Below are 72,089 nucleotides of genomic sequence, written 5' to 3'. Positions count from 1 at the left end.
CTCGGATGGTAAGATAAGAATCAGTACTTTAGAACATGTTTTGAACCAATGAAATATTGTTTAGAGTGTTCTTACCATGATAATTGAATAACAACAATAGTGACACATTACATATGAGTAACGTTAGACGGCCTATAGGTTATAGCTTTACCATAAATGACCTCTTTGGTCAAAAAAACATCCCCTAAAAATTCAGGAAAAATACAAGAGAAAGCGAATTAAAGAGTAGTAGAGTAGAAAAAGCAAGAAAAAAAAAATCAGATGCATGTAGTGAAACAATTATCAGTGGATGTACGTTGCATTTATTTTACCTGAAACATTTAATGCCCTTTGTGTTTTAAAGGACAATTTAGGGGCGCTTGGGTGGTTCAGTCGGTTAAGCATCTGACTCCTGGTTTTGGCTCAGGTCATGATCTCACGGTTCATGAGATCGAGCCCCACATCGGGCTCCACTCTGACAGCGTAGAGCCTGCTTGGGATTCTCTCTTTCCCTCTCTCTCTGCCCCTCCCTTGTTCACACTCTCTCTCAAAATAAATAAATAAACTTTAAAAATAAATAGATAAATAAATAAAGGCAAATTATATTTTTAGACTCAAATAGTTCCTCATTTATTGTTTCTACTTTCCCTCTTCAACGCATTATCTTTACTACAGTTGGGATGGGGTTTTTTGTTGTTGTTGTTTTCTATAAATAAGATCACATCAATCCCCAACTTAAAACCTTTCACTTGGAATAAAATCCAAATCCCTCTTACCTGCAAGATCTGGATTCTGACTCCTTTCCAATTTCTTTTCATTTCACATTTTTCTCCACCCCTGCATTTCTTCAGCCACACTGGCCTTTTGTCAGTTGCTCAAATACACTGAATTCTTTCCCACCTTAGATCCTTTGCCCACGCCGATCCCTTGACCGTGAAGCCCTTCCCTGCACGCTTCCGATGGCTCCACACATCTCATGTTAATGTCCCTCCTGAGGTCAGGCCTCCTCTGAGCCCCTGTGTGTAAATTAGGTCTCCACTGCTAGATATTTGATTCTAGCAATGTATGTTTCAGAGCACAAGGCCACACTTGTTGCATTACTTGGTCAGTGCACTAGACAATCCCACTGGAGAAGAAGGGCCACGTGGTCAGTGAAGAGAACTCAATGCCATGGCCATGGCATTTAGTACCGTGCAGGCACGCCGTAACTCCATAATATATATTTTTTAATTGTGGTGAAATACACCGAAAATGACCATCTCAGTCACTTTTAAGTGCATGGTTCAGTGGCAGTAAGTACTTTCACATTGTCGTATTGTCATTCAGAGAACTCTTTCTATCTCACAGATGGGCTCAATACCTGGTCCCTTTAGTAAAGAGAAAAATCCTTTGTAATGTAAAAAAAAAAATCCCTCCCAATTTAACCATTAGAGAAGTTCAGATTTTAATATACCTGATTTAATTTTTGGGGTTTTTTTAGTCAAATTCTTTTTTTTTTAATGTTTATTTTTGAGAGAGAGCGAGAGGGGGAGGGGCAGAGAGAAGGGAGAGACAAAAAATTCCAAGCAGGCTCCATGCTGTCAGCACAGAGTGCAACGTGGGGTTTGATCTTACAACCCTGAGATCATGACCTGAGCCTAAATCAGGAGTTGGATGCTAAGCCGACCGAGCCACCCAGGTGCCCCCTATATATCTGATTTTCTTAACTAAGAAACACCTGTCAGGTAACCAATGCATACAAAAGAGCTCTAGGAATATTTATAGGGATAGACTGGGAAAATCAAATGTCACAGATAGCTCTGAGCAAAAAGGCTGAGAAAAATAATGTAAATAGGAAACTAGGTACATTAGTAGGTAAATAACGTAGAAGCAGCATATACATTTAAACTATCTTTTGCCTGTAGATGCAGGAAGATCTTTTACAAATGAATCCTTGTTTAGATGCTGAATTTCCTTCTAATGTGGGTTCTCCGAGGAGCATGTGGCCATTTGATTACATAAACAAGTAATTGGAAGTGTTTTTACTCTAAGACAAGAAACTACCCAAGAGATCACTTGTATCTGGGAAGAGTCAGTTTGGTTTGATTCCTATGAGAGGCTTGCAAAGCTGCGAGATCGTTAATTGCTTTGGAACTCTTACTGCCAGACGAAATCCTGTAGTATGTGTCCACAATGCTCAGAATATTCAACTAGGACTTTTGAGACTTGGAGAGGAGGGAGACATAAATGCATCTGAAAAAAATTTTTTTCAATGTAATAAAAAGGGATCAAAGCAAATTAGAGGCCATAGAGCAGATATGTACAAACAATTATATATTTATATAGTGTGCATAAATACTAATTAAAGTAAGTGGTGAAGGAGTGAGGGGAACTAACCTAATCTGGTTGGAAGAGAGTGTCCCCAAAAACAGTGATTTCATGGCCATGTAAATACTTTTCAGAACTAACACAATTATCAGGCATGTAGCTCAGATTGCATACTTGACAAGTGAATCCTTCAGACCCGCCAGTAAGCTTTGTAAATGCCCTTATAAATCATTATGTCTAAAATATGTCATCGCAATGAATTTTTATAAGAGATCTTCACGAAGGTCACCACATATTCAGCCAGGTCAGTTCTTTTAAGCTCCAGGGGATTTTATCGTGGCTTAAATCAAACCCTAACTAATCAATGGGAATTAAAGACAGGCTACAATCAACCCAAGAGAGGCAGTAAAAGTAAATGAACTGAGTGCACATCTCCAGGAGGTGTGTTCTCCAGGTGGAGAGTTTCTCATTACTAGATACCATCAGAAGGCAGCGCTGTCCTAAAGTGCTGAGCTCTGCAGTACTTTTCTGTTCCTATCAGTTAGCATAACATCATCTGGCTGCTGCTCTGGGTATTGATGTTATGTAAACATGCTTATGTAAGGAAAGGAGAAATAAACACGCAACCAACGCAGCCCGGGTTGCTGATGGATGCCAGAGCACGCATGTTTTGAATTGTGCTTTACACGCAACACAAAGCACTACTCTGATAAATTGGTAAAATAAGTTGCAGGCTGTTTAGAAAATGGCATCAAAATACACAGCGTGGTTATGCATCTATTCTGTCTTAACTGGCTTGTCACTTCCTACGTAGATCCATCTGTATTCCAACTAGGCCCTAATGGTTTATGCTTATGGGACACCTGGTTGATTTCTTTCTCTAATGCAAAATTGTGTCTGTAGTAAAGCCATGTCTCTTTGTTAACATTGTACTTGGAGATGATTGTCCTAGAGAGCCACTCCGTCTCTCTAGTTCCTTCTCCCCAGAAATGCCCAGACGCATCCTGGTTGCTATGAAGAACCGTGGCTCCGGGTTTGAATCTAGACTCCACCTCTTGTTAGCTGTGCGACACTGAAGAAATTACTTAACTGCGGTTTCCTCATGGGTAAAATGTGGGATAGTACCTATCTCAAAAGAGTGGTTAGCAGATTAAAGGAGATAAGGTAGCAGGGCCTGGCACACAGTAGCTAATAAGTGGTAGCTACTTTGATAATAGAACACCCCGGGCATTTGATGATGTGCACACCAGCCTTCATGGTCCCCTCCAGGGGGCGCTGTGAAGGAGCTCTCTCGCAAACATGAGCAGAGGAAGCCCCTCAGCCACAGCGCTGCCTTTGGTAGGTCCAAGGCCGCTTCCCCGTTCTTGCTGGCCTCACCTCCCACGCCATCCTTTTTTTTTTTTTTAAGTTTATTTATTTATTTTGAGAGAGACAGAGAGGGAGGGGGGGAAGGGCAGAGAGAGAGGGAGAGAGAGAATCCCAAGCAGGCTCCACACTGTCAGCACGGAGCCCGACATAGGACTTGAGCCTACAAACCATAAGATCATGACCCGAGCCAAGATCAAGAGTTGGACGCTTAACCAACGGAGCCACCCAGGCGCCCCAGGCCATTCTTCATATAACATAAGCCTGAGTGGACCTTCATTGCTTTGCCACCAGTCACTTACGGGTGGAAACCATCCCTGGGCAGAAATCAAGAAGAGCCCCTGTGCCCCTACTGGGCATGTGCAGCTGGGTCAGAACACTGACTCAATGACACACACCCCCTCTTCCCTTCTTTCCCACTCACACCTTCTTCTGGAGCCCTGATGTCTGCTGTGCTGCCCGCCCCTTGGGAGCTTAGCTCTTATGTGTGGTTAAGTAAGCAACAGCTGTGAATCATACTCCTAACCTACACATAAATTTGGGGAGGCTTGTTTCTTGTATTTGCTTAGCTTGCTTCCTGAGAAATGATGTCTCCCTCCTTTATCCCATATTGACTAATTTCTGGGCTGGCTGTGGCCATGATAACCTGTGGCCCTTGCAGACACTGTATAATTGGCCAGTTCTGTTCTTACTGCCAATCTATCACAAGGACAGTCTATGATGAAAAGAAAGTATCCGAGTTGGTCACTTTTTTTGACCTTGGTCTTGTTGTTGGTGAAAAAAGACTTGAGTTCCAATGCCTTCTAAAATTACTCCCAGGCATATTTTATTTAGACGTATAGAGGTTTGTTTTGTTTTAACAAAGACCCTAGTCAGTGAATGAGCCATGTTTTAATCTACCTCCTACGCCCTAGGGTTATAGGGATGGCCAAACACAGGACATGGGTACTGGGCAGATGAGACCCGCAGAAGAATCGTGAGTCACATATACTCATGGCCTAGAGGAGGACACTGATGTCATGCGGGACCACACCGGAACAGAATGAGTAGCTAAGGGCTGTGGCAGGCGGACTTTGTAGTATTGAGAGAGTGAGGTGGCACCTGGTTCCCTCGGTGGTTTGTTTGAATAATTCTGCCAGTTGACAGATGACTGAAACCCATTCCTTCCAGATAAGCAGGAACTGCCTCTGGTTTCCTTGATAAGGATGGTTATTTGGCTGGGGACCTTATCCATGAGGTCCACTAGGACAGTCAAGCCCCCTCCCCCAATTTTACCAGATGGCAAGGTGGTCCATGATATAGGGCCTTCATTTTAGGTCTTATACCAGACCTGTCAACATTGTGAACCTCTCATTCTGTCGGTGAAGAACACCAGAGCAAATGGATTTCCCAATGGTGACCATAATTTGCTACAGGACCTTATTTTTTCCTACATGTGACCCAAGACTATGACGAGGTAATATTGTGAGAAAGCAGCAATCGTTTGGTATCTTAAGGCAATAAGGCATATTATTTCATTTCCTTAAATATGTATGTTGTTCTATTCCTTCGATCTAGTTCCCAGTCATTAAGAGGGGAGGAAGAGAAGTTTAGGTTTCCCAATTTGGATGCCTTCTCAAAACAACAGAAAGGTATGTCATTTTCTTTTGTATTGTATATCCTCTGCTTCACAACCTCCCCCCAACCAACCCAGCGCCGATAAACAATTGTCTTTTCTTACATATTTCATGGCATATTTGTATTTCTATTTTTGGCAAAATTATAAAGCCATGGAGGCTCAGTGCATGCCCTATATTTTGCAAAGGTAATTATCAGAAGGATAAGAACAAGGGGCCATTGTCTCTCTTCTCTGTGCCTTAGGTTATACAGCACTCTCCGTGCAATATAGCCTCTAAAAGAATAAGGTAGACTGTATATAGCATTATAAAAAACATCTTTAAAAAATCAAAAGGTTCAGGGCACCTGAGTGGCTCAGTCAGTTAAATGTCCAACTCTTGATTTTGGCTCAGGTCGTGATCTCACCGTTTGTGAGTTTGAGCCCCACATTGGGCCCCCCGCCTGCTTGGGTTTCTCTCTCTCCCTCTCTCTCTGCCCCTCCCCGTTTGTGTGCTCTGTCTCTCAAAAATAAATAAACTTAAAATTAAAAAAAATAGTAAAATTTTTAAAATGAATAAGAAAAAGTTTCAACTGGTAGACACCTAAAACAGTTCCTGGCATACAGTAGCTCTTATTCCAACATTTGTTAATAAGTGAATGTCTACAGTAGGTATGATTGAAATGAACCAGCACAGAGTTCAAAAAGATGAGCGCATCTCCGTGAAAAACCTACAGGGCTTACTTGCTGACTCTCAAGGTCAATTCTTTTCGTGTTTGTTTGGTTGGTTTTTTTAATTTTTGAAAGAGAGACGGAGCACCAGCGGGGGAGGGGCAGAAGGGGGAGACATAGAATCCGAAGCAGGCTCCAGGCTCCGAGCTGTCAGCACACAGCTCCGTGTGGGGCTCAAACTCACAAGCCATGAGATCATGACACCAGCCGAAGTTGGAGGCTTAGTTAATGGAGTCATCTAAGCTCCTGTAGGTCATTTCTTAAATTGGACCACATGCCAGTGTTCTTCTGAGTGAAGATCGTGAATCATCTCCATCAGAATAACTTAAGATGGTTCTAGCTCAGTTTGTCTAAGGCCAAGAATCAGCATTTCAAAGAGCACCCCTGGGGATTCTTAAGTCCACTGCAGTTTGAGAATCTCTAGGCTACACTAGTAATTAAACATGTGCATCATGGAGAAAAGGAAGGACTGCACTATAGATTTTTTTCTGCTTGTGTCCCTTGCATATTCTTATGTTGAAATCCTACCCTACAAAGTGACGATATTCGGAGATGAGATCTTTGAGAGGTGATGAGGCCCTCATGAATGTATTTAGTGCCCTTATAAAAGACACCCCAGAGTGACCCCTTGTCCTTTCTGCCATGGGAGGTTCCAATGTGAAGACAGCCATAAATGAGGAAGGGGACTCTCAACAGACACTGAATCTGCTGGTGCCAGTGATCTTGGATTTCTGAGCCTCCAGAACTGTGAAAAATAATGTATATTTATAAGCCAGTCAGTTTATGATATTTTTGTTACAGCAGTCCAAACAGTAAGAAAGGAGGTAAGAGATTCCTCTTCTGACCAGCATAGGCCCACGGAATCACTGTTTCAGTCTCAGTGTGAATATAAGTATTTTCAGATTCTTTCATCACCTACCAGACTCTTCTCACCAACACACATATACATGAATTTCATGATGAAAACAGATGTGCCTTTGAAGTGTGCTTTATGGTGGTGGTGTTTTCTAATTCTTAGGATTAGAAATTCTCAGGGGGCGCCTGGGTGACTCAGTCGGTTAAGCGTCTGACTCTTAATTGTGGCTCAGCTCGTGATCTCGCGGTTGTGGGACCAAGCCCCGTGTCGGACTCTGCACGGAGTGTGGAGCCTGCTTGGGATTTTCTCTCTCTCCCTCTCTCTGCCCCTCCTCGGCTTGTGCATGCTCTCTCTCAAAAAATAAACATTTTTCTTAAAAACAGAAATTCTTAGAATGTGTCTTATTCACTGTTTTAAGTTATTTACTTAAATCTAAGGCAAGCTAAACTGGAGACACCTAGGTCTCCATGCTCTAACTCATTTGTCTTTTATCATTTGGATACAGATAATTTTTTAATAACACTATACATTTCCTGTTTTCTCAAGTAGTGTGTGCCACATCTAATTTGACTCCCGCTTTGAAAATTCAAATATTGTACAGGACACTAGGGTACTGTTGACCTCAAAGCCTTTTGAGGTATTCTTTGCCCCTAGACAAACGGCCCCATAATGATGAGTATCTGTAGGTCTTACGCCCGTGTCTTGTGCGGTTTAGGCCACTTCTGTTGTCAGACTTTCAGCTCTCACTTTTTCCTGTGGTCCAGTCTCTTATCTCCTCCAAATGTGTCGAAATGAGGAAATGTGTTAGACGCATTAATTCCAGTTTTGTGAAAAGCGAGGATAAAGAGAGGCAGAATTGGGGACGAAAAGGTCCTGCTTCTCACCTGGGCTTTGCAATCTGGCCTTAGGCACTCCTGCTTTTTGTGTTCTTGGTCTCAGATACGGTTGCAGGGGTCCCCAGCCCCTGCCACACTGAGATGGCAGCGGCCGCCGTGCTGTCTCCTCTGCCATGTTGGATTTGGTGTCCACCTCTCTACTCTCTCCAGTAAGGCAGGCTTTGAAGTTCACCAAGAACCATTTCTGCGTGAAGACCCCGAAGTAGTTGGTGGTTCAGCTCCCCCCAGTTTGGGGGATGACCTGGACACCTTTGTGGTAGGGCTGAGACTGGTGTTTTCATGGGGGAGGAGCCTCCCGAGCTGTTGGGGCTTTTTCCTTTTCTTCACTCCTACTGTTAGGGAGCTAAAGAGCAGAAGAGGCTGATACTAGGGTTGTCTTGTCCTCCCCTATGGTGCTGAGGCTGACTTCTGGTGGAATTCTGTCCTTTTCCTTTCTCTCCCTCCAGGCTTCAGCCCTGGGCTGGGGGACTCCCTGGCTTCTGTCCCATTCATTGCGAAGCCTTTAACTTCTGCCACAGGCTTGCTGGTCGTCTCTGCCCTGTAGTCACCACGCATGTGCTGCCCGCAGGTGAGGGACCTGCGGCTCTTGGTCACAGGCTGCAATTATGCACTGGGATCAAGCACTTGCTCTACGTGAAGACCTCTGAGGCCACATCAGAAGCACTTGCATTGGCCGTGCAGGTTCCACTTCCTGCTGGATCCATGAAAGCCATTCCTGCTGTATGAATGTGCCTAGCCTGTGCTCAGATGCCCCCCTGTCTACAGCACCGACCATGGTGCCTGTCATGACCACTGCTGCCCCTTTGTCAGGCACTGTAGACGCTCTGATTAGGAAAGACAGTGTGCTTTCATGAACATGGTATGTGCAGGAGGCATGTCGGATTCCTTCCCCCTCCGAATAATGAAAGGAGGTAGCCCCAAACACCTCAGGGATGATGGGGGAGGCTCCTGATGTGGACCTGATGGTGACCCTCTTGTCCACGTGGCTCCATAAGCACTGGGCTCTGCCTCAAACACAGGTATGTCCACTGTGACCTCCACCGGCATGGCCTGGGTACAGCTGTAAGCCTCCACTGGTGGTCTTGAGGGGATAAACAAAGTTTTCCTAAGGGGAAAAAAAGAAGAAAAGATCACTTTCACCTGAAGGGGACACAGCTAAAAGTTCAAAACGTAGCCACAATGGCAAGCTCCAGGGGGGCTGTTGTTTGTCATGACTGACTCCAAACGTGGAGGGAAGCTGCCTGGTTAGCTCAAAGGTCTGTGTAGGTCTGTGACCTCTTCCCTGGGTGTCTCCACATCTGGCCTGCTTCTCATAGCTCGCAGCTGCCGGGGCCAGCAGATAGTATCAGGTGTTGCTGGGCTGGTGGATATGAGGCTCAAGGTCACCACGAACACACCGTGTATACATCGATCCCTTCTCTTCTGCTGATCTGGATAAAGTCTCTCTCAAAGATCGGTGGCTACTTGAATGAAGCACATTCTCCCTTGTGTGGTTGTCACCGCAGGGTCCCCATGGTGGTGATAAAAATCCTCACTGAACACTCTGCTTTGTCATATCGGAGCACAGATTCGCGCCTCCTGGCTATCTTTTATCAAGACAGCGCTCCGTGGCTCCTCCACACCCCCCTCACCACCCTCGCAAGCAGCCCACCCGTTCTCCCCAGGCCTCCATGACAGGTGGCCGGGTCTGGTCTGCACAGATTCCGTTTTGCTCCAGAACACCTCGAGGGGAGCAGCCAGGAATCTGTGGGGGCGCTTTGCAGCCTGCTGGGGACAAGCCTGACATGCTCTCCCAGAGCAGGAGATGTAGGGCATGCTCAAGAGGGGCCTCCCCCAGCTGGCCCCCCAGGTCACCTCCACTTCTGCTTTGAAGCTGAAACCAAATGCCTGCTTCCTGAACCTCCCATTCAACCAACCCACCTTTAACCCGCTCCTGCCCATTGTGACCTACCACTGTCACGTCTGCCCATTGTGACCTAACACCGTCACACCGCCCTCGCCCTCGGTCCTCCACCTGCAACTGTGGGCCGCTCAGGGTAGGGACTCCACCCCCCAAACTCAGACCCGCCCAGGAGGAAGCACATTGCACATGCGTAGACACCGACGCCCCAGGAACTGGGAAACCTTAGTGGCGGGGGAGGTTCTAAGTAGAAAATTAAAGATTTCACATGTGGGCCCAAACGGCGTGGTTTTCCACTGGAAAATTATCAAAGGGCAGGAGATGTATTTGTTCAGCAATTACAGCCTCCCTGAGCTGGAAGGGACTTCAGAAACTAGGCATTACAACCGCTCATCGCACACAGAGTTGGAAGAACTTTCCCCGTAGGTACACAGAATCCGGGCGGCTTAGCCTCTGGATGAGATGGGTTTTGGCATCACTGTGTTTATCACCGTGTACAATACAGTGCCCTTCAATTCGCACCGTCCCCGCACTCGCAGACTTTTCTTGTACATATAAGTGACTCTTATATGTCACTTATATGACTCTTATATGTCAGGGAGAAGTGCTGACCCCTGCCTGGTGAAAAATCCGAGTATAACTTTTGACTCCCTCAACGCTTAACTACTGAGAGCCTACTGATAATGCAAACATTCTGTTAACACACATTTTGTATGTTATCTGTATTATATACTGTGTTCTTACAATAAAGTAGAGAAAAAATGTTATTTAAGTTTGTTTTTTGTTTTTTGTTTTTGCTTTTGTTTTTTGAGAGCGAGAGACAGAACATGAGCAGGGGAGGGGCAAAGAAAGAGGGAGACAGAATCCGAGGCAGGCTCCAGGCTCTGAGCTGACAGCCTGGAGCCGGATGCCAGGCTTGAACCCACAAACCTTGGGATCATGACTTGAGCTGAAGTGAATACTTAACTGACTGAGCCACCCAGGCGCCCCAGAAAAGAAAATGTTATGAAGAAAATTGTCAGGAAGAGAAAATACGTTTACAATACCGTACTGAATCTGTGGAAAAGAAGCTTCCTGTACGTGGAACTTCACAGTCCAAACCTGTGTTATTCAAGGGTCAACTGTAGATGGGAGCTTAGTAAAAGCAGCTCTTGCTAGCTGCATTGAGCTGTCTAGTTACATTTGGAGCCGAATAACTTGGCTACATCAAATTTAGGAGAAACAAAAATGGAGCTGTTCTATTACTCAAAATGCCTCTTCTGGTCAGAAAGGTTTGATCTAAATCTGGAGAAGCACTTTCTATGGGTTAGGCCTAATTCTTTTAGGCCTGAGTTGATGTAATAGGGAGAATGATAAAGTGATACCTGGACAAATAAATCCTCTAAAGCCAAAGGCACTTGTAGCAAAGTTACCCTGGTAATAAATGCCTTTTCGGGAAGCTTTGGTTCCCTCCACGCTGGATCAGAAGTGTTGTCACCTAACAAATGAGTCAGAGTCAGAGATCTCAGGTTCTGAATTTTTATAGAGATCGGGGTCAGAATCAGATTAAATTAGTGGCAAGAATTCTCAGAGTTCATTTGAGCTAGTCAGTTAGGAATGAGAAGAAATTAACATCAACCAATACATGTGCTGATAAATATGAACATATTCCTGTATTTTACAATCTGCTAACAGCTCAAGTCAAGACATTTTTGATTGCAAGGCATTTTATTTGAAGCTGTTATGTGTTTGTGATTTGGTTTCCTAAGGGAGTTGATGAGACTTATTAGAACAACACATAAGAATGCAGGAACCAGGGGCACCTGGGTGGCTCAGTCGGTGACGACTCTGATTTCGGCTCAGGTCAGGATCTCATGGTTCATGAGTTCGAACCCCACATAGGGGCTCTGTGCTGACAGCTCAGAGCCTGGAGCGTGTTTTGGATTCTGTGTCTTCCTCTCTCTCTCTGCCCCTCCCCTGTTCATGCTCTGTCTCTCTGTCTCTCAATAATAAATAAATGTTAAAAAAAAAAAAGAAAAGAAAAAGAATGTAGGAACCAACTTACCGGATTAGGTCCTTGGACCCTCCAGCCCAGTATTCTCTTATTGACAAAAGCACCAAAGTGTGCATCATGGGAAAGCATCACTGTCTTTCTTGCTAACCTAAAGCTCCACTTGAGTCTGACTTCCCTCAGTAGTATTTTAATGTATCCATCATTCTTAAATTTGTTCAAAACCCTTTATTTTTGCGACAGTTTTCCATGCTGGATGACAAGAGTCTATGTTGTCATAGACTCAATTTATTTCACTTAGGTTTGAAAGAATGTGACTTCATCTAGCTATTTCAGAATTGGAAAGGGGATAGAAAGAGATCCTTCCCCATTGTCCGAGGCCCCAAGCCAGCCTGGCCTAAAGCATGCACTTCACCCTGAATAAAGATGGTTTGTAATGCACATCCACCTGAGCATTCCATATCTTCCTCTTCCTCTGGTTTTCTCTTAACCCGAACCCTCCAACCTGTTGCTCATTCCACCATTACGTCCTTGCTCTCATTCTCTCATCTGTACATTTTCATCTCCTGGTTGTGAACTCTTCCGTCATCTGAGGTCCTTATCTCTCCTTCTTTGGAGAACGTGTGGACCAAATTGGGACACAGATCATCTGGCCTAATCTAGTCACATGTATTTTCCTACCTAATCTGGCGGATCTCCTTCACCAGCTTAAATGCCCACCCCGCCCAGATAACTTCCTCCAGCATTTCCCTTTATACACATCAGCCATTCTTTTACGAATTACAATCTTGAATTTTTGCAATTTAATAACTCAGATTCTGAAACAGTCACACAGGAGCTGAAAATGAGCCAGGGAAAAGTGCGTTGCACTTCTGGCTACATTCTGAAGGTAGAAGCAAAGGATTTGTGAGCCTAGTGTATGGGAAATATGAAAGAAAGAGCAGAGCTGAGGGTGGCTCCAGGATCTTTTGGCCCATACAGGCTTCCCACCGTGCCTTCTCAAATCTTCAAAGGCTTTCTGCTATTCCCACTTTAGCAAGCATTTCTAAATAACAGTAGTAATAATGCTAGATTCAATCCAGATTATTAGTGCTTTTCAAATTATTAAAGCTTCATTTGCTATGTTAGATGGGTACACAGTTGCCTCCTGAACAATGCAGGGGACAGAGGCACTGACACCCGCCCCCCATGCCGTCCAAAACCCACGTGTAACTTTTGACTCCCCCAAAACGTAATTACTGAGGGCCTACTGTTGACCAGAAGCCTTACCATTAACATAAACATTTGCTTAACATATATACTGTATGTTATATGTATTATATACTATATTATTACAATAAAGTAAGCGAGAGAAAATAGTATGAAGAAAACCATAAGAAAAAACACACTCAGAGTACTGTATTGTATTTATTGGGAAAAAAATCCACGTGGAAATGGATGTGCACAGTTCAAATTTGTGTTGTTCGACTATATATTTCTTTGATTTCTTGATTTGTGTATACGTATATATAGTTGCTGAACATAATTTTCTTTTTATCTGTTTCCATTTGCAAAACTATTTCTCTTATTCTAAAGAATACCACAACTCAGGGCACCTGGGTGACTCAGTTGGTTAAGTGGCCCATTCTTGATTTTGGCTCAGGTCATGATCTCACGGTTTGTGGGGTTGAGCCCTGCGTTGGGCTCTGTGCTGACAGCATAGAGTCTGCTTGGGATTCTCTCTTTTTCCTTTTTTTCATCTCCCCTGCTTGCTAGCTCTGCTCTCTCCCTCTTAAACAAACAAACAAACAAACAAACAAACACTTTTTAAAAAATACCCAAACTGGTTATTTTAGGAGGAGAAATGTTGATAGCCTGGGCCAGGGTGACTGCGGGGAGTGTGGAGGGGGGATGGGAGGGAGCAAAAGGTTAGGGGGCAGAGTGAGCAGTGAGGAGGGGTCAGATTGTCAATACAATCTGCAGGCAGAACCCAAAAACTTTTCTGGCAGACCAGGTGGGAGGTATGAGAGAAGGAGAGGAGAAATGAAGAAAATAAATTGTCCTACTGTCTTAATGGTAAATGTGTGTCCATCACTAACAAGAATGAAGAATATTAGGTGGTATCATAATTTGTCGGTGACTCATTCAACAGTGACTAGCTAGGGTCTTTTCAGTGCCCTAGGTGTTAGAGACACATCAGTGAACAGGATGGGCAGAAAATCCTAGCTCTTGAGGAGTTTACATTCTCCAGGATACAGACAAATAATATAGATCTCTATATAAATATAACATGTCAGATGATGGTAAGTGCTAAGTGCGTGGGGGCAGGGTGCGGACAAGGGAGGAGGAGAGAAAGTACCAGAGGAATTCATATGTGGTTAATTCTTAGAACTTGTTGAATAATACATGGCATTTATTCCTGCATCTATTTCTTTTTTAACAGCTTGATACTGGGAAATACATTCATTTTATCAATTTGACTACCATGAAATGGAATATGGGTTACATACTTAGTATTTCTAGATTCTTTTGAGTATTGGAAAGAAGAATTAAGAATGGTGCCCATGGTAAGGGTGGTGCCCCTTTGGCACACTGACAGTGTTCCCCATGAGGATAGCAGAATATTTTAATAATCAGTAGTAAACTGCACTTGGTTAGACAGTAGTCATTGCAGACGATTGGGTTTCGGCATCTACTTAGCATCACCTCTATTTAACCTACTCAGGTTGTCCTCATTAGGGCTTTTCACTTAGAACACCATTATAGCAATCATATACTGTATTTTTAGCATCTTATATAAACTTCCCCACAAATGCCCAAGTTATATAACCACCCCCCCCCAGACTTTCCTCCAGCCTCTCACGGAATTACAGTAGGGGCGAGGAAGTGCGTGTGGTGGGGGGATCCCTGTCCTGTGACAAAAAGTGTTCATGTCCCAGAGACTGGTTCCCCCTCCCCTGGACAGGGCTGGGCGTGTATCAACAAAGTGTGCTTCCTGATACCCTCCTCTTCTATTCTCAGCCTTCCCTCTGCTATTACATTTTCATCAGGTGTCACGTTGCTGTGTTCCTGAGCTTGGAAGCCTCTCTGCCTCCTCTCATTGTGTTCAAACAAACCCCTGGGGCTCAGCTCCAGAAGTAGAGGCACCCAAGAGGTGGTTCCATTCCCTCATTTTACAGATGGCAAATGAGGCTCTCTCGGGGCAGCCAGACAACTTCCTCCCAGACACAGAGGGACAAATACGGTCAGCACCAGGTCTCTGCATTGCCTCTCCATTATGACTTCCATTAAACCAGGAGCTTCTCAGATCTCCGTGTTCTCATCCACATAAAAATAAGGGGTAGGAGAGGTGATCTCTGAAGACCTTTTCTTCTGTGCATTATGTACAGATATGCTATTAGGTGTATACTGATTATATTGGACTTTAGAGTTTACGGTTTCCAATGCATTGACTAGGATGTAACCAGATGAAATAAATCAGGAAGAGGACATCATTTTGCTTGGCTCTTTAAAGCTCAAATTCAGTCTTTTTTAATGCTAAGAATGTGAAGAAACAAATGGTAAATTCACCCACGGCAAAAAAAAAAAAAAAAAAAAAAAAAAGGCTCAAATACACATCTTCAGCTGACTCGTGTCCAGGAAAAGCACTATGTTACGTTATTCTTAAATAGGAGTTTACCTAACTATATCAGGAAAAGTCTCCTTCTGGTGTGGCGGGGGGAGGGCAGGGATATGAACGGAATGATGGTGATAAGCATTTTCCAAATTAGGAAACAGATATGCTTTTCTTCTTACTCTCTTACATAACTGATCTATTTTAGAAGACAACACTAAAAAACTGAAATGAAATACACATCTCATGATTTTACTACTTGGTTAGCTGAGACAGAAGCAAGTAATGCTCGGAGGAAGAGGAGAGCTTCACCCTTAGTGTTCTCCTCCTGGCCCCCGGGGGGGTATTTCACCGGCTCCCTCTTCTCCAACTGCAGCCTGCCGGGTGAGCCAGAGACCAAAGTCCGAATTTTAGAACGTGAATGAAGAAAGGTACTAATTTTCCTCTCCTCTTAATCTAAAAAGCAGTCACATCAAAGTGCATATCCTCTTGTGGTGGCACGGAATGATGGAAGAAGGACCTGTCTCGAGCCGGTGATTGTCTTGCCCCAGACTTCCTGTTTCAGAGGGAAATTGTGCAGCACACAAAGGCCACAGAGGCAGTACAGCCTCTTACATAAATAAGTTACATAAATGAGAACCAGTTATGTAAATGTATAAACCAGCAAACATGAATTATAACCATTCACAAATGCCAAGGAGATCACGGCAAGATTCCTCCCACAGTCCCATTTTTTTTTCCCCTCTCACATTATTGTAATTGTACCACTTCATTTCACACCAGAATCAGATGTGGTTATCTGTCACATTTATTAGGGAGAGAAGCTCCAAAGGACAAATGATACTTCACACTATTTTCTGAACCATACATTTTACTTTTGGGGGAAATTCCCTAATAAAACCAGATTTGAACTGTATGTGATAAGAAATATAAGCATATTTATGAATTTGTTATACTTTGTGTATAATCATGAACTTATGTATGAAGTATTTACTATTGTACATTTTGCAAGCTGTTGTTAAGGACCGGAATGTATCACAAAAACTCAATATCCACCTACATATGGATATTTATTTAACCACTTAGGGTTTCAAGTCTTAAATGAGTATGTGAGCATCCGTGTGAAGTCATTCTTCTGCTTATCGAAGGGGGGTAGTACCATGGTAGGGAGGTTAGCATTAAATTCAAGGTTATGCTTATGAATTAATCCCAATATTCCCCACCTCAAATGATGAGGAGTTGCTCCTGTATCTTGGCCACAATTTGTTTCAGGTGCCATGTGGATGGTACATGAACCTGTTTGCTTCTGTGTCCTGTTGGAACAGAAGCCTCAATTTTTCCTCAGCTAGCTTTTTCCTTGTTCCTTTTAGGGCAATAGATCTACATCTTTTCTGAAGTTACAGGATTTGCTCATTGTGTAGTAAAAACATATGTAACTCAAAGCAGTTTTGAGCCCAACTGCCTGTTCCATATAAAGAAGGATGTTAATTAAACGTTAGCCAATTTCAGGCATAGCATGCTCAGGTTAACATTCCATTTACCAACTTCCTTTATTTTGAAAATCTCATGTAATATATTTCTAAGATCTAACATAGTAACCCAACAGTGAAATGAGAGAAGAGAGCAGGGCCTCTGTATATTATTAGCTGTGTGATTAGAGACAAGTAACTTTCCCTCTCTGGGCCATTGTTTCTAACCATTTGAAAAAGGACTAAAAGTTCTAAGTCACTTCCAGCATTAACACTCTAGTAGCCTATAATTAAATCTGTATTTTCAGCTGAGAGCTTTACACTCGATGACATCAAGTTTAAAGGAAATATAATCCATTATACAAAACCCAGATTGTCTTTTTTCTTCTGTTGGCAATACTTGGGTTGTAGTGGTATTGTGACCGCCGTATGAAAACTATTCATCCTGGTGTTTTCTCTTTAAAAATGCCAAACATAGGACTTAGCCAGCTGTGGAGCCCCGAATGCGATGTAAAGAGTACGTCTGATACCTTGGGAACCTGTGGGCTTTCTTCCTCGAGGTGGGGGTGGGTTTTAAAGCGGAAAAGCAGCAGTAACTTGCCACCATAGAAAACTGTCTTGCCCTCTGGAGGGAGTCGGCTCAGGAACATGGGTGGGGTTATTTTGTTTCTAAAGTTGACCTAGTCTAGACTTGAGGAGTCACAAAGTCATCAGACTGACTTTGCGCATTCCTAGGCCCTCTGCCTCTACATGTCCATCTGTAACTTGGGCATAAAAAAATGCAGACGTGCACCTGACTACTACTCGGGGAGGCTCCCGCCGGCCAGGAAAAGGGAGCGAGTCGCCACTCAGGAAGCCCGGTGTGTCAGGAGAATGTTGGTGATCTGGGCTTTAGTCCCGGGAGGCCAGACGCCTGGCAGAAAAACCGCCCACCAAGCAAGCATCAGAAGAAAAGCCTTGGCAGGTGAGGGTAGTTGTCCCGCGGATTGGCGACAGGGGCGGAGGCCTGGGTTCCAAGAGGCTTTGTTCAATTACAAGCCAGGCCCCAGTTTCGGGAGAAGCCAATTAGATCCCCGCTGGGGGATCATCTGACCTCGCGTTCCTCCCCAGGAGGGGCTTCGTAGGGGGCGGGGCCAGGCGCGAGGCTCCTCCGGGACCGGGGCGCCGGCCGTGCGGGGGAGTCCCGGGCGCTTTAGCGAAGCCCCGCCCCGCCCCGCGCCCGCCAGGCCCCGCCCCCGGGGCTTCCCGGGCGCGCGCCGCCCCGCTGTGTCCGCGCGCCACGCCCCCCAGCTCGCGGGCCGCGTGCGGAGCCGCGCGCCCCGGAGGCTCCGCGACCGTGGCGGCGGGCGGCGGCGGAGGAGCAGCCCTCCGCGGGCCATGTCTTCTCCGGTCGTGGCGAGGAGCTCCCCCGGAGGGAGCCGGGAGATGGCCCCCACGCCGCGGAGCCGGGGCCGGTTCTGGGAAGTGGGCGGCGGCAGCGGCGACCGGCTGGAGCGCGCGGCGGCGGAGTCGGAGCGCTGGGAGCTGCTGCTCCGCCGCGGCGAGCTGCTGGCGCTGGGCGGCCACCTGAAGGGAGCGCTGGAGGCGTACGCGGCGGCGCTGCGCCGCGGGGCCCCGGTCAGGCCCGAGTGCCTCGGCACCTTGGTGGACTGCCTGGTGCTCAACTACCGGCTTCGCCACGGGCTGGGCTGGAGCGCGACCCTCGGAGCGAGCGCGGACCCCGGCGCAGGCGGGCTGCTCAGCTGCCTGGGCTGCCGGGGCTTCCTGAGCGAGCCGGTGACCGTGCCCTGCGGCCACAGCTACTGCCGTCGCTGCCTGCGGAGAGAGCTCCGCGCCCGCTGCCGCCTCTGCCGGGACCGGCTGCCGCCCGCCGCCGCCACAGATGCTGAGGGCACCACCCCGCGGCCGCCGCCTCTGGCCGCCGCCATCGCCGCCTCGGGCTTCAGAACCAGCGTCGTCCTCAACCACCTGGCCGAGAAGTGGTTCCCGGGCCAGCGGGAGCGAGCCCGCGCGGCCGGCCGGCTCGGGGAGCTGCTGCACCAGGGGCGCTACCGGGAGGCCCTGGCCGCCGCCTGCGAGGCGCTTCGAGCAGGTGACCGAGCGGGGATGCGGCGTGGGCCCGGGCGACCCCACCCTCCTTTCCCCGACGGGCTGGCTGCCCGGCGTCTCTGCCTCCCCGAGGCTGCCTGACTCCCGTGCGTGGGGTTTCGGGGTCCTCGAGGGTGTGGGAGGGGGCGGCGCCCCGGGGTGCTTCGGTCACAATGGGGATCGCCTTCGGAACCGACTGTGACGCGGCGCGGGGAGGGGCGCGCAGGCTCGGGGTTCCCTTGGCCGCGGCCCTGCGGTCTGAAGCGAGCGTCCCGAGCGGAGCGGGTGGCACGGTGGAGGCCGCCGGAGCGCGGGATGGGGTGGAAGTTGGGCGAGCCCGAGCGGCCGCTCGCTTCCTGCCGCGCTCTTTCCGGTAATTGGCCGGCCGGCCGGGCCGGGCCCGCCGCCGGCAAACGACAGCCGGGGCGGGGAGAGGATCTCCCCACCGGAGGATAGGCATGCAACGTTTACCGTCGTCTCGCACGAAAGTCATTGGGGCAATTGAAGCCGCGGGAGGGCAGAATTGCATAAGCTGGGTGGGGGGGGGGGGTTGTGTAACGGGTGACGTCCGGTGGGCGTGGCGGGAGCTCGGCGCCCGCACCCAGCTCCCGGAGGCCCCGCCGGCCACTGGGCTTGGGGCGGGTGTCGGAGCTGCCCGGGGGTGTTAGGTCTTACCTGAAACGTCTGCAACCTTGGTTGCTCTTGATGGTTTACCTGCCTATTTCAAATAATACTTATTTCATAAACACACGCTTGCTTACTTTCCGAGCACTCCTAGTTCTCGGTAAAGAAAAAGAGGTAGTCTCATCGAGTTCTTTGACACGCTTTTGTTTGCTTTTCCACTCTTGATCAAGCTGTGGGGAAAAGCCTTTTAGGTCTTTTGTTTGTTTCTTTGCCTCCAAGAAGCAGCATTGGCTTCTTAACCTAGGTTAGCACTCTTAAGGTGGTTTCAGGCTGCCAAAGGGGACCCTGCCGGACTTACCTAGGTGAAATGAAGACTACTTTAAGTCAATCGGTGGTTCTCTACCGGAGGTATTTTAGCAGCCCCCCCGCCCCGGGGGACATTATCTAGAGCAATATCTGGTGATAACTGGAGACACCCCTTGTGGGTGTAGTGCTGGTACATGTGGTGGGTAGAGGCTAGGGATGCTAACATCCTACAGCGCACAGGACAGCCTCCCTCACAGTTGTCAGGCCCAAAATGTCAATAGTGTCACTGTTAAACCTTGTGTTAAGTAAGTATATTGCAAGAGTAGTGTCTTTATTGGCATGGAATAATGCTTGAGGGAATTATCCCCGAGAAAACAGACGTCTAAAATATAAACCGGTATTAGGTAAATTTATAAACTGTGTCACCAAAACGATCTTTTTGCAGGTCTTTTATCCTAAGTGCTTAGTCATTTTGAACTAGTGACAATACATTGAGTTACTTAATACCTTTGGAGTTCAAAGCATAAACTTGGCACATGTTCATAGTCTTTCAGTATCTTTATGGGAAGTGTAGGCAGTTATAAAATGGAATAGAATGATAGAAGGAAAGAGAACAACAGTATTTGGAATACAGAATTCTAATACAGACAGCTCTGCCTCTCTGGGTAAATGGAGCATGAGTAAGGAAGCACAAACCATCTAGGCCATGGGCCTCATTTCAACAATGAAGCAGAAGCTAGGGCAGTGAAATGACTTGTCCAAAGTCACACAGCTAGCTGGTTTTAGAGGCAACATCATATTCTCCATTTCTCCTAAATGTTGCACCAGGGCCCATTCTGCCCTTATAGCTCACCCAATGAAAGTGTTTGATATAAATTTCCAGGGAAGTTTCTCTTTCTTTCTTTCCTTTTTTCTTTCTTTCTTTCTTTCTCTCTTTCTTTCTCTTTTTCTTTCCTTCCTTCCTTCCTGTCACTCGTATAAAACAAAGGATGAAACTTATGGACAGCACTATGCAGTATTAATTACTAATTTGACCTGTTAAATTAGACACTTCATAAAAATTCGTATCCTAATCTATAGAACAGTGAGTACATTTACTAATTAAGGTCTGGCATAATATTCTCTAACCAGTAATCTTTTAATTAAGGAAGACTCTGGGCCTTGGGTTGAAGACCTTTTTTTTAACAGGAAAAAAAAAAAAAAAAAAAGACCTTTTCTCTCCTTTTTCCAATTTGCATGGACTGCCCACGGGGATTTTGCCTATTTAGCTACTTAAGTCTTACTGTGGCAGAACTAGAACTCAAGTCTTTTGACTTTCACCTCATTAGCTTCTTTTCCCTTATTCTCTGAGGTCTTTCAAAAGTCATGAATTCCATATGGAAAAGTGTGTCTGAATGTTACTAATGAAGAAAAATTTTTTTCATCCCTTAAATTTTTAGTGCAAAGTGGGAAGGAAAAAAAAAGAAACCTTAGAGCTAACAAATTGTAGTTGGTCAACTATAGATACCAAGTGTTTAACAATATATGGGGTAAATAAAAATGTTTAGTAGAGTTATATATCTGTATTATTAGGCTTTAGCTTTTCAGAGTCCGCTAGTTCGCTAGATAGGCATTTGAAATGTGTTTATATAATTGTACAGTTCTGTGGTTACTAATGATAGATACTTTTCATTATTGCTGATGAGAAGAAAGACCACTATAATTTCTTCATAGAATTCTTATGATGAAAGAACTAAATACTATTAACTAGAAAAAGATAATCTAGTCTACAGTTAGCCCACACCCGTCCAAATTTATCCCTGTTGACAAGAAAGGCAAGCTTGAAAACCTTTGCCAAAATCAGAAGTTTCCCATTGAGATTACATAAGTTTCTGTTGAATTGAAATATATTTAGATAACATTTAATCTATTGATCTTTTGGTATTAACTCTCAGATGTTTCATAACTTTCTGTCTCTTTAGTATTCAGGAATATTATGTAAAAGTCTTTTCTACATTGGATCTTTATACATAAGAGCCTATTGAAGTGATCTCACTTTGCTATGCTATTTTCCTTTTATTTTTAATAAATTTGTACACTGGCTTGCCTCTTCCCTGTGTACACCCCTCTCACCCAAAGAACCGTATAAGTAACAGTTTGAACTGATTAAAAGAAAAAATAAAGGTCATAAGGGGGAGAATAGTGTATTTAAAATACTTGTAAATTTTTGTCTTTAAAATTAATTATGTAGTTAATTAATTAAATGCTTACCTATTAAGCATTTAAAAAATTTTTTTATATCATTTGGTCTTCACAAAGAATCCTCAGAAGGAAACTGAGGCATCTAGAAGTGGAGGTGCAGTGTGGCCTAGTGGTTAAAGCTAGCTGACTGCCTCCGTTTGAACCCCAGGGCAACCTTCCACTTACTCTCTGACCTTGGGCCTGTTGTCTAACCCGTCTGTTTTGGTTTCCTTATCTGAAAAAGCGAGAATGGTATCTGAAAGATAGATACCAGTAGTAACAGCTACCTAGGGCTGTTGGGAGAATAAATGCCTAGTAAATAGTAACAAAAATGTTTTTAAAATATGAAAGTTGTGCTACAGCCAGAAGGCGATTTGGCTAAAATTAAAATCTAAACTTTGTAATGTCAAGTCCTGTTCTTTTCTGTCTACCACATTAATAATATTACCCGAGTGAGGGTTGAATCTTGATTCTAGCCTGTATATGTGAATTAGTAACATTTTTAGCATACATCGATAAAATACAGATACTGCAAGGCTTTAGTTATAAAAAGAATAGATTATAGGTATCTACTGAATACATTTAAAGAAGATATGAAGGTGTTTAATATCTTAACTAGGTTAATGTGAAGAAGTTTCAATTTATTTTATCAGTAAACTTCTGCGTGTCCTAAGTTACTCTGTAAGACACTTGAAACTGTAAACACTTGGACGTTTATGTGATGTTTCCTAGTTGACAAAATATTTTCATTTCCATTATCTTAACTGATCCTTAGGAAGGCTCATGTGATTTAGGAGGGCAGCTTTCGCATTGCTAATTCACAGACTGAAGATGGGAGCTCCAAGACTTTTCAGTGACTTCTTGAGGCAAGTAAATAACCAAGTTGGAACTGAAAGGTAGAAGCAGTGGATATTGCTTCTAAGACTAAAATTGATATAAAAAATTAGCATATAGGGGCCCCTGGGTGGGTCAGTTGGTTGAACATCTAACTCTTGATTTCAGCTCAGGACATGATCCCGGGGCCCTGGGATCCAGCCCTGGGTCGGACACCCTTGGGCTCCGCACTTAGTGTGGAGCCTGCTTAAGATTCTCTCTCCCTCTGTCCCTCTCCCTCTTTCAAAAAAAATTAGCATATAAATCAAATCTCAAGTATCCATACTGTCTTTTCAGTAGATACTTACTGAGTACTTAGTACATAAACGGCATTGTTTTAGGTGCTGGAAATATAGAAGTGAACAGAATAAAATATCTGTCCTTACAGAATGTGTATTTTTCTGTGTGTTTCCTTTAAAATTGCAGCAAATTGGTATTTATTGAAAGTCACTACAACAGGGGTTTATATTGCTCAATTGACCTCTAACAAACAGAGCCTATAACGTGGTAGATCTTTGATTCATCCTTTCTTTAAGGATGTTACTTTAACTTAAGTTTGAGGATTTTTGCATTGCCTCAGCATCACTACAAGGATCAGTTAAATGGCATACTCTTATTGATACAGAAGATGGGAAAAGGGGTTATGTAAATATGATATTTTCTGTTTTAAATAATGCCATTTTTTATCTTTTTTGATTCATCAGACAATGAAAAATTTATCAAAACTCCATTGTCTTAGATTTCTAGTTATTTGTACATTAACCTTTGGTATATTCAGAATTGTTTTTCTGTTTAGTGGAATATTTCTAAGAGGCTTAGATATATTCATGTGAAATTTTAAATGAATTTATATAGTATTCTACCACTCACATTGTAGAGATATTTTTCAAAATTGTACTGTGTTTTACTGTACAAGATGAATGACTTAGACTCTAAAATGCAATACAGAAACTTCTGTTCAGATTTCCCCCACTTTGGTAGAATAGGATCAGTCTTTTTTTTTCTTCTCCTCCCTCTCTTTTTTTTTTTCTTCACCTTCCTCTCTCTCTCTCATTTTTTAATGTTTATTTATTTTTGAGAGAGAGAGAGCACGAGTCGGGGAGGGGCAGAGAGAGAGGGTCTCACAGAATCTGAAACAGGCCCCAGGCTCTGAGCTGTCAGCACAGAGACTGACACGGGGCTCGAACTCACCAACCGTGAGATCATGACCTGAACTGAAGTCGGACTCTTAACCGAGTGAGCCACCCAGGCGTCCCTCTTTTTTTTTAACTTATTTATTTTGAGAGAGTGTGTGTGCGCATGCCACGTACATACATTAGGGTTTGGGGCAGAGAGAGAGACAGAATCCCAAGCAGGTTCCATGCTGCCAGTGCAGAGCCAGATGCGGGCTGAACTCCCAGACCAGAGATCATGACCTGAGCCAAGATCAAGGGTCTGGCGCTTAACTGACCGAGCCATCCAGGCGCCCCTCTTCTCCTTTTGTTCAGTCTGCACTACTGATCCCTAAAGATGTTGCTCACTGGCAAAGATCTATTTGGATAAAAGAAAGTACTTTTCCTAATGCCTTGTATCAAGAGCAAATCTCACTGCTATCCAACTTATTTAGAAATGTTTTGTAATACCAACGTTTATTGAGCATTTGTGTGGCAGGCATTGTGTTGTCAACATGCGTGGTCTTACGTAGTCTTCACGACAGTCAGAAGATGTGTCACCAGCATTCTCTAGGTCCTCGAGGAGACTGAGGTTTAAAGAGTAAGATAGACTGTCCAAAGTGGATCTCAACCAGATGTTCTGAATCCAGTGGTTATGATCTTAAGTATGCCAGTTACTATTCCTGGACTTTATTAATCACTCCCTAATAACTTGTCAATTGGCAGCTTTTAGTTTATGATAACAAAGTCCTACCATACTGAACTTGAAAAAGTAATCGAAGCAAAGAAATTTGGCATTTTGGTTAGCTGCTGAAATTGTTGAAATAGCTCAATACAGAAATCCAAGAAAAAAACACTCCGAACAACAAGTAAAAGATTATGAACATGGAATGTTTATTCTTATGCATACACAATCTAAGTAATCAATAAATATATATTGTAAAGGTCAAACTTATTAAAGTTTAAGCACATTAAAATAAATTTTTTTGTATTTTTCTAGGAAACAAAAATACATAGCTTGTGGGAATATAAAATAAGTTTTTATAAAAGGAGGGTTAGCAGAATGTATTGAAAACTTTGCCATTCATCTTTGTAGACCGTGACTAAGGAAATAAGCAGATAATGTAAAGGCATACAGATAGATGTTCATGATAGTACTTTTTATATTAGCAAACATTGGAAGTAAATGCTGAGTTGGACATTTTTAAATTGTGAGCATGGTAGAATACTTTGCGACCATTAAAAATCATGTGAATTTAATGACATTGGCAAAAAAGCAGGTTATAAACTGTATATATGGTAGATTTCATAAAACTATAAAATTACAAATATAATCTACACACAGAGGAGAAATGTATGTTTTATGCCAATACTAGTTATTTCTTTATGATGGGGAGAAAGGTTTTTATTTCTTAATATTGTATATTTTTCAAATTTTTATAAGTAAACATTTTATAACTTTTATAATCTGAAACAAAGTTTCTTGAAGATGAACTAAGGAAACGACCCATAGACCCGTTACTGACCATTTACCCCTAAGGATTAGAACAAAGATGAGGAATTGGAACTCCAGAGAAAGTTCCTCAGCCCATGAAATTCCTCAGATTGCTAAAGACCTGATTTCCTCAGATGTGTAGCAGAATTTTATTTCATTTTTTTAATTTGCCTGATGACTCACGATATTACTAGGTCTAAGAGAAAATGGGAGCATGAATTAAGGAGCATAAGGGGACAGATTTTAATGAATTTCCCCTTGTTCAGCAAACATTTAGCAAAGCCGGGATTTGAGAACACAAAGACAGGAAATAATGGAGGGAGCTCAAAAATGGATTTTAAAATGAATGCAGTGGACATAGAGTGAAGGAACATGATCATACAGTGAACACTTACAAGGTACCAAGCCTGTTGTGTTTTGCATACGTTAACTTGCACTGGAGTAGTCCTGGGAGGTAAATGCTGTTATCTGCATAGAAGTGCAAGCGAGTACCCTGGAGCCGGACTGCCTGAGAGAATCTTGAATCCTCCACTTCTCAGTTTTTGTATCATGGGCCAGGTACTTAAGTTCTGTGCTTGGTTTCCTTATCTATGAGAATGTGGATAATGCTAGACCCAAATAGGATTGTTCTGAAGGTGTAAGTCATCTAGAATAGTATACACCAAGTGGTGTTTCTTAAACACAAATGATTTTTTAAAAAAATCCTCAATTTTAGGGGCGCCTGGGTGGCCCAGTTGGTTGAGCGTCCGACTTCAGCTCAGGTCACGATCTCGCGGTCCATGAGTTCGAGCCCCGCGTCGTGCTCTGGGCTGATGGCTCGGAGCCTGGAGCCTGTTTCCGATTCTGTGTCTCCCTCTCTCTCTGCCCCTCCCCCGTTCATGCTCTGTCTCTCTCTGTCTCAAAAATAAATAAACGTTAAAAAAAAAATTAAAAAATCCTCAATTTTATAGCTGAGGAAACAGTACAGAGGTGTTTGGCAGTTTGTCCCAGTCATGCCGAGCAAGTGGAGGAGCCTGGAGTTGAACCCAGGCGGTGTGACCTCAGGGCTGCTGCTCCTGATCCTTGCGATGTGCCAAGTGAAGGCAGGCTCAGGATAAAGCATCTTGAGAAGAGACTGCTGAGCGGAGTCGTGCTGGATGAGAAACCGTTCCCCAGACCATGGGGCAGCAGGGCGGCACTGAAGCAGAGCTGTGACAAGGAGGGACTTCTGTGAGCAAAGGAAGGAGGCATGAAATAGAATGGCACGTGTGGGGCAGGGTGAGCTTAGGTATTACTGGAGCCCAAAGGGGGAGGTTGACCATGCAGGAAGAAAGGCTGAAGGGATGGGCAGATGCCGGGTGTGTAGGGATTGGTCTGTTGTACTAAATACCCATCTGATCTTGTGGATGGTGAGGATATAGTAGGGTAAAACCGGATGGAGGCAGTGAGAGCAGTTAGCAAGCTGTTGCAAAAATCATAGAGATGTGGGTCTGGACCCTTAACAAAAGCTGTTAGCAGTAAGACTGGAAAAGACCAGGGTCAGATTGAAGAATTGAAGGATGTAAAGTTGGCAAAGTCAAGGATTTGCAACAGTGAACTCCCTCTCTCTGAGGTGCTGGAGCAGAGGAGGGGGTCTTAAGGAGGCTACTGGAAGCACCCCAGCTCTGGGTGAGCAGTCCTTTACGGCTCGGGGTTTTAGATGCTTTTGCGTTGACTACTCATTCTTGGACTATTTTGGCACGCTGCTCTCCGTTTTCTGAACTCCAGTTGTGTTTGTCAAATGAGGATTACATGATCCCATTTCACAATAAAATAAACATTTCTAATTAGATTGTAAACTCTTCAAGGGATAAAATGGGGATAAAACAAAATCTTTTGAACACCTACAGGGTCAAGCTTTGTGCCAGGACTCTTCATTCTTGCCTGATGATGATGAATCATACTGAGCTTTCACTTTCCATGTGCTTTTGTTCAGAGATAATGGTTTCCAATTATATTACTTTAAGAAACAAAAGACAAAATATTCTAGACATGTCTTTTTTATTTGGGAAGCATGAAATATTTTCCTGAGATACTTAGTTCCAATTCTTAAGCATCAGCTGAAAAAGGCCAATTTCATTGTTGAGACTTACCTGTAGGAAAGCAGTCCTTTAAAAACTAGAGTAAACCAAGGAGCTCTTGGGGAGTTTTATTAGTGGGTTTTTTTTTTTCTTTTTAATGAGGCATTATGGGTCTTTATGCCCTTTTCATGATGAAAGCTTTAGTTGGTAAGCATACATTTTTGAAGGCTTCAAAGATGATAGCTTTAAAAGAAAAGTCAGATTAATTTTGTCTAGATGCACTGAAAATTAGTTTCTGGCTCAGACTTCAGTTTTACAATCTGTGTACCTACAGTAATTGATTATAGTATCATAGGTGAACCAGCTAACCAAAATTCTGAATACTACTTTGGTTTCTCAGGTAAAGATGTAGAGGGTAGTAGTGAAATTATCGACAAAGCTTTTTTCCTCAGAAATACTTGAAATTAAATCTGTTTTGGGATGATCCAATACCAGTTTTTGCAAATGGCAGGAATTCAAATTTTGACCTCTTAAATTCTCACCCCATTTCCTCCAGAATCAGGGCCATTGTATACCCTCATAAGTTTGAGCCTTGGTTAGTCTTTGTTACTAGTTTGAGCCTAAGACAGTCTTGGTCAGTCCTTGTACAGTGTGAACTAGTTACATATATGGTTGTTTATAAGTGAGGACTTAGAATTTAAGGTATAAAAAATTAAGATTTATCCTAGCATAAGGTTTATCATTGAAAGATAAATCTTTAAACATCTAAGACCTGTTTTTCAAATTTGTATAGAATGCCCTATTTTAAGAAAACATTCATTTTCTTTAAGGTGATTATTCATATTAGAAAATATTTCCAGTACTTAAAAACCATCATTCCCTGTGCTCACATTATCTACTTAATAGTCATGTGATGAAACTTCTAGATAAAACTCACCATGTAAGTGGGTTGCACCTGTATTGTACTTTTGTGGTTATTGGCTGGAATCACTAAGTCAGTTCTTAATCTGGTATGTATTTTGTAGATTATACAATAATATTTTTAAAATAAACCTTTATAAAATGTGTGTTTCAGAGCCCAGCGATGTGACTCTCAAAATTTACCGAGCGGAATCATATGCTGGTCTCCAAGAGTTTAAAGCAGCCATAGAAGATTTAAATGCAGTTCTCTTGGAACTGCCAAATTGGCCTGAGGTAAAGTTACTGTTTCACATTTGCATACGTTTCAAGTTTAACCTGTAGGCAGCATGCATTAAGTTATGGTTATAAGTTTTAACAGAATAGATTGATTGACTCTTAAAGTATACGGAGCTCTAGAAATCTAGGGTTAATATTTTGAGTGGATGGCTATCTAACAATTTTTTTAATTATAAGAGACCTCTATTTCCTAACTAAAGAACAGCCTGAATTCAGGCACAGAGGGAAAAATAAAATAAAATAAGAGATCTTATTATACAGAATTTCGTCACGTAAAACTGGTCACGTTGTAAAGGTGGAGCCAAACTGAAAACTGATGAAGGAAGTTTATTGATGGAAAGAGAAGAGGTTCTTCAGGCTGTAAATTGAGGCATAACGATGGGGATCCGATTAGGCAGTGATTTAATGCAGTAAATGGGAACAATGGAGGTTGCCTTGCCCATATAGTTTTAAAAAAGACTTGAGGCAAGTATATTATAAGTAATCAGTTTACTAATTCTCCTTTGTATTAAATTGCCAAGGCAAATCAGTTCATGTCTCATATATGTCCTTTAAGCCAGAAGTTACTATTTTATATGAATTTCTTCCCGTTCAAAACCATGCTTTTGAGGACACAATAGTAAGGATGTTGTAAAAATTATAAATTAATAAGGAAACTGATACAGAATCCCATGATGCCCAAGGCAAATATATATTAACAAGGGAAATAATCTGTATGCACAACTTTAAAACTGTTAAAAAAAAAAACAAAAACAGAATCTCTAGATTTATTACTGAAGTGATATAATTAGAAATTTGATTTTGAAGTCATTTTCCCAGAAGTGCTTCTCCAGGGAAGTGTGTAAATATACCTTTGAAATGCTTCGGACTCTCAGAGTCATTCAGAGTTTCAAAATGCACATTTCCAAGCAGACCATTTTTATCTTCCTTGATATTTCTAAGAAATAATTCTTAGATTTCTAAGAAATAATTCTGTTAGTAAAGGTTGTGTATGTGTGCTTTCATTGAAGGTCTACTTCAGGAAAGGAAAAGTACTCCATGATGCTGGTTTTTTAGGTGATGCCTTACAACTCTTTCTTCAATGCTTAGCCCTTGATGAAGATTTTGCACCTGCAAAGCTAGAAGTAGAAAAGGTAACTGGTTTACCAACTATAATAGTTCAAAGCACGTCTAAGACATAGGTCTTTTTAAAAATGCTTTTTTGGAATCTTGGGAAAGAGCATAAGGAGTCCATGAGTCAACTTTAGTAGCAGTTTGACAAGTGGTTTTAAGGTTCATATACTTAGTATATTGAGTTTTTACTGAAATCAAAATATTTCATTCACAGATATTTAAAAACATTATTTCTGCTTAAATTTGGTGTTTTTAATAGTTTGTTTGCAGCCAGACTAACCATCCTTAATTAAATATTGTTATCATGATATATCTGCTCAGAAATTTTTTTTAATTGAAACAAAATGGGTATATAACATATATAAGTTTCAGTGTACAGCATTATAATCCAACATTAGTATACACTACAAAGAGATCACCACTAAAAGTCTGTTTACCATTCATCACCATACAGTGCCTCCTTCCCTCATTTTATCCAGATCCCTTCCTCTGTGGTAACCACCAATCTGTTCTCCATATCTGGAAATTTGTTTTTGTTTTGTTTTGTGTGTTCATGTCTATCTGTTTTTTGTTTTTTGTTTTTTTTAAGATTCCACATTTGAGTGAAGTCATACAATGTTTGCATTTCTCCATCTGACTTATTTCACTTACCATAATACCTTCATGGTCCATTGATGTCACAAATGGCAAGATATCATTTTTTTTTGGCTAAGTGGTAGTCCATCGCATATGTGTACTGTATCTTCATTCATCTATTAATGGACATTTAAGTTGTTTCCGTTTCTCAGCTATTGTAAATAATGCTACATGTACATAGGAACGCATAACAATGTACATAGGAATGCAAATCTTTTCAAATCAGTGTTTTTGCATTCTAAAGATACATACCCAGAAGTAGAAGAGCTGCATGATGTGGTATTCTGTTCTTAATTTGTCAAGGAATCTCCATACTGTTTTCCATAGTGGCTTTACCACCAACAGTTCACTTTTCTTTACATCCTCTCTAACCCTTGTTATTTCGTGTCTTTTTGATAGTAGCCATTCTAACCATTGTGAGATGATACCTCATTGTGGTTTTGATTTATATCTCCCTGATTAGTGATACTGAGCACCTTTTTATGTTCCTGTTGGCCATCTGTATGTCTTTGGAAAAATGTCTATTCAGATCCTCTGCCCATTTTCTAATTAGGTTTTTTTGTTGTTGAGTTGTAGAAGTTCTTTATATATCTTGGATATTAATCCCTTGTCAGATACATGATTTGCAAAAATCTCCCATTCGGTAGGTTGCCTTTTTATTTTGATGATTCCTTATACTGTGCAGAAGCTCTTTAAAGTTTGATGCAATCCCATTTGTTTATTATTGCTCTTTTTCTTGCTTTTGGAGTCAGATCCACAAAAATACTGCTAAAACCCGTGTTGAGGAGTTAACCATCTATGTTTTCTTTTAGGAATTTGTGATTTCAGGTCTTAAATTCACATTTTTAATCCATTTTGAGTTAATTTCTATGTATGGTGAAAGATACTGGTCTAGTTTCGTTCTTTTGCCTGTGTCTATCCAGCTTTCCCAGCACCATTTATTAAAGAGACTCATTCATTCTCCATTGCATGTTCTTGGCTCCTTTGTTGTAAATTAATTGTCCGTATATGTATGGGTTTGATTCATTTCTGGTCCATCAGTGTGTGTGTGTCCGTTTTTATGCCGCCATTGTACTGTTTTGAATACAGTACTGTATTCAGTACTGTAGTTTTGTCTTATAGTTTGAAATCAGGGAGCATGCTCCAGCATTTTTCTCCTTTCTTAAGATTGCTTTGGCTATTTGGGATCTTTTGTGGTTTTCTACAATTTTAGGATTACTTGGTCTAATTGGATGGAAAAATGCCATTGGGATTTTGATAGGGATTACAATGAATCTGTAGATTGCTTTGGGGAGTATGGATATTTTAATAATATTATTCTTCCAATCCATGATCATGGTATATCTTCCCATTTATTTGTTTCTTTCTTTTATCAGGGTCTTAGAGTGTATAGATCTTTCACCTCCTTGGTTAAGTTTATTCCCCAGTATTTTATTTTTGATGCAATTGTAAATTGGATTATTTTCTTATTTTCTCTTTCTGATAAATCCTAATTAATTTATAGAAATGCCACAAATTTCTGTATGTTGGTTTTGTATCTTGCTAAGTTACTGAATTCTTTTATTAGTTCTAACAGGTCTTTTGTGGAATCTTTAGTTTTTTGTATGTAGTACCATATCATCTACAAATAGTGACATTTTCTTTCTTTCCAATTTGGATGCCTTTTATTTCTTTCTCTTGCCTAATTGCTGTGACTAGGATTTCCAGTACTATGATCAGTAAAGTGGTGAGAATGGGCATCCTTATCTTATTCCTGATCATAGAGGAAATGCTCTCAGGTTTTTGCCACTGAGTATGATGCTAGCTACAGGTCTGTCATATGTGGCCTCTTTATGTTTAAGTGCATTCCCTCCGTATCTACTTTAACAGTTTTTGTCATACATGGATGATGACTTTTGTCAAACCCATATCTAATGAGATTATCATATGATTTTTATCCTGTTTTGTTAATGTGGTGTATCATGTTGATTGGATTGATTGGTTGTTTCATCATCCCTGCATCCCTGGAATAAATCCCATTTGATCATCATGCATGAACCTTTTACTGTATTGTTGAATTCAGTTAAATAATATTTTGTTGAGGATTTTTGCATTAATTTTAATCACTGATAATGGCCTGTAATTTTCTTTTTCTGTGGTGTTCTTGTCAGCTTGGTGGCATCATAAAATTATTTTGGAAGTGTTCCTTCTTCAAGTTTTTGGAAGAGTTGAGAAGGATAAGTATTAAATCTTCTTTAAATGTTTAGTAGAATTCACCAGTAAGCCATCTGGTCCTAGACTTTTGTTTGTTGGGAGGTTCTGATTACTGATTCCATCTTCTTACTAGTGATTGATCTATTCAAATTTTCTGTTTCTTCATGACTCAGTCTTGGAGGAGTGTATATGTCTAAAAAGTTATTCATTTCTTCTAGGTTGTCCAATTTGTTGGCATATAATTGTTTGTAGTAGTGTCTTATAATTTGGTGTGTCATTTGTAACGTCTCATTTCTCATTTTGTTGATCTGAGCCCTCTTTTTTTGGATTTGACAGAGATTTTTTTTTTTTTTTTTTTTTTTACTATTTTTTATTCTAGTAAAATTGACATACAGTTATATTAGTTTCATGTGTACACTATAGAGATTTAACAATTCTGTACATTATTTAGAGCTCATCATGATAATGTATTCTTAACCCCTTTATCTGTTTCACCTCCACCCCACCAACCTCCCTTCTGGCAGTCCCCAGTTCTCTATGTTTAAGAATCTGTGTTTTGTTTCTTTTTTTCTTTGTTCATTTGTTTTGTTTCTTAAATTCCACGTATGAGTGAAATCATATGGTATTTGTCTTTCTGTGACTGATTTATTTCCCTTAGCATTATAACTTGTAGATCCATGTTGTTGCAAATGGCACGATATCATTCTTTTTTATGGCCAAGTGATATTCCATTATATATGTGTGTGTATACACACATCTTTATCCACTCATCTGTTGTTTCCATAGCTTGCCTATTACAAATACTGCAGTAAACATAGGGGTGCATCTGTCTTTTCAAATTACTGTTTTCATTTTGGGTAAATAACCAGTAGTGGAATTACTAGATCATATGGTATTTCTATTTTAATTTTTTGAGTGACCTACACAGTTTTCACAGTAGTTGCACCGGCTTGTATTCCTACCAACAATGCCTAAGGGTTCTTTTTTTCTCCACATCCTTGCCAACACCTGTTATTTCTTGTGTTTTTTATTTAGCCATTTGACAGGTGTGAGGCAATATCTGATTATGGTTTTGATTTTCATTTCCCTGATGATTAGTGATGTTGAGCATCTTTTCTTGTATCTGTTGGCCAGGTTTATGTCTTCTTTGGAAAAATGTCTATTCATGTACTTGCTCGTTTTTAATTGGATTACTTTTTAGGGGGTGGTGAACTGTAGAAATTCTTTATATGTTTTGGATATTAACCCCTTATTGGATATGTTATTTGCAAATATCTTCTCTCATTCAGGAGGTTGTCTTTTTGTTTTGTTGATGGCTTCCTTCGCTGTGCAGAAGCTTCTTATTTAGATGTAGTTTCAATAGTTTATTTTTGCTTGTGTTTCCCTTACCTCAGGAGACATATCTAGAAAAATGTTGCTATGACCAGTGTCAGAGATGCTATTGCCTGTGCTGTCTTCTAGGATTTTTATGGCTTCAGGTCTCACATTTAGGTCTTGAATCCATTTGGAATTTATTTTTGTGTATGGTGTAAGAAAGTGGTCCAGTTTTCCCAACACCATTTGTTGAAGAGACTGTCTTTTTTCCAACTGGATATTCTTTCCTGCTTTGTCGAAGATTAATTGACCAAGTAATCATGTATTTATTTTTGAGTATTCTATTGTGCTCCATTAATCTGTTGTCTGTTTTTGTGCCAGTACCATACTGCTTTGATTACTACAGCTTTGTAATAGATCTTGAAGTCTGGAATTGTGATTCCTCTAGCTTGCTTTTCTTTTTCAAAATTGCTTTGGCTGTTCGAGGTCTTTTGTGGTTGCTTACAAATTTTTGAATTGTTTGTCCCAGTTCTGTGAAAATAGCTGTTGGTATTTTGATAAGGATTGTATTAAATCTGTAGATTGCTTTGAGTAGTATAGACATTTTAACAATACTTGTTCGTCAGCCTATGAGCATGGAATGTCTTTCCATTTGTTTGTGTTGTCTTCAGTTTCTTTCCTCCATGTCTTATAGTTTATAGAGTACAGGTCTTTCACCTCTTTGGTTAGGTTTATCCCTGGTATCTTATTATTTTAATAAGATTATCAATTATCAATAAATAATTTATTTGTAAGTGGGATTGTTTTCCTGATTTCTTTCTGCTGCTTATTAGTATATAGAAGTGCAACAGATTTCTGCACATTGATTTTGTATCCTATGACTCTACTGAATTCATTTGTCTGTTCTAGTAGTTTTTTGGTGGAGTCTTTAGGGTTTTCTATATAGAGTATCATGTCATCTGCAAATAGTGAAAGTTTTACTTCTTCCTTACCAATTTGGATACTTTTTATTCCTTTTTCTTGTCGGTTACATGGCTAGGAATTCCAATACTATGTCAAAAGTGTTGAGAGTGGATATCCTTGCCTATCCCCTGACCTTAGGGGAAAAGCTCTCAATTTTTCATTACTGAGTATGTTGTTAGCTCTGGTTTCATATATGGTCTTTATTATGTTGAAGTATATTTCCTCTAAACCTACTTTTTTGAGGGTTTTTCATCATGAATGGATATTATACCTTGTCAATTGTTTTTACTGCTTCTATTGAAATGATTCTGTGGCTTTTATCCTTTCTCTTATTGATGTGATGTATCACGTTGATTGATTTGTGAATATTGAACCACCCTTGTATCCCAGGAATAAATCCCACATGATTGTGATGAATGATTTTTTTTAATGTGCTATTGGATTCTGTTTGCTAATATTTTATTGAGGATTTGTGCATCTGTATTCATCAGAGATATTTGCCTATAGTTTTCTTTTTTTGTATTGTCTTCATCTGGTTTTGGTATCAGAATAATGTTGGCCTCATAGAATGAATTTGGAATCTTTCCTTCCTTTTGATTTTTTGGAATAGTTTGAGAATAGACGTTAACTCTTATTTAAATATTTGGTTAGAATTCCTCTATGTAGCCATCTGCTCCTGGACTTTTGTTTGTTGGGACGTTTTTGTTTACTAATTCAATTTTTTAAACAACCTTATACAATGTTTTATTTATTTTTAAAAGTTTATTTATTTTCAGAGAACGTGCACAAGTAGGGGAGAGGCAGAGAGAGAGAGAGGGAGAGAGAATTCCAAGCAGGCTCTGCACTGATAGATGTGGGGCTCTAACTCAGGAACCATGAGATCATGACCTGAACCAAAATCAGGAGTTGGACACTTAACTAACTGAGCCCCCCAGGCACTCCTACTGATTTAATTTCATTGCCAGGAATTGGGCTGTCCAAATTTTCTATTTCTTTCTAAGTCAAGAGCCCTCTCTCTCTCTTTTTTTTTTTTTTGGTTAGTCTAGCTAAACATTTGTCCATCTTATTTATTTGTTCAAAGATCCAGCTCTTAATTTTTTGACCTTCCCTCTTTTTGTTTCTATTTCATTTATTCCTGCTATGATCTTTATTATTTCCTTTCTTCTATGACTTTGGGCTTTGTTCCTCTTTTTTAGCTTCTTTAGATATAAAATTAGATTGTTTATTTGAGATTTTTCTTGTTTCTTGAGGTATACTTCTTAGAACATCTTTTCCTGCATCCCAAAGATTTCAGTACGTTGTATTTCTATTTTCAATCGTCTCTAGCTGTTTTTTTTTTTTTATTTGATTTCTTTGATGAGTAATTTGTTGTTTAGTAGCATGATGTTTAATCTCCACATTTTGGGTTGTTTTTATTCAGTTTTATTTCCCCCTTGTAATGGCTACTTTAATACCATTGTGGTTCTAGAAGATGCTTGATAGGATTTCAGTATTCTTGAATTTGAGACTTATTTCAACATGATCTGTTCTGCAGAATGTTTCATGTGCTCTTGAGAAGAATGTGTATTCTGCTTTGGGATGCAACGTTCTGTATATACCTGTTAAGTCCATCTGGTCTAATGTGTCATTTTGAGACCAATCGTTCCTTATTAGTTTTCTATCAGGATGATCTATCCATTGATGTAAATGGGGTGTTAAAGTCCCTCATTATTATTGCTCTCAGTTTCTCCCTTTAGGTTCATTTTATTTGCTGCATATTTTGGTATTCCTGTGTTGCATGTACATATGCTTATAAATGTTTCCTTGTTGAATCTTGTTTATTATTATGTGCTGCCCTTCTTTTAAAGTCTTCGTTTTAAAGTCTCTTGTCTGCTATGAGTACAGCGTGTAACTTTCTTTTCATTTCCATGTGCCTGGAACGTCTATCCTTTCACTTTCACAATGTGTGTATCCTGAAGTAAGTGTCTCGTAGGCAGCATGTAGATGGATCTGGGTTTTTTATCTGTTTAGCCACCCTTTGTCTTTAGATTAGAAAGTATAGTCTGTTTTCACTTAAATATTGATAGTTATGTGCCTGTTGCCATTTTGTTAATTATTGTTTGCCTGTTTTCATCATTCCTCTCTCTTCTCCTTTTTCTCTCCTCGTAGTTTGATGATTTCCTTTAGTGTATGCTTCGATTCTTCTCTCATTTTCTTTTGCATATTTACTGTCAGTTTTTGTGTGGTCACTGTAAGGCTCACACATAACTTACATTGTAATGGTCTGTTTTGAGTTGATGGCAACTTAAGTTTGAACACATTCCAAAACTACATTTTTCTCCCCCTTCACCTTTTATATTTTTGATGTCACCTTATACATCTCTTTATTTTAGACATCTCTTAACCAATTATTGTAATTTCAGTTAATTTTACTATTTGTCTTTTAACCTTCATATTTGCTTTATTTATAAGTGATTGCTCTACTCACCTTTACTGTATATTTATGTTTCCCCCTGAGATTTTTCCTTTGATATGTTTTCTTGTTAATATTAGTGACACTTCTCTTCAGTTTAGAGAAGTCCCTTTAACATGTCTTGTAGGGCCAGTTTAGTGGTGATGAATTCCATTAGCTTTTGCTTGTCTGGAACACTCTTAATCTTTTTTTTTTTTTTTCCTAATTCTGAATGATAATCTTTCTGGGTAGAGAACTCTTGGTGGACGTTTTTTCCTTTCAGCATTTTGAATATGTCATGCCATTTTCCTTCTGGCCTGCAAAGGTTCTGGTAATAAATCTGCTAATGGCCATATGGGGTTTCCCTTTTGTGTAATAAGTTTTTTCTTTTGCTGCTCTTAGGATTCTCTCTTTAAACTGTCCCGTTTGAGCTATAATGTGTCTTGGTTTGGATCTCTTTAGGTTCATCTGATTTGCAACTCTGTGCTTCCTGAATCTGGAAATTCTGTTTTCTTCCCCAGGTTAGAGAAGTTTTCAGCCATTACTTCTTCAAATAAGTTTTCCTACTCTTTCTTTTCTCACTTTGGGACTCCTATTAGGAATTTTTGTTGACTTGCTTTTTTCATTTAATTTCCAGTCTAAGGTTTGCTTGTTTTCCATGGTTGCCCGTAGTATTGCCCCGGTTCGTTCTTCCTTAATTTTTTCAGTACTCCATCCATCACTTTCCAGAGTTTGTTTTGTGGTGTGTTAGTTGGTGTTAAGAAAAAAGGGAGGAGGTTCGCTGACTAAATGACTTTGGGAAACATTGGGTTAAACCAGGTTAAACAGGTTTGTTCAGAAATTCTCACAGTTTTTGCTGTACTAATATGATGGTAGCATTCAACTTTTGTCAAACTTATTTAGAGTATCTGGAAAGACTAGAGTCTTTGGAAAGTGTTTTTGGAAAATCTACCCTGATACAATTGCAGTGCCCAATCACGATGTTCTCCTCAATATCTTTAAAACATGCCGTGTTATTTATCACCTCTATAGTGTTTTTTACATTGTGGCTTTAGGGGCATGGTAAGTATAAAGATTCCTGGACTTCACCACAGACCTTTGGAATTAGAATCTCTGGAATTCCGGCATAGTTTTACAAACACCTAGGAAAATTCTTGTGCACTTTGAAGTATGAGAATGTTGAAAATTTTCTCAGGTCCCGGATCCCTCATACATACAGCTAACCTCTGCATATCTTCTCTGAGGCTTGCTTGCATATACCTTCCAGCCCATCGATTTAACAAAAAATCGTTTACTCTCATGTGTTTTCCAACTGTTTTATATTTGTTAGTGGTATCTCCCTGGGGACACTGCAGACCTTTTTAAGGGCTTATAATTTTGCATCTTCTATGCTACTAGATATCCTTATATTTCTGTAAACGTTTGTTGTTTAATAAGGTCAGGTAAATGCAAAACAAGTGATACTTTGAAATACTTGGTTTTCTCGCAGTACGCTTTTTGTAAATTGTGGTTTGATTTACATATAATAAACTGCATGGATTTTACAGTCTGGTGAGTTTTGAGAAATTAAACATCCATGTAGCAGCACGATATAGACTATTGTCACCATGCTGGAAAGTCCAGTCATCCCCTTTTCAGCAAATCGCCTCTATCCCTGCTCCCAGAGACAACTACTGTTTAGATCTTTATTACCACAGAGTAGTTTTGCCTATTTTAGAACTTCATACAAGTGAAACCACACAGTGTGTGCTCTTTTGTGGCTGGCTTTTTTTGCAGAACATCATAGTTTTGGGATCTATCCAGCAATTTTTTCTTGTTCACTAAGTATTCCATCGTAGGAACATACCACAATTTGTGGTATTCACAGTTACTAGTGATTTTCATTTGGATTGTTACCAGCTGCTGCTATGAATTAACATTCTTGAACAAGTCGTTTTGTGAACATAAGTTTTTATATCTCTTTGGTAAATACTTAGTGGAGTTGCTGGGTTCTAGAGTAGTTGAGTGTTTAATGCATTTTTTTAAGCCAGGAGAAAAGTAAAAACCTACAAATTTTAAAGGGAATATTGTTTGTTCATTAAAGGGGATATTGCCTGAGCTCCTACCAGATAAGCACTTTTATGTACATTGAATATATCTCCTATTTATTTACCTCATAGCAATGATTCAGGAGTAATCTGATTTTTGTGAGTTTGAGAGGTAATGCAACTGAAAAACTAAAACATCCACGTTTAGACTTTAAGAAATGCTCTGCTGTTCATTTAATATAGTTTATTCGACAATAACAATCATTTGGGTCCTACTCATTTCCTTCTAGCCAGGTTCTTCCCTCGCTTAACCTACCATGGTTTTGTTTAAGATGTATTCCCGATAGCAGCACCCAGAAATTCTGATGGGACAGCTGCCTCCCAGGTTAACTCACAGCTGTTAAGGGACAGCTGCCATATGGTGCTCCCAACCGAGAGAGCTGGGCAATGGTGGCTACCCGTGTAGGTTACTCAGTGAGAAGCTAAATTCAGGGTAAATAAGTGGAATTTTAAGAGTTTTGTAATTAGAATTACAAGTTCTTTAATTCACTTAAACACTCTAAGTCCAGTCTTAAAGTATACGTTGGGGTGAACTGTGAACTTGCTAGGCTGGGACTCACTAATGTTGAGAGGTAAATATTTTCTACTTCTCTTGAGATCTCTTCTTTTTACAGGGCACCTGGGTGGCTCAGTCGGTTAAGTGTCTGACTCTTGGTTTCAGCTCAGGTCACGATCTCATGGTTCATGAGTTCAAGCTTGTGCTGGGCTCTGCTCTGACAGCACGGAGGCTGCTTGGGATTCTCTCTCTCCCTCTGTCTGCCCCTCCCATAGTCCTTCTCTCTCTCTCATTCAAAAATCTCTTTATAATCCTCCATTAAAAAGTCAGTTTTAATATTGGGTAACTTCTAGGCTGGTAGTCTAGCCACTCCAATGCTTTTCTTTTGAATTATTTCTTTGACGTGATCTGACCCCATTCAGGCACACCTTGGCTTTACAAGCCTTTTGAATGGTTTGGCATTTCTGTTTATTGCTTAATCTCTTCCTCCTCTGCTCATTAAAAACAATGTCTGCTGTGAATTTTCTAAAATTTCTTAGATAGCTTTATATTAAATTATCCCTAATCATATATTTTCCATTACCTTTACATTTCTCTTACAGATTTTATGTGATTTATTGTCACCTGAAAACTTAAAAGAAGGCCTGAAGGACTCTTCCTGGAGTTCATTGCCATGTATTAAAAACAAACCTTTTGGTTTTCCTGTAGTAATGGAAGAGTCTCACTCTGCCACAGAGCTTAGCCCAGAGCAGGTAAGGGGTGAGAAAAGATTTTCATGGGTTGAGTGCATCTGTTTTTTTACAGGTTAAGATTTTCACTTTCTGGGTTTCAAGAAATAGAATCTATTAAGCATGATCTGAATTAGATTTTTTTGTCTGTAGCCTTTTATTTTACACTAAACTTTTATGTAAAATATGTGTTCATTAACCACAATTTTAGGTCACCTGAATATCAGAAAACTTTAGTCTCATGGGAAATGTAGAACATGGTATTTATTTTAGTTTCTTCAGGGTTGTAACAACTATATTAGCATAACTGCATCGACCTCATTATAACATGTCAGCTTGATGTCTAAGGCTATATTATAATTACTAGTAAAATGATTTATTTATCAGGGTTTTAGAATTAAAAGTTGGTGCTTTTAAATGAATGGTAAAAAGAACATTCTGAGACAGTGGAATTTCATTTCAGTTTGGTTCCTGGTGAGAGCCGCAATACAGTTACCCTTGTTTATTGTACTTTTGTAGAACGAAGAAATACCAGAGGTCACTTCAGAGCTTATCAAAGGAAGCTTAAACCGTACATGGTCAGCACAGGCTATAAATTCAACAGAAATGCCTGCCAGAGAGGACTGTTTAAAAAGAGTGTCCTCGGAACCTCTACTCTCTGTTCAAGAAAAAGGTGCTCTGCTGAAAAGAAAGTTGTCTCTTTTAGACCAGGATGTGATTGTAGATGAAGACGGAAGAAATAAGCTTAAAAAACAAGGAGGTAAAAATGTCACTACACTCATTTAGAACACATCTATTTATTTAGAATGGTCTTTAAACTTTTTCCTAAAGATGATAACCCTCTTTGTTTTAATAGAAACTCGCAATGAAGTCTGTACGTTTTCATTAACTTACGGTGACATCCCAGAAGAATTAATAGATGTTGCAGATTTTGAGTGTTCTCTCTGCATGAGGTAAGTGTATAAAATTTTATAAAGATGCATATTTTATATTACCAAATAAAATACAAAGTACATAAAGGTAATCTACTCTAAAGTGACAGAATACTGGACTAAAAATCAAAAGATATGAATTTTAGTTCTCGGCTTACCTTTCACAACTTGGGCAGGTAATCTCTGAACATTATTTGGATTTTCGTTACTTACACAGTGGGGTATTTCCATAGCCTATATTGCAGGCGTTGTAAGAATCTAATGACTTACATATTGTAAAGGACTATAAAAGTTATACATATTATTGAAACTTAGACACATACATGGTTTTAGATTTGGGTAAAAATGCTAACGTGTTGTATATATATGATTCTGTCTTGTTTTAACTATAAAGTCCTTTTCAAGTAAAGTTGGATAAAGGTTTCCGTTGTGTGGGAATGCAAGCTGGCACAGCCACTCTGATAAACAGTTATGGAGGTTCCTCAAAAAACTAAAAATAGAACCACCCTACCACCCAGCAATTGCACTACTAGGCATTTATCCAGGGGATACAGGTGTGCTGTTTCGAAGGGACACACGCACCCCTATGTTTATAGCAGCACTATCAGCAATAGGCAAAGTATGGAAAGAGCCCAAATGTCCATCGATGGATGAATGGATACGTATATATATATATACGTATATATATATATATATACATGTATATATATATATATATATATATATATATATATACATACAATGGAGTATCACTATATATACATACAATGGAGTATCACTCGACAATCAAAAAGAATGAAATCTTGCCATTTGCAACTACTTGGATGGAGCTGGAGGGTATTATGCTGAGTGAAATTAGAAAGACAAAAGTCATCTCACTTCACTCACATGAGGACTTTAAGAGACCAAAGAGATGAACATAAGGGAAGGGAACAAAAAGAATATAAAAACAGGGAAGGGGACAAAACAGAAGAGACTCCTAAATATGGAGAACAAACTGAGGGTTACTGGAGGGGTTGTGGGAGGGGGGATGGGCTAAATGGATAAGGGGCACTAAGGAATCTACTCCTGAAATCATTGCTGCACTAGATGCTAACTAATTTGGATGTAAATTTAAAACAAATTAAAAAAATAAAAATAAAAGATTTCCATTGTGTAGAATGCTTGTAATTCTAGAAGACTAATAGTTTTGAAAGATATGTTCCATTTACTTGAGTTGTGGTGGAGTCAGAGGAACAGTACCCGGAGACCTGGTGGATGGCCACATCAGGCTGGTAAGAACTAGCTGTGTTCTGAGCAGGTCCCTTATCTCTGAGCCTAGACTGCTTCATCCATCTGTGAGGTGAGGGCATTAGGCCAGATGATTTCTCAAGTGCCTTTTTATCTAGGAAATTCCGAAGTATCATGTTTCAGGAAATAATTATCATGTAAGTAAAATTAGTATTTCTATATTGTTCATTAATTCTGGTATTAAGCCTAATATTTCTTTACGAATTAACTGTAAAGTTTATTGGGTTATTCTTTTTCATGGATTTTATATTGTAAGGCTTTTATAGGCTTATTAAGAAATAATCTAGTCAACAACTAATTATATATTTCATATTGTTTATTTTACACACCAAGTCTCAGAGACTATGTGCATTTTACATTTATTGCACTTCTCAGTTTGGACCAGCTGGATTTCAGATGTTTAGTAGCTCCCATGTGGGCTGTTCCATTGGTCAGTATAGCTTTCACCCCTTGGCAGAGTAGTACCCCTGTTGATGGAGAACTTTTAAAAGGTTCAGGAGGGGATAATTGTATGTATCACTGCCCCTTCCTTCCTCTCCTGCCCACTAGACCCTCCTTCTTCCTCAAATAGAGATTAGTCTTATGGTTCCATTATTTCTTCACTTTTTCCCATGGATAGTTTAATGTGAAAACATGTATTTTGGTTGATTTCAGGTTGTTTTTTGAGCCAGTAACAACCCCTTGTGGACACTCCTTCTGTAAGAATTGCCTTGAGCGCTGTTTAGATCATACACCGTATTGTCCTCTCTGCAAAGAAAGCTTAAAAGAGGTAAACATTTGCATATTTATCTGTTTATTGATCTTAAGCTTGGCAATACTGATTTGTATTTAGCCCATAGAAATAGAGTGATTATCATGTTCAGAATAAATTACATTATATATGCTGACTGACCAAGAAGGAAAACATTACATTACCCAAAATGCTAGTGCTGGAGAAAGGTGAATTTGGAGAGCATAGGGGAAAGGAGGGCCATTCTGGAGGCCAAGCCCCATGTATTATTTTTTTTTAAACAAAGGGGGCTATGGTCAAGTACCTGGCCTAGACTTGGTTCAGTTTTAATGATGACAGACAGTATTGGGAAAACCCAACTGCCTTGCCTTCCACCCTCAATAATACCCTGGATTTCAGCCCTAGTCCTGCCTCCTTAACATATGGAACAACTAATAGAATTTTTTGCATTGATGGAAATTCTCCATAACTATGCTGTCCATCATGGTAGTCACACGTGGCAATTGAGCACTTGAAATGTGGCTAGTGTGGCTGAAGACCTGTATTTTAAATTTTCATTTTCATTTAAGTGGACACATGTGACTGGTGGCTACCACTTGGGCAGCACAGCTCTAGAAAGTGGTGTATTTACTGGAGGCACAACTTCCCACACCCCTTGTACAGTCAGTGAGCAATGCTATTAATAACCTGTGTTAGGGAAATAGCTGGATCTCAGGTACATATCTTTTGTAACCAATGGGAAGACAGCATTTTCCCAATCCTGCTTGGGTGTCCTTAGCCATAAGGTGAGGCCCCAGTGTTATAATTCTAGGTCCCAATTACAACTGTAGCATTGATCACGAGAATGATCCTATCTCTGGGGGGTGACAGCATTGCTTAAAAAATAGTCTTCCAAATATGAATAAAAAATTAATAAGCCATTTTGCATTTGAACGTAGTTAATTCCTATGCAGAAAAAACAACTCTGTACAGATATTATAATAGCATATGTGTATTAAATACATGGATAGGAGTCTTACATAACAAGCCAATATGTCAAACATAAAACCATATATAGAATTTTCACAAAGTCCAAAAACCTAAGACAAACTCGTTCTTAAAAAGTTTATTAATTACATTTCTGCCTATATACTTCATGTTTTCAGGTGAAGTACTCTAATCATGTTTTTTTTCTGTGTTTCCAGAGTTTTTAAATATTCTGTAGTATATAGTGTTTTTTTTTTTCAAATTAACAATTAGATATGTGGCTTTAAATTTAGAGCTACCTCACCTTAAGAAATGTCTGGAGTTTGAAGGAAAACAAGCATTATTTAAAAATACAGCCAGCATACTGTTTGAAAATAACTTTATCCTGTGTCCTAAAGGTATCCTGTATAATAGGTAAAATCTAAGTATATATTTAAAAAAACAAATTGATACGCTCTGTCATTTTATGCTTTTGTCATTTTCTTTTGTTCTTCTTTCATCGGAATGTATTTAAGATTTTTTTATAGCAGAATAATCCATTGATTTAACATTTCCCTGTTGTTGGGTATGTAAGTTGTTTTGTTCTTTGTTTTATATACCATGATTTGCGTCTTGACTATTTCCTTAGGATAAATTTCTGGAAGGTGAATGGCTGATCCAAAACCATGTATTTATAAGACTCTTAAAACCAAATGCTGGGTTACCTACATCCCCCCAGAAATATTGTACAATTTAGATTCCTAGTCCCCCCAAATTAATACACGAGTATCATATATACTATTTAGCCCATTGGTTTTCAAAATGTGTTCCCCTGATGAGCAGCATCTGTATTACCTGAGAACTTGTTACAAATTCTCAGACCCCACCTCAGAGCCACGACATCACAAACTCTGGGGTGGGGCTCAGCCCTCTGCTTTTCAACAAGCCTGATTTCATGCTAAAGTTTGAAAACCACTCCTGGTACCCTTTCCCAACCTCTCCCCCTTCCTACTCCTCCATTCTTCCTTGGATAATGACAAACCCTTATTTTTGCTGCAACGGCAGATTAAAAGTATGTGGCTTCTCTTTATCTTCTGATTGTCTCCCAAGAGTCGTTCCTCACCAACTTTATTAGATGGGTTATTGTTCCAAAATTCTGTACCCACGTCCTGACCTGGTCCCAGCCTTATGCAGTTTTTTAACTTCCCTACAGAAACATGTCTTTTTGTCCATGGAATACAGTGTGTGGTAACTGCCTTTTATGGGATAAAGGCAGTAAAATTGGGTTTCTCAGGCGACAGAAAAATTAAGGCAGACTTCATGAAAAAGGTAAAGTTGGAGCCAGACCTTGCAGGCTAGGCAGGCTTACAGGCTGGAAGGAGAGGGATGGCTTTTAGCAGTTGGAATAATGACGTGGAAATGCGAGTGGCGGTTTTCCGGAGTGTTAAGGGAGTGGTACAAATGTACCATTTTATATAGAGTTGGGGGGTGGATCGTGTAGGAAAAGCAACCTCTTGATAAGGGTCTGAGTGACAGTGGGTGACACGGGAAGGAAAATCATCAAGAAAAATGATCTGGAGACTCGGCCACCAAAACTAGGACAAAAAGAATAGTTTCACTTTTCCTAAATAAGGCAAGTGTATTATTTTCTTTATTCCTTAGCTTATTTTTTTGGTTCTCAGTTAAAATGCTAGTCTGAAGTACCCACGAGCTGTCAGATAGAAATTGGCCTTTGGTGTGGGAGAGGGCAGGGCCTCCTGCTGCCCAGAAAGGATTTGAGGTCGTAGCAGGACAAGGGTCTTCTGGACGGTGGTAGTCTCCACCGCAGCCACGTGTCTTCAGTGCTTTGGGGCAAAGCCTGCGCAGATTGACCTGTGTGGCATCATCACTTGTCACGTTCTTCCTCACAAATTAATTCAGAATCAACTGTATAAATATGTAATAAAGGCTTTACTATGAACTGTTTTTGCCTGTTTTCTGCTGTAGGAAAAGTACTGGAGTGTGAAATAACACTGTCTTTTAGTATCTAGCAGATAGGAGGTACTGTGTGACACAGCTGTTGGAAGAATTGATAGTGAAGTATCTGCCTGATGAGCTGTCTGAGAGAAAACAAATATATGATGAAGAAACTGCTGAGCTGTCACAGTAAGTTTCTTCTCATAAAGTTAATGTGATCAAGCCCCAGCCACCACTCTTTAAAACAGTAAGGAGAGACCTTCTCGCAGCCAGCTGGATCCTGTCTCGAGTTCAACCTAGTGTAGCCCCAGGCTATTTTCAACAAACACGGGTCAGGTTCCCCTCTCCTCAACAGACAGAAGTTTTTAAAAGTTCATTTGGTAACTTCCAGATGTTCCACTGGGGGTTGTTGACTCAAGCCCTTTGCACCGTAGTGGTAGTTTCGGTGGAGGAGGAATTTCCTACGGGACCTCAGGCAGTGGAGTTGGGAACAGAACCCTCAGGTACCAGGCAGGGTTAGCAGGAAGGTGGAGCGTAAACGGCCTGGACTGGCAGCTGCTTTAGCCAATGAGAGGTCGGGAAGTGGGTGGGACCTTGAGGCCTGAGGCTGAAATTGGTAGGAGTGGCGTAGGGGCCAAAGTGTTAATTAGTCAAGATTACCGGTAGCAGATTAAGTTAGTGTCGGGAGGTAATTGAGGGATAGAGTGGTACAGACCACTACTGAGAGCGAGCACGCACTGGCTAGTTGGGGCTGGGTAGGTTGGACCTGGTTTTGGTGCTCTGTATCCTTTCTTCCTTGTCCTTTTATGACGTTCTTTTCCCTTCCTGTCTTTCCCTCTTGCTCGAGTCACAGGAGTCTCTCTAAATTTCTTTCCTGCGTAATTTCTTAACTTGCTTTCTCTTTCACTGGACACACCAAAGAAACAGAACTGCACATTTTACATGCCGTGTTTATGTAATAGATTTTGGAAAATAATGGAAACAAAAAGTTATTTTTTTCTTACTTTCTAAGAAAAAATTGTGCTTGCAGACTTAGTATGTGTCCACCAAATGTCTTCACTGGGCCAGTGCCCTTTGATAGAAGAACGGTGTCCATTCTTCTAAGTTGGTACTGATTTGTCTTCCGTGATACTGATATTTCATTGTGATTTTGATAGAAAATGTCCTGATATGAGGATTATGAACTTTCTTGATCAACACTGCCAAAAGCTAGTTACAGGAAAGCCACAGATATGCTTTTGAAATCTTAAGTATAGTGACTGCAACCAGACTCCCGGCAGAAGAGTGGAATCGGCAAATGACAGATGAAGTCCTCACTTGAGGGGGGCTGAGTGTGATGCAGAGAAGCTTGAGGGAGTCTTTGTTACTACCAGGGCTGTTTTTTTTTGTGGGGTGCGCATCTTAAGTACTCATCCCCTGGTACTTCAGAGTTTTGCTGCTTAATATTTGTCAGCAGAAGAACTGAAAAAGACCAAATGGAATGCTTAGTCATGGTAGATTACACATTTTTTAAAAGAGGAGCTAATACTTGTATTCCTTGCACATAATTATGTCATTTTGAAGAAAAGCTAGAAGATCCTGTAAATAAGCAGGGGTGGCAAAGGTCATCTATAACCCAAAAGGAATCACATTGGCATTTCGGCACGTATCCTTCCAGATTTTAAGATGTATAAATACATTTTCAACAAAAGTCAACGTGTGTATGTGCGCACACACACACACACACACACACACACACACACACGTATATCTTCATTTTATGGTTATGTCAGTTTATTTTACTAGTCCCCTCTTCTAAGTTTTGATTACTATACACAATGTTACAGTGAGCTTTCAAGTACTTGTACAAGTTTTTCTAGGAGTTTAAAGGATATGAACTTTTTAAAGTGTCGGCCAGATTCTTCTTCAGTTTGGTTGTACTGTTTGAAACTGCCCTCAGCCCTGCCAGTTTTTCCCATGCCCATGCCAGAACTGGGCGGTACTGTTGTCCTCCTTCTTTCCTGCCAATCTGGCAGTGAAAAATATTCTATAATTTTAATTACCTAGAAAAAATGTTATGTTTTTGATCATGAAATTGAAAATATTTTAATGCACTAGGAATTTTAATGATTTGCCTTTTGTGGACTGTGGGAGCCCATTTTTTTCTTATTATCTATAAGGAAGAGTATTTGATGGATAAAAGACTAACTGTTCTAAATATTTTAAACAGATTAATACAAAATACAAACAAAAGTTTGTATTAATACTAACTGTACTCTTGATTCATAAAGATACTTAGCTCTGTATGACAACCTGGTATCTTAAATTCAGATTTAGTTTTATAAATAGATGCTGATGAGGGTTGCAAGCTTCAGTCATTTTTGTGGTACGTTCTGATGGATGATAATGAGACTTTTTTCCTCTTCAGCTTGACCAAGAATGTTCCAATATTTGTTTGCACTATGGCCTACCCTACTGTGCCTTGCCCTCTTCATGTATTTGAGCCAAGATACAGACTGATGATTCGAAGAAGTATACAAACTGGAACTAAACAGTTTGGGATGTGTGTTAGTGATACCCAGAATAGGTATGTTTTTGTACAGAAATATTTTTGTTTACATTGGAACTTGCTTTGAATATTGAGAATTTGCATGCTTGTTACTTGAACTTTGATATTAATCCGAAGTTTTCTTTTAGTTTTGCAGATTATGGGTGTATGCTACAAATTCGGAATGTACATTTCTTACCTGACGGGAGGTCTGTGGTTGACACAGTTGGAGGAAAGCGGTTTAGGGTCTTAAAGAGAGGAATGAAAGATGGATATTGCACTGCAGACATTGAATATCTGGAAGATGTTAAGGTATTAAATGCTTCTTGAGCACACCTCGGGGTACTCTGTCCTTGGCATTGCACAGGCTGATAGTCTAGGCGCGTACAACAGTTCTTTGTCCCAGGGACTCTGGTCGATACTTACACAAGTTAGCTCCCAGTTAGCTTTTGCTTATCTTGCTCTTACTCACGGTGTGTCAACTTGGAAGAGTCCAGAGCACGGATCCTCTTCATTTCTGCAGGCTCCCCAACCAACGTGGTGCCTAGAGTGTACGTGGGCATGGTGGGCACTTAGCACCAGCGATGGATTGAATTGAACTTAGAACCCATCTAGGTTATGAAAGCTGCTAATCCCTGCCCTTTTTAATCGAATTTATTAGTAGGCAGACACATTAAAGCCTTTAAAAACTGGTCTGTATGTATCTGACATAGCCTTAATGACAACATGGACACGGTGAGAGGACAGGTGTTCAAACTCTAGGGCATCACAGAGAAAGTACTGTCACCAGCCTTACTGGTGAGATCTTTCCTGCGGTGCGTTATTGTGATAACCTTCTTGCAAAGGGTTAATGTGGGCCTTTTGATGATTCCAGTAATTCACCATCTGCAGTTAGTTTAGGTACCAAAAAAATGATTTGTGATGCTATGATTATCAGATGAAAGGCAGTTTCTTTTGGAAGGGCATTATAAAACCATTGATCATATGCTCTCCCTGTTCATTGATTTGGGCCCTTCATTTTAATCGTTTATTGAACGCTGGCATTACAAACATTAGCTCTTTGAATTTTCGGAACTCTGAGATCCTTAGATGAGGAAAGTCAGATCCAAAAGTGGTAATAAATATGCCTAAGATCCTCTAGGTAGAGTCATAGAAATGATTTAAAGCTAGCTCTCTGGCCCCAAGTGCTGTGCTTCAGCATTATGCCATATTGCCTCTCTGATCAACTTGATTGGGCTGATATTTCCTGTCCTGTCTTATGATTAAGATGCTATGGGGAGACTTCTTTTTTTGTGCAGTAGGCCAAAAGTGTTGTGGAAGTTTGATAGTTTCTGTGCCTTAGGCATGCTTAGTTAATGGAGTCATTTGCTAAAGGCAATATTCTTTGTAAGTTTACATCTTCACATTTGGATTTGATGACACAATCCCTTGAGTATATATGGCCAACCATATGCCTAGATAGAAATATAGGACAATAGAATAGCATCTTGAAAGCATTATGAGTTTGGTGTTTAGAAACTGTTTGCTGTCTTTGCAGTCTTAGGAATGTCTAATAATTTTTCCTCATCTTAATGTCTCATCTTTGTAATGATTTCTTGTCCCTTCCTTCTGGAAAAGCTTCTCAAATTTACTTTATAAGCAGTCTTTTTTTCCCTTAAAGTTCTGCCTGCTTTTTAGCCAGCTCCTTTTTCCACGTCAGACACTTTTCATTTGTGTCGTTCCTTGTTTTCTACAGCCCATGGTTTGTTTCCTTGAATTTTGTAAGGGTGCCACGTAGAGGTTTTCTTTAATAGTTTTAACAAGTCACAAGTTTATTTCCAGCTCATGTCAAGACCAACGTGTGTTAGCAGGGGACTGAATCTTGTATAGTCATTGCAAGAGCAGAAGTCTTCAACTGGCTCCTCTACCTTTTCATTAACCCAACTTACCAGTTTAATCATAGCTAAGTATATAGCTCAGTGGTATTAAGCACATTCACAGTATTGTGCAAAAGGCAGGTGCTTTTTAGTTTTTTCATTTCACATCTTTCAGAAATAAAAAGTATGTGTTCAGAGTCCCTTTTATAGTGAGTCATTCTTGAAGTATGAAAGGCTGAGTCAGGCCTGGTATTTGTTCAGATGAGTTAATGTATGTGAACTAGAGCCCTCCCCGGCACATAGCGAGTGGGCTAGAAGAGCGTGCTACAGAAATCAATAGAAGATGGAGGAGTTAACGCTCTATTTCATCTCCTGTGAGACTACTTCTTCTGGATCTGAGGCTGCAAAGCTGATGCATTTAATTTTATGTTTGCAGTTTGGTGATCTGAAGGGTGCAAGGAGGAATGATGGAGGTAGCCACAGCCTTGCCTTTATAGAACTTCCTCCTTGCATAATTTCTTCTCTTTTGATATACTGGTTTTCTATGCTAAGATTCTTGTTGTGTTTTGACTCAGTTCCCTGGTAAAAGTGTACTTATGCTTATTGTCCCTCCTGTTACCTGCTTTCTGCCATGTTCTCTCTGCCTGAAACCTCTCCCAATCTTCCCTCTTATTGTAGTGACGACATTCCTTTCTTGTCCCACTGCTTTCAAAAACCATCAATGCAGAGAGACAAAAAGGAATTCCCAACTCACTGTCAGTTGTACCCCTCCCAGCTGGAGGCCGGCAGTAGGGTTCCGCAGTATTGCATTGCTTCGGTGACGAGGCCAGGTGGCGGTCACACCTTGTGGTGTCTCTTTAGTCTGGCCATTGCGCTTTGTGAGGCAGAAGCACAGGATATGTATTGCGTAAGAATACTCTGATCCAGCACTGAAATTGGGATTGCCTCTTTTTACATTTTTATTTTTGCATTTCTGTTGGGTTAGTGATCTGGACCAGGGGGACTAGATGCAAGTCTTACTGTTTTGTTTCTAGGTTGAGAATGACGAGGAGGTCGAGAATCTCAGACAGCTTCATGACTTGGTATACTCACAAGCCTGCAGCTGGTTTCAGAATTTAAGAGACAGATTTCGAAGCCAAATTCTTCAGCACTTTGGCTCAATGCCCGGGAGGGAGGAAAACCTTCAGGTATGATGGCTTTGATGTTGTTTCCAAAAGTCTCACTTTTTTTTTAGCAATGGGTTTTTAAGTTTGTTTTCCTTTTTGCACAGCCTTTCCGTTGTCCCCACTGTCTTTGCAGTGCTGTCCGCTGCTATCTGTAGGGGAAGGGGATGGACAGAGCTGGCAGCTGAGGGGTCCGTAGCTGTGACTGCACAGAAGGAGAAAGCCCTTCACTGAGGATTTGCTCAAAGGCGGGATAAGGAAATTAACAATGGGACATTACAGTAAATTATTGGGAGATCTTTTTTTCACCTCTCCTTTTCTCTCCAGCTTTTTCCCTTGTGTCTCTTCATGTTTAATGCTTCACTCCTCATGAAATTATTGTTCTGATGGTCTTGTTCAAGTGCTTAGGGGTGACGCTGAACTTTCTGTGCAAGCAGATCGGTGTGGTAGGCTCTGTAAGACGCACAGAAAGACGACTCTGGAAAATCTGATAGACTGATCAAAGCGCTAACTTTTAGACAAGCATTTTGAATTGAATAAAATGGTTATGGTCAGAAGGTAGATTACATAATGGAATGGCTATAAATATACGGAGATGGAGAGAAAACAGCCCACTGTGATGGACACTGCCTCTCATTCTGGTTTTCAAAGGTTGGCCTCAGTCTGTCTGAATCCCAATTGAGTCCTTCACCTGAACTTGAAATTATAACATCAGATCATCTCTAAACTGAGCACTCATTCGGTGTCATACATATTGTCAGTTGCTCATGTGTGTTTTATTCTGGCTTCCTAAATCTGATTACACTTGATAGAAATAGCCTTTGCTAAGCATAAAATTGAGTAAGTACATCTTAAATGTAAAAACTTTCACCACTCTTGCCTTTTATGATTCAGCCCTCTACCACTGCTTTGTTGGTAGTATTGTGAGTCAGGACTTGGTCAGTGAAACAAAAGCAGCCACTCTTGCATAATCCAGGCACGGAGGGTGTGCTGTGGGATGGAGGGCTGACGCAGCTGTCTGCAGAGCTGGAGGAGTGAAGATGAGGGTCATCACGGAAGGAGGATGGGGTACCTGACACAGGGGAGCACTGTGCTTTTCAAGAACTTGCAGGGAAACTTTTGTACTTCTTAGGAGTACGAGGGAGGTACCCACCGGTATCTCAGTCTGGAGCAGTGTAGCAGGTGGTTAAGAATTCTCTGGAAGGCTCCTGCAAATCTGCCGACACTTGGCAACAGTCTCCAGCGAACAATGGCTTCTTCTCTTCCAGCTTCCACATTTCACGGGATTATGCCTCTCCTAGGCCAAGTCTAACCCAGAACCATGTGAGGGAGAGGATTCTGGGAAATGTTTCTGACCTCTCTGAAATGCAAGAAGGATGGCATAGTGATGCTGAGTGGACAACAGATAGTACACAACTACAGAAATCTAGTGTGGTTCTAGAGGGAGCTTACTGAGATCAGGAGCTCCTTCTGTCATTCTGAAACTTCAGGTTTCAGGTTCAATAAAAAGCAATTTGGTGTGCAACAGAGATGGCTTAAAAATTCTTTTGTATAAATTCCAAGTTCTTTCAATGGCCACTAGTCAGCCTTTGCAACATCAGAAGGACTTCTTTGCTGGAAATGTTTATTTTTCAAACAAAACTAGAGGCTGAGACCTTTTCTTATGTCTTGCCTAGGATCTTATGTCTTGCCATGGTTCCTTGGAGACATTTTTAAATATTAATTAACTTAATGCTTTAAATATGTGTTTTCAGAAAGTAGTTCTGAATTAGGGCAGTTTTGCCCCCCTGGCATATTTGGCAGTGTCTTGTTCTTTGACAGTTGGGAGATGCATCATTTCCTATGCTTTTAGCAAGTCTTTTCTAACTTTTTTTCCCTTGCTGCTTCAATTTATTTGTGGCTCTATCAGTGTTTCACTCCTCATGAAATTGAAGATACTTTGCACTGTCACAACTGGGAGGTGCCATTGGCATCTTATTGGATAGAGGTCAGAGATACTGCTCAACATGCTTCAGGAGCACAGGACAGTTCCCGCATCGAAGAATTATCCAGCCCCAAATGTGAGCAGCCTGAAGTCGAGAAACCCAGCATTCAGGCAGTGCAGGGGACAGAGTGTTAGTCATGGAAGTCAGGTCTGGATTTCAGTCTTGGACAATTCACATTTCTGGTCTTTAGTTTCCCCATTTTATAGGGACATAATAGCCTTCCTTCCATGATCGCTAAGAGTTTGAGATAGGATCGGATATATGAGCACTGTTTTTCTTACATCGATGTATATTGTATTAATACTGTAAACTGTTGTTTATTTTTAGGCGACCCCTAATGGGCCCGCGTGGTGTTGGTGGCTTCTTGCAGTTCTTCCCGTAGATCCCCGATACCAGCTATCGGTTTTGTCAATGAAGTCTTTGAAAGAACGGTTGACAAAGATACAGCATATACTGACCTATTTTTCTAGAGACCAATCTAAGTAACTAACTGCTTGGATCTTCCTTTAAAGTTACCCTAATCTGGCTGCGTTGACAGCCAGATTGTCTGCTGCCTTTTGCACATCCAGTGCTGGTTTGAGAAATGTAACGAAACTTTTTTTTCCTTCAACCTCCTGAATCATGTGGTTCTGCAAATGATTACCTTCAACTAGGACTTAGACCACTAAGAACTTGCACAGAAAAACACGCACTGAATGTGTGTTAAACCTCTACATTGTGATGAAGTTGCACTATGTACCATATTCTAAAACGAAATGAGAACTGTGTGTATGTGGGGTGTGTGTGTGTGTGCGCGCGCGTGTGCATTTTCTCTGGCTTTAAAATTTTAAAAGAAAAAAAAAGCCATAGAGAGCAGAACTTGCTGAGGGTTTTTACTGCCCAAGTTTACAACAATAGCGATACAAGTTTTTGCAAGTTGAATTTGCCTCACATTTATCTGTCCTAATGCTTATATTTGCACAAGTATGTAAACTATGGTATTGAGTATCACTCTTTGTTGGAAATACTGCTCTTGCTGAACTGTCTTGACCATTGACTATGACACAGTTTCTTATTTATGTAAATACTTGCATCCTAGTGGCCAACAGGCTTTGGATGCAGAACCTAGAGCCAGTTTTCAGGAACAATTGCAAACCTGCCATGGTACTGTGCATCTATTCATAAAACACTTAAAACTGTGAAAATATGGTTTACATTTATTTGTACATAAAGGTAAATGGAGAACTCAATTCAGTACCAGTTAGTTTGTGCATTTTAGGGGGCTTTTCACATCAACTGCCCATCAATATAATTTATAGTTTGACATGATGTGTTTAAAAAAAAAATATTACATAGTATAAACCCATTAAGGATCTGGGGGAAGAGAAGAAGCTTAATGTAGAAGTAAGCTTTTAAAGTATGTTTTATTTTTTAATTCTAGTCTTGGTGCAGATGTTAGTTATGCCTTATTCATATCACAATTAGATCACCATGCTGTGACATGGTTTATATTCATGCTGCCCTAGATACTTTTGTAATTATTTGTTGCAAACTTGTGACTGTCCCGATTAACTTTCTTTTATGTAAGTACTTTGTAAAAGTTTCTTAAACTTTTGCTTTTGCTTATTTAATTTTGAATAAAAGCTAAATTCATAATAATTTTTTTCTTAAATTTTAGGTCAGTATGAAAGATGAGTTTTGCTTACTGTTTACTTTTTTTTCTTGGCAGTATCTTAAGGAGACTTCAGGCCCTAGAACAATCCTTTAAAGTACTATTGTTCAACATTTAGAAAAAAGCCATGTCCCTTTAGGATAAAGATGACATTTTTCATGTTACCCTTATTTGATAGCATTAAACAGAACTGACCATTTCAGGCCCCCATTTCCCAGCTAGGATTTTCCAGATATAAAGAAATCCTTTTTTAATAGTGAATATTTTTATAAAAATATATTAAGAAATGACTACCTGGAAGACCACCCTTTGCCCCCACAATTACACTATTGAAAAATCTCCAGAAAACGTGGTCTCAAGAGTGGGCCATTCCCCCCAAAGTTACCTTACCCATAGTCCTGCTGAAGTGTTCAACATTCTTATAACCAACTATTAAATGCCTGTTAAGTAGTGTTTGGGTAGTAGCATACATGCAAAGTTTACCTATAGTTCTCAAAGCATGTATGAGAAGCAAGTAGGATTTACCTGGTGCCCAATCTACATCTGTCGTATGTGCGTGCACCCACAAATGGGCATTAAATGATCTCTCTCTGTAGAGAGGATACATACGCTACTAATGGCAATTCATGACTTTTATCATTTGACCCTAATTTTGTGATGAATGTTCTGTTATTCTGTGTATAGACTTCCCGTTAGAGGTCCAGTTCTGATGCCTTCACTCAGCTAGAACTCCGAACTCCACAGCTTCCTTGTACTTTGCTCGTGGCACTTACAGGAGATAAATGAATCATGCATGAGCCAACCCTCTTGTGAATATTATGACTGGTGTCTAGCACTTTAGACAGATTTAATAGGCTGACCACCCTTCTCTTCCTCCCCCAAATCCAACAAAAATGACAGTGAAGTGAATGAAGTCTAATGACATTGTGAAGACAAAAACCCACCCATTGACAAATGCTTATGAGGAATTCTCTGAGATCTGTGTCAAATCCTGTTCCCACAAGACTGAGGAGACCACAGCTTTGCAGAAGTGGAGGAATATACCCCACACTAGGGGAAGGTCTTGGAAAACCCCAGAGGATTTCTTGGGGAGACTATACCTGACCTAGGTGGATCATGTGGCTTCTTCCCTACTTCGGCCGAGCAGTAGATAGAAACAGCAATTGTTCTCAGACCAAATCACAGAATGTGGACATTGGGCCAGAGAAGACCCTGAACCATTAGCTACAGATGCCCAATAGGATGGAGAACCCTCAAAGGACCACAAACTACTGACCTACCTCATGCGGCAGTGTGTTCCAGTGTTCTCCCACAATCAACAGAGGCAGACTACCTGTGATTAAAACAGCAACCCCAAAAGAATGAACAGGGATCCCAAATGACAAAGAGAAGTAGACAACCAAGTCCTAGAAATCTGAGGAGAAACAAAACAAGACAAACTCAGTATCCTTAGAATTGAGGATGTGCAATCCCAAAAAAGATCTAGAGATCTAAAAAAATGTCCCAGTCTCTGGTACCACAAGCAGTCAATACAAGTTTGTCAGATTGGTGAATGAGTCATAAGAATAAGTAGATGAAATAAATAGAAGAATGAATGCCAAGAATGAGTTAATAAGGTAGAAGGTTGAATTACGGCCCTTTCCAGAACACAGTGAGAGACCAGTTAAGCCAAAGTATGAGAGAAAAACTGAGACATGGAAGGTATATTCAAAATTTTGACATCTATCTAATAGAAGTTTCTTTTTTTTTAATTTTTTTTTTTAACGTTTATTCATTTTTGAGACAGAGACAGAGCATGAATGGGGGAAGGTCAGAGAGAGAGAGGGAGACACAGAATCTGAAACAGGCTCCAGGCTCTGAGCTGTCAGCACAGAGCCCGACGCGGGGCTCGAGCTCACGGACCGCAAGACCATGCATGACCTGAGCCGAAGTCAGACACCCAACCGACTGAGCCACCCAGGCACCCCTCTAATAGAAGTTTCTTAAGGAAAGTGGAAAAGAATATCATTGTCTCCAACCTGAAGACAATAACCTACTTGCTTTCCCAGGGACCAAATTCATCCATTTAAAGGGAAACAAGGCAAACTTAGGGGACAAACACAGGTAGAGGACAAACAACAGTAATAACTCAGCTGTCTGGCATTGATCTACAATACAAGGAATGGCCCAATGATACGAGTTTGATATGATTTTTCTTCATAAACCAATGTTTAAATGCCAACATTTTAAAAATGTTAACATTTCTTATAGATAAAACATTTACAATTCAGCTTAATAAATGAGCTCTTTTGCCGACCTGCCTCCAAATACCTTTTGACTGTTCACCAAAATTAAATATATCCTTAAAGATTTGGGGGGGGGTGTCACAATTTAGGGTACGGAAAAGAATATAGGCTTACTTTCAAAATGTAAGAGTTAAGCCACGGGGTGGGGAAAAAACTGAAGCAGGCAGTCTCCTTGTACAGAAGAGGAAACGGGAAAGACTGATTTGTCAAAGGATTTACACTGCTAATGTGTGGTGAAACTGCCATGTCAAGTTACAGAAAACAGATCTAAGAAGGTCACTGTGTAAAGAAGAGAAGAGTCTGGAAATGAGTCACTTGACTTTCTGACATAGCAGACTTTACAAGTGGCAGTGGGTGCATTTTACACCTCTGGAATTAGAACTAGTTTGTTAGCACCTCCCCGAGATCTTGAGATGGCCAAACCAGGTTTAGCCATGTGCTTTGTGGCTAACAAATGGCTAACAATCATTTTAGTAAGTTATGTTGCAATGTATGTATCAAGGATTATTAAAATGGTCATATTCTTTGAACGAATCTTATGTTAGAGGAAGTAACTTCATAATTCAAGAAAATAGAATCCACATGAGTGAGGATATTCTTTTAATGCCTCTAGAACAGCAAAAACTCAAAAACCGGTGCCTACGACTGGCAACAAATGGACTGTGTGAAAATGTACAATTCAACAAAAGTATAAATTATACCACCATTACCATGTATATTAAGAAGTAGAAGATATTATGTAAAAATGAAATCAGTAAGATCAGCAGGTAATAGATTTTTCTTTGGAAATCCTTGATGTCCTTCTTGTAGGGATGGCCAGCCATCTAGTTCAACCCACAACTACATTACTCTTGGGTTTTACTATTTGAGATTGTGACCACGTGAACCTTTATGAACATCATGATTATACTAATCAACTTTTGTTTCAAGTACACGAAAGTTTGAAGGCCTGAAACTAGAAACAGTAATAGTAAAGAATGATTATATAGGCATGCACCTTTTAAAAAAAACTCAGGGTACTTGGCATTGTTCTTTCACTGTTCAGTATTAGGAAATACAAAGAGAAGTAAATGTGGAAAACTATTTTAGTAGTAAAACTGTTAAGCCATGGTAGCCAGAGGACTTCCAGGGAAGATGGTGGAGTAGGAGGATGTTAAAGTCACTTTGTCCCATGAATATACCTAGACAACACCCAATCAGGGCAAATAATCCAGAAAATGACCCAAAGGCTGGCAGAACAAACTCCAAAGCTCAACATGAAGATGCCACACTGGAAGCAGTAGTAAGGGCAGAGACCAGGTCGGGAAACAAGCTGACCTGTGAGACTGTCCACAGGAGGGAGGGCCACTGCAAGCACAGGAAAGGGAGCAGCACAGACCCCATACCAAGCACCCTAGGCATGGGGGACCCACACTGGGAGGAGGAATCCCCCTAACACTGGTCTTTGAAAACCAGAGGGGCCTAACATGACAAGTTCATACGATCAGTGAGGTGACACCTGGAAAGTCAAAAATCAGTGGGCTCTACTCTGGGAGGGCAGGAGTACAACAGGAAACTGAGTCCCCACGCTTAAAGAGACAGCACAGCACATATCCACACAGAGATACAACCTAGAAGCAGCAGTTTGAAAGAAGACTGGTATATACAGGAAGAAGGTTGATTTACTCATCTCAGAACACGCACTCTAGGGGCAGGGATCTTTAAGAGACTTCTCCAAGAACAAAAGAGCTGGAGGGTACCCTTTCCTTCCCCTGCCCCCCAGCCTAGACAGACACCTGCCGAAACCTGTGCAGCTCTAACACTCTCCGCCTAGTTTGCTCACAGTGAAACCAGCCCCCATGTTCTCCTACAGACCCACCTCCTCTAACCCACCCTCAGCAGATCACCCAAAATGGTGCCACAAGCCTGGCAGTGTGCAAATGGCCCAACAGGACCAAAACCACTCCAAAGTGACTGGAGTCACATGGAGAGAGGAAAATAACCACACATCAGTTTGACATTGGTCAAATGGGTTGGGGGCAGACATCTGGTTTGACTGCAGGCCCCACCCACCAAAAGCCTCGGGGTACAACACAGGGAGAGCGCTCTGCAGTTTAGTGCTGCCACAGCTCTGGCAAACATCTGTTCTGACTCAAATTAAGCCCAGGGCAGCCCAATACTGGCACATGAACAACACAGGCACCAAACCCTGCCCACAACAGACAAAGCCATTGCAGACGACTGAAGTCAAATGCAGCTCAGGCACAACAGTAGGGCACATGCAACACACACAGACACCCAAGAAGCACCAACTTCTAGCAAACAGGACACGGCACTGCAGGCCACCGTTTGCAAGAGCCTGGCACATAGCAGACTTTCTTAAAACGCAGAGACACACAGACAAAATGAGTAGACAGAAGAAGATGTCCCGAAATAAAGAACAGGACAAAATCACAAGACCTGAAATAGAGATAATATGACTGATAGAGAATTTAAACTAATAGTCATAAAGATAACTCACTGAACTTGAGGAAAGAGTGGAAGACCTCAGTGAGACCCTCAACAAAGAGAGAAAACATAAAAAAGAACCAATCAGAGATGAATAACTCAATAATTGAAATTAAAAATACACTAGACAAAAAATATATACTAGAGGAAGAAGAACAGATCAGCGACCTGGAGAATCAAGTAATGGGGAGCAATCAAACTGAACAGGAGAAGAAAAAATTTTTAATTAAAAAAAAAATGACAGGGGTGTCTGGGTGGCTCAGTCAGTTGAGTGTTCAACTCTTGATTTTGGCTCAGGTCATGATCCCAGGGTCATGGAATCAAGCCCCATGTCAGGTTCCATGGAGCCTAAGTCTCACTCTCTCTCCCTTTGCCCCTCTCCCCCACTCACACACACACACTATAAAAATAATAAAATAAAATAAAAAATGAAAGAAGATTCTCTTTCTCCCTCTTCCTCTGCCCCTCCCCTGCTAGGGTGTCTAGGGTGTGTGAGTGCTCTCTCAGAAATCAAACAAAAAGAATAGAATAGAATAAGGGAACTCAGTGACTCATCAAGCCTAAAAGCATTCCCATTGTAGGGATCCCAGAAGGAGAAGACAGAGTAAAAAGGGGGCAGAAAATTTATTTGAAAAAATAGTAGCTGAAAACTTCCCTAATCTGGGGAAGGAAATAGATTTATGGATCCAGAAAGCACAGAAAGCCCCCAATAAAATCAAAGAGGTCACACCAAGACACATAGTAATTAAAATGGCAAAAACTTGTGATAAAGACAGAATTGTAAAAGAATTTTAAAAGAAAACTATTACAAAGAAGGGAAACCCCATAAAGTTATCAGTGGCTTTTTCAGTAGAAACTACAAGCCAGAAGGGAGTGGTATATTCAAAGTACTAAAAAAGAAAAACCTGCAACAAAGAATAGTCCATCCAGCAGGGCTATCATTCAGAATAGAAAGAGAGATAAAGAGTTTCCCAGGGGAGGAGTGAAAAAGCCACAGAAAACTTAAAGGAATTCATCACCACTAAACCAGCCTTACAAAAAAATATTAAAAGGCACTCTTTGAGTATAAAGGAAAATCAATAACCAAGAATAAGGAAAGTAGGAAACATGAAAACAATAAAAAGTATATTGATAAAAATCAAAGATTTCACAAAATAAAGGATGTGAAGTATGTCTCTATATATAAAATGGAGGGGTGGGAGGAAAGGAGTAAAGGTTTAGTGCTTCTAGAATGCGTTCAAACTTAAATGACCATTAACTTAACATAGACTGCTATATGCACGAGATGTTGTAGAGAAACCTAATGATAACCATTAAAAAAGAAAATGGTAATAGGCATGCAAGAAAATTAAGAAAAGGAACAGAAGCATATCACTAAAGAAAGCCAACAAACTATGAAAGAAAAAAAAGAGAATAAAGGGACAGAGAAGAAAATAATCATAAAACAAGGAACAAAATGGCAACAAGAGACCTATCAATAATTGCCTTGAATGTAAATGGACTAAATGTTCCATCACAAGACACATGGTGATGGAATGGATAAAAAAGCAAAACTAATCTATATGCTGCCTACAAGAAACTCCTTTCAGACCTAAAGACATGTGCACATTGAAAGTGAAGGGTTGGAATAGCAGTTATCATGCAAACAGCAGTGAAAAGAAAGCCAAGGTAGCAATATTTATATGGGTCAAAATCTACCTTAACACAAAGACTGTAACAAGAAACAAAGAAGAACACTGCATAATCATGAAGGGAACAATCCAAGAAGACAGAACTATTATAAATATTTGTGCACTCAAAATGGGAGCGTCTAAATACATAAAGCACCTATTAACAAAGTAATTGATAGTAATAAAATAATAGTAAAGCACTTTAATACCCCACCTACATCAATGGATAGATCCTCCAAACAGAAAAACGAGGTAACAGTGACTTCAAATGATACATTGGACCAGACATATCTAATAGATATATTCAGTACATTCCAGCCTCAAAGAGGGGAATACACATTCTTTTCAAGTGCACATGGGACATTCTCCACAAAACAAGTGTAAACAAATTCAGCAAGATTGAAGACATACCATGCATCTTTCCCCGACCACGATGATATAAGCGACTAGAACTAAACCACAAGAAAAACTTGAGTGAACACAACTACATGTAGGTTCAATACCATGCTACTCAACAATACATGGGTCAACCAAGAAATCAAAGAGTATTTCAAAAAATACTTGGAGACAAATGAAAATGAAAACACAATGGTCCAAAATTTGGGGGATGCAGCAAAAGTTATTCTAAGAGGGAAGTTGATAGTAATACAGGCTTGACTCAAAAGCAAGAAAAATCTCAATCAACCTAACCTTACACCTAAAGGAACTAGAAGAAGGATAACAAAACCCAAAGGCAGCAGAAGGAAGGAAATAATAAAGATTAGAGCAGAAATAAGTGACATAGAAACTAAAAAAAACCAAAAAACAAAAAACCAATAGATCAAATTAATGAAGCCAGGAGCTGATTCATTAAAAGATAAACAGAATAGACACTTCTCTAAAGAAGACATCCGGATGGCCAACAGGCACATGAAAAGATGCTCAACGTCACTCCTTATCAGGGAAATACAAATCAAAACCACACTCAGATATCACCTCATGCCAGTCAGAGTGGCCAAAATGAACAAATCAGGAGACTATAGATGCTGGAGAGGATGTGGAGAAACGGGAACCCTCTTGCACTGTTGGTGGGAATGCAAATTGGTGCAGCCGCTCTGGAAAGCAGTGTGGAGGTTCCTCAGAAAATTAAAAATAGACCTACCCTATGACCCAGCAATAGCACTGCTAGGAATTTACCCAAGGGATACAGGAGTCCTGATACATAGGGGCACTTGTACCCCAATGTTTATAGCAGCACTCTCAACAATAGCCAAATTATGGAAAGAGCCAAAATGTCCATCAACTGATGAATGGATAAAGAAATTGTGGTTTATATACACAATGGAGTACTACGTGGCAATGAGAAAGAACGAAATATGGCCCTTTGTAGCAACGTGGATGGAACTGGAGAGTGTGATGCTAAGTGAAATAAGCCATACAGAGAAAGACAGATACCATATGGTTTCACTCTTATGTGGATCCTGAGAAACTTAACAGAAACCCATGGGGGAGGGGAAGGAAAAAAAAAAAAAGAGGTTAGAGTGGGAGAGAGCCAAAGCATAAGAGACTCTTAAAAACTGAGAACAAACTGAGGGTTGATGGGGGGTGGGAGGGAGGGGAGCGTGGGGGATGGGTATTGAGGAGGGCACCTTTTGGGATGAGCACTGGGTGTTGTATGGAAACCAATTTGACAATAAATTTCATATATTGAAAAAAAAATAAAGACATAAAAAAAAAAGAAAAGAAATTCAGTCAGAGAAAGACAGATACCATATGACTTCACTCATATGTGGAATTTAAGAAACAAAACAAATCAGCAAAGGGAAAAAGGAGAGAGAGGGGGAGAAATCAAGAAACAGATTCTTAATTATAGAGAACTGATGGTTACCAGAGGGGAGGTGGATGGGGGTATGGGCTAAATAGATGATGGGGATTAAGGAGTGCACTTGTCATGATGAGCACTGAGTAATGTATGGAATTGTTGAATCACTATATTGTACACCTGAAACTAATATAACACTGTATGTTAACTAACTAGAATTAAAATAAAAAGTTTAAAAAAAAAAGATAAACAAAATTGATAAGAGAAAGGATTTGAAATAATAAATCAAAGAGAAATAAGTACCAACACCACAGAAGGACAAAGAATTATAAGAGAATATTATGAAAAATTATGTAACAAAATGGGCAATCTTGAAGAAATGGATAAATTCCTATAAACATATAACCTCCCAAAACTGAAGCAGGAACAAATAGGAAACATGAGCAGACCAATTACTGGCAATTAAATTAAATTAAAAAAACAAAGAAAAGTTCAGGACCACAAGGCTTCACAGGCAAATTCTGCCAGATATTTAATGAAGAGTTAATCCCTATTATATTCAAACTATTCCAAAAAACAAAAAAAAAAAAAAAAAAAATAGAAGACAGAAAGCTTTCAAATTCATTTGAAGATGTCACAATTGTCCTCATACCAAAAGCAAATGAAGATACTACAAAAAAAGGAAAACTACAGGCCAATATCTCTGATGAACATGGATGTCAAAATCTTCAGAAAAGTATTAGTAAACCAAATCCAACAATACATTTAAAAAAATCATTCACCATGACCAATGGGATTTATTCCCGGGATGTATGTGTGGTTCAATATTCACAAATCAACATGATGCATCATATCAATAGGGAAAGGATTAAAAACATATGATCATTTTAACAGACACAGAAGAAGCATTTGACAGAATGTAACATTCACTCATGATACCTCAGCATAATAAAGGCCATATATGAAAAACCCACAGCTTAACATCATACTCAGCAGTAAAAACCTGAGAGCTTTTCCCCTAAGATTGGAAACAAGAATGTCCACTCTCACCACTTTTATTCAAAACAATACTGGAAGTCCTAGGCACGGCAATCAGGAAAGGGAATAAAAGGTATCTAAATTGGTAACGAAGAAGTAATACTTTCACTATTTGCAGAGGACATGATATTATATATGGAATACCTTAAAAATTCTACCAAAACCCGGGGTGCCTGGGTGGCTCCGTCGGTTGAGCGTCCAACTTCAGCTCAGGTCACGATCTCACAGTTCGTGAGTGCGAGCCCCGCGTCAGGCTCTGGGCTGATGGCTCAGAGCCTGGAGCCTGCTTCCAATTCTGTGTCTCCCTCTCTCTCTGCCCCTCCCCCATTCATGCTCTGTCTCTCTCTGTCTCAAAAATAAATAAACATTAAAAAAAAAAATTAAAAAAAAAAAAGATTCCACCAAAACCCTACTAGAACTGATAAATGAATTCAGTAAGATTGCAGGTTACATAACATATAGCAATCTATACACTATACACTAATAATGTATTAATCCAATAATGTAAATAATCTATTTCTATACACTAATAATGAAGCAGCAGAAACAGAAATTAAGAAAACACTCCCAACTGCAAAAAGAATAAAATATCTAATAAACTTCACCAAGAGGTGAAAGACCTATACTGTGAAAACTGTAAAACGTGGATGAAAGAAATTAAAGAGGACACAAATGGCAAGATATTTCATGTTCATGGATTAGAAAAACAAATATTGTTAAAATGTCCATACTACCAAAAGCAATCTATAGATTTAATGCAATCCTTATCAAAATACCAGCAGCATTTTTCAAAGAATAATCCTAAAATTTGTATGGAACCAGAAAAAAAAAAAAAAAAAAAATACACAAAAAAAAACTCAAAACCCTTGAGTAGCCAAAACAGTCTTGAAATAGAAAAACACAACTGAAGGTATCACAATCCCAGATTTCAAGTTATACTACAAGTCTGTGGTAATCAAAACAGTATGATACTGGTGCAAAAACAGACACATAGATCAGAATTGAAAGCATGGAAATAGGCACATGCTTTATGGTCAATGAATCCACGACAAAGGAGTCAGGCATATCCAATGGGGAAAAGACAGTCTCTTAGATAAATGTTGGGAAAATTTGACACCTACATGCGATAGAATGTAACTAGACCACTTTCTTACACCACACACAAAAATAAACTCCAAATGGGTTAAAGAGCTAAATGTGAAACTGAAACCACAACAATGCTACAAGACATCACAGGTAGTAGTATCTCTGATTGGTCATAGCAACATTTTTCTAAATATGTCTCCTGAGGCAAGGGAAAGAGAAGCAAAATGAAACTATTGGGCATACATCAAAATAAAAAGCCTTTGCACAGCAAAGAAAACAATCAACAAAACTGAAAAACAACCTCCTGAATGGGAGAAGATATTTGCAAATAACATATCCAATAAGGGGTTAGTATCCAAAACATATAAAGAATGTACACAACTCGACACTCACACACACCAAAAGAAGATATGAACAGCCATTTCTCCAAATAAGACATTCAGATAGCCAACAGACTCATGAAAAGATGTTTACCATCACTTATTATCAGGGAAATGCAAATCAAAACTATGATGAGACATCACCTCACACCTGTCAGAATGGCTAAAATACATGGTTGGGTAAGATGTGAAGAAAAAAGAAACCCCCATGTACTGTTGATGGGAATACAAACTGGTGTCGTCACTATGGAAAACAGTATGGAGATTCCCAAAAAGAAAAAACAGGATTGTCATATGATGCAGTAATTCCACTACTGGGTATTTATCCAAAGGATAAAAAACACTAATTTGAAAAGATAGGTGCACTCTTTTGTTTATTGCTGTATTTACAATAGCTAAAATATGGAAGCAACCCTATTGTCTTTTGATTGATAAATGGAAAAAAAGCTGTGTATTGTATTGTGTATATGTATGTATGTACACAGACACACACACACAATGGAGTATTGCTCAGCCATGAAGAAGAATGAAATCTGAGCATTTGCAAAAATGTTATACTCTCTGGATGGGTGGAACTAGGGAGTATCATGCTAAGTGAAATAAGTCAGTCAGAAAAAGGCAAAATACCTTATGATTTCACTCCTATGTGGAATTTAAGAAACAAAAGTTGAAAATAGAGACAGAGAAATCAAGAAGCAAATTGATGGTTACCAGAGAAGTGGGTAGAGGGGTGGGCCTCTGGGTATTATATGTAAGTGATGAATCACTAAATTCTACTCCTGAAACCATGGTTACACTATATGTTAACTAAGTTGGATTTAAGTAAAAAAAAAAAAACTATTTCAAGGAGATAGCTCAATTTTTAACTTCCAGCTTCAAGGGATTTGGGTCTAGCATGTATATATGTATATAGACATGCATATATACATATACACACACCTGTGTTTTGTTGCAAAAAATATATATCATGATTAATGAAAGACTTTCAAGTATAAAATGTTATATAACCATAACATTCTTAGAGGGTTAGTGGAATGGAAATATAAGCTAAAGGACAAAAGGATTAAAGAAATTGTATATGTAAAAGAAAAATGGTTATCAGTAAAAATCATATCATATTTACTCCATTAGATACATTAAAAATAATCTTAGGGAGCCTGGGCTCAGTGGGTGAAGCGTCCGACTTCAGCTCAGGTCATGATCTCACAGCTCGTGAGTTCAAGCCCGCGTCAGCACAGAGCCTGGAGCCTCCTTTGGATTCTGTCTCTCCCTCTCTCTCTGCCCCTCCCCCACTCAGGCTTTCCCCTCCCCCCCCCCAAAAATAAATAAAAACATTAAAAAAATTAAAGTCTTAAACTATTTTAAAATATTGTTATAATAAGCTGAAAATTGCACTTTGTCATTATTCAAATTTACGATAAAAACGTATACTTCAAGTTAAAATATGTGAAGAGGAACATCGTTTTTCAAATTTTTTTAGGGACTTCATGAGCAAAAATGTTTCAGGACTACTTGTGTAGATCACCTCCTTTCATGAATTATTCTGATAGTCTCTCCATCATTTACCTCCTTCATCGCTTCAAGGAAAATATTTCTAAAATTCCGATCCCCTAGCTTGAAAACCTTTGATGGTCCCTTTTGGAGGAAGGGGAAACCTAATTAGCCTCTTTCAACTCTGGCTTCAGCCTGTGAAGCCTCTGCTTCCCAGCCTCTTATTGAATTTGTGTCACATCTGTCCTAAAACAGAGTCTCAAAAAACTCTCCGCTAATACCCCTGTACATTGGTTCCTGGCCTTAGAAGCCACATTCCTTTATACTATATACTGGAATTCTACTTATCTTCCGAGGCTGAACTAAAAAAAAAGCACTTTCCTGTCAAATGCCCAACCTCTCAAGCAGCATGAATTGTCTTGCTGCTTTGCCCCGTGTTACTTGCTGCCTGTTCGGATTAGAACATCCATCAGGCATTGTACTTTTTACATGTTTTGTATTGTTTACTCGGATTTCATGCAGGATATTCTTATCCCTTCATGTAGTTTCAACTAGCAGAGATCCAAATGAAAACAAAATGAAAATAGAACAATGCTATGTAACATTTAAATCAGGAAAATCTTGTATGCTTTTGTGCCCCATACTTAAAATAGCTTCTGTATTCTTTGAAATGCCTTTATTGCTGAATACTCAGTGAATAATTACCAAACTTTGATCCACTTGATTTCTTTTTTTTTTTTCAACGTTTTTTTTTTTTTATTTATTTTTGGCACAGAGAGAGACAGAGCATGAACGGGCGAGGGGCAGAGAGAGAGGGAGACACAGAATCGGAAACAGGCTCCAGGCTCTGAGCCATCAGCCCAGAGCCTGACGCGGGGCTCGAACTCACGGACCGCGAGATCGTGACCTGGCTGAAGTCGGACGCTTAGCCGACTGCGCCACCCAGGCGCCCCAATCCACTTGATTTCTTTATAAACCAATGCCACTGAAATTAGTCAAGATACTCCAAGGAAGCAACAATAGATCAGATACTTCCAAAAGGCAAAGAAAGGAGGATGAGAGGGAGGGAAGAAGGGAGGGAAGGAAAAAGGTGTGTGTATGTGGGGTTATGGAATGAATTTTACGGTCACCAACAACTGGTCACCAACAACTTGTGTCTGTGGTAAAGAAACAATGATGCACCAGCACACAGAATAAATCATTGTTGGACAGTAGAACATGCTAGAACATGTCTAAGCAAGGACAAAAGGAAACAAAATGGCAAGGTGAAAGGTTTTAAGAACTCCTTATGCAATACGGGGAGTGGAAGAAAAACATACCTTTAGTTCCAAGAATATTTCCACATCAGTGGAATTAGAACAGACCTGTGGTTTACCTCTTGTACTCAAATGCTCAACTCCTAGATTCCGCAGGAAGTGGCAAGTGAAATAGTTGCAATAGTTACTATTAGAGCAAGCGCGCGAGCACTACTCAAAGTATCACACCACACTGATTTCTGTTCTTTTGTTAAATGGATCTAGATTTTTACCTGGAGCCTCCAACTTAAAAAATCATTCAAGTCTAATAGTTTGTTAAGGCTAGGACTCAAACTTGAACACTGTAAGTTCAGTTTTCTTAGGTACATGGTGGACTCTTAATGTGTAGATTCAGACCTTTTATAAAAAGTTCTCCTGAATATAATTAAAAAATAATTTGCTGGTTTTCTTCATTGACTGTTCTTTCCCTATCTTCTATCTCTCTTACTCTCTCTCCTTTCCTTCTTACCTCTTTGTTTCCAATTCTCTAGGCTGTTTTCATTACCCTCTTCAAAGTCAGTTAAGACCCTCACTTAAATCTGTTCTTATTTGATCACCATGTAATTAAGTCTTCATTTCTAAGGTAATTTTCTTTTACTTTTTATCATAATTCAGGTTAACTCAAAATTTTAATATCTTGAGTTGAAATGTTCTCTCATCTTTTCAAATACTACTTTAACGATACAAAATTCACTCTCGAGTATTGTGTTACAGTTTCTGTTTCATAGGTTTCTTAAAAATCAGCTTTATTCCTGGCTACGACAAAGATACAAGAAAACTATAGAACAACATTCCTTATGCATAGAGATGCCTTTGTTTTGCAGAACTGAACCAATCCTAAAATTAATGGAAATGCTAAGTCATACAAAAAAAGTTGAAGGACTCACACTTCCTGATTTCAAGCTTTACTACAAAGCTGTAATAAGTAAGGTGGTGCACTTGGCTATGGCAGCCTCAGGACAATACAACCTTCATTTCAGATTGACAAGGATTATGATGCAAAAGCCATGAGAGAGCCGGGCTGCAACTGGTTGAAAATTTCCCTTCTCAGATTATAACTTAGTCTAGTAACTGGAGGTAGAGAATTTGTAGATAGAGATAAAAATGCCAAACATGAGTAAAGGAAGGGACCTAGAGACAAATTAGTAAGTCTAATTTGGTAAGACCAGACTCACAATAAGCATCCCTTTGGATCCAGAAACCTCTATTTATAAATCCACTCAGACTAGCAGGTATATGTGAGACACATAGACAGGAAAATCCACCCTTCCATCCCAAGTCAAATTATCTGGATGGTTCTAGCACCTTGTATATATACTACTTAATAAATGTGTACCGAATGACCATATATCTGGATATACATGAACAAATGATTTCATGTTACCATCAACTTGATATGATTTTCAAATTAAGATGGGGAAGATGGCAGAGGAGGAGGATTCTAGGCTCACCTCATCACTTGGATACACCTAGATAATAGTCAGTGTAAATGATTACCCAAGGATTGGCATAACAGATCCTCCAAAGCAGAATGTAGAGAAGAGGCCACATCGAGCAGGGTGGAAGGGCAGGGACGTGGTCAGGAGTCAAACTGACCTACAGGAAGGTCCCTGTGAGGAAGGGGTGCTACAGGCACACAGAAGAGAGAGGCACAGACTCAACACTGGGCATCCCAGGCACAGGGGATCCACACTGAGAAGACAAATCCCTGATAACATTTGGCGTTGAAAACCAAAGGGGGCTAAACTTCATGAGTTCTTACAATCAGTGGGGCTTACCGCCTGGAACTTTAAAAACCAGCAGGCTTGGTTCTGGGGAGCCAGGAGGGCAATAGGAAACTGAGTCCCTGCCATTAAAGACACAGCACAACAAACAGATCCTCTGAAATACAGCATCGAAGCAGCAATTTGAAAGATGCCTGGAGTATATGGAGAGATTTATTTACTCATCTCATAGTGTGTGCTGGAAGGGCAGGGAACTTTGGAAGACTTCTCTAAGAACAAAAGAGCTGGTGGGCACCCTTTCCCTCGCCTGCCCCCTGGCCTACATACAGGGATACCCGTGGGAACGAGCGCAGTTCCAATACTCTCCACCTAGCTTGCTAACAGTATGCCTCACCCCCAAGTTCTCCTGCAGACTCACCCCCTCCAACACACCTTCCAGAGGAGTACATCCAAACTGGCACCACCGGTGTGGCCTTGTGCAAGCAGCTGTGACAGGGGCCAGCACCACCCCAAAGTGGCTCGGGCCCCAGGGAGAGGGGAAAGACAACCACACACACCAGTTCAACTACTGTCCCAGCAGTGGGCTGGGAGTGGTCAAATGGTCTGACTACGGGCCCCACCCACCAGCAAAAGCTTCTCCAGGGACAACACAGGGAAAGACCTGTAGTTGGGTACTATTGCATCTGTGGCAAACACGTGATGTGACTCAACTCAAGCCCAAAGCAGCCCAGACTGGCCAAACCAAACAGGCACCTGACCCTGCCCACAGAAGGCAAAGAGAGCCATTGCAGATGACTGAAGCTCGGCCACAACAGTGTGGCATAAGCAACACACACAGGAGACACCCCTGAAGTGCCAGGTTATGGTGGACAGGGGACACTGCACTGCCGGGCACCACAGGATCTCTTCTTCATACGGCCACTATTTTTAAGAGCAGGAGACTTGGCTGGCTTTCCCAACACACAGAATGGACACAGAGGGTTGGACAAAAATGAGTTGACAGAAGATGCCCCAAATGAAAGAACAGGACAAAAATCACAGTAAGAGAGCTAAATAGAATGAAGATAATATGTCTGATAGAGAATTTAAAGTAATGGTCTTAAAGATACTCAATGGAATTAAGAGTGGAGGACCTCAGTGAGTCCTCAACAAAGATACAGAAA

At 40.3% G+C, this 72,089-nt stretch overlaps 1 protein-coding gene and 1 long non-coding RNA gene across 3 annotated transcripts in view; both read left to right on the top strand.

The window, feature by feature from the left end:
* LOC125923408 (uncharacterized) overlaps nucleotides 1-7,159 on the top strand; it is a 7,341-nt gene extending 182 nt beyond the window's left edge. The window contains exons 1-3 of the long non-coding RNA XR_007458027.1: nucleotides 1-8; nucleotides 5,209-5,282; nucleotides 6,996-7,159. The exon at nucleotides 1-8 is cut by the window's left edge and continues 182 nt beyond it. This is a non-coding gene — a long non-coding RNA (uncharacterized LOC125923408). The remainder of the gene's footprint in view (nucleotides 9-5,208; nucleotides 5,283-6,995) is intronic.
* Nucleotides 7,160-17,946: 10,787 nt separating this feature from the next.
* LONRF1 (LON peptidase N-terminal domain and ring finger 1) lies at nucleotides 17,947-55,550 on the top strand. 2 transcript variants are annotated; one of them, XM_049631673.1, is made up of 12 exons: nucleotides 17,948-18,772; nucleotides 28,552-28,670; nucleotides 29,684-29,806; nucleotides 40,509-40,658; nucleotides 41,154-41,394; nucleotides 41,491-41,587; nucleotides 43,511-43,625; nucleotides 46,555-46,676; nucleotides 48,895-49,053; nucleotides 49,164-49,326; nucleotides 51,905-52,057; nucleotides 54,346-55,550. In XM_049631673.1, exons 1-12 carry the CDS (start codon nucleotides 18,058-18,060, stop codon nucleotides 54,502-54,504), a joined length of 2,316 nt encoding a protein of 771 aa, XP_049487630.1. In that variant the 5' UTR covers nucleotides 17,948-18,057; the 3' UTR covers nucleotides 54,505-55,550. The 2 variants fall into 2 exon arrangements, with proteins under 2 accessions (XP_049487631.1, XP_049487630.1); XM_049631674.1 differs by lacking the exon at nucleotides 51,905-52,057 and having other exon boundaries at nucleotides 17,947-18,772.
* The last annotated feature ends 16,539 nt before the right edge of the window (nucleotides 55,551-72,089 follow it).

The sequence above is a fragment of the Panthera uncia genome, chromosome B1 (assembly GCF_023721935.1).
Source record: "Panthera uncia isolate 11264 chromosome B1, Puncia_PCG_1.0, whole genome shotgun sequence".
Taxonomy (NCBI): domain Eukaryota; kingdom Metazoa; phylum Chordata; class Mammalia; order Carnivora; family Felidae; genus Panthera; species Panthera uncia.
Note: the sequence above shows the minus strand (reverse complement) of the source record. Positions and strands in the feature narration are given on the sequence as shown.

Bases quoted from the DNA above. Each gene is read 5' to 3' on its own strand.
- LONRF1 (XM_049631673.1), top strand. From the start codon at position 18,058: ATGTCTTCTCCGGTCGTGGCGAGGAGCTCCCCCGGAGGGAGCCGGGAG. The intron at 41,588-43,510 runs GTAAGTGTATAA...GGTTGATTTCAG, and splicing joins GAGTGTTCTCTCTGCATGAG to GTTGTTTTTTGAGCCAGTAA. The intron at 43,626-46,554 runs GTAAACATTTGC...ACTGTCTTTTAG, and splicing joins GCAAAGAAAGCTTAAAAGAG to TATCTAGCAGATAGGAGGTA.